General features: G+C 38.6%; 3 protein-coding genes, 1 long non-coding RNA gene and 2 pseudogenes across 8 annotated transcripts; 5 read left to right on the forward strand and 1 right to left on the reverse strand.

The window, feature by feature from the left end:
* Positions 1–8,686: 8,686 nt before the first annotated feature.
* LOC143896566 (uncharacterized) lies at positions 8,687–11,682 on the forward strand (the record flags this gene model as incomplete). The annotated part of the gene is made up of 2 exons (XM_077404508.1): positions 8,687–9,385; positions 10,197–11,682. Coding segments are annotated over 2 exons (1,218 nt in total), but the record flags the coding sequence as incomplete, so codon positions are not given.
* Positions 11,683–11,928: 246 nt separating this feature from the next.
* LOC143896640 (uncharacterized) lies at positions 11,929–14,579 on the forward strand. The gene is made up of 8 exons (XM_077404588.1): positions 11,929–12,184; positions 12,434–12,634; positions 12,760–12,825; positions 13,217–13,282; positions 13,351–13,440; positions 13,750–14,007; positions 14,116–14,275; positions 14,479–14,579. The coding sequence occupies exons 1-6, from the start codon at positions 12,154–12,156 to the stop codon at positions 13,938–13,940; spliced, it is 645 nt and encodes a 214-aa protein (XP_077260714.1). The 5' UTR covers positions 11,929–12,153; the 3' UTR covers positions 13,941–14,007; positions 14,116–14,275; positions 14,479–14,579.
* Positions 14,580–20,459: 5,880 nt separating this feature from the next.
* Positions 20,460–25,509, reverse strand: LOC143896602 (uncharacterized). 2 transcript variants are annotated; one of them, XR_013256698.1, is made up of 7 exons: positions 24,010–25,509; positions 23,821–23,931; positions 22,993–23,320; positions 22,411–22,906; positions 22,156–22,324; positions 21,242–21,519; positions 20,460–20,680 (listed from the first exon to the last, which is right to left on the reverse strand). It is a non-coding gene; the product is annotated as an uncharacterized LOC143896602 (long non-coding RNA). The 2 variants fall into 2 exon arrangements; XR_013256699.1 differs by lacking the exon at positions 21,242–21,519.
* Positions 25,510–25,596: 87 nt separating this feature from the next.
* LOC143896600 (uncharacterized) lies at positions 25,597–34,204 on the forward strand. 3 transcript variants are annotated; one of them, XM_077404553.1, is made up of 16 exons: positions 25,597–26,971; positions 27,052–27,171; positions 27,257–27,298; positions 27,444–27,524; positions 27,645–27,689; positions 27,788–27,859; positions 27,952–28,035; positions 28,298–28,375; positions 28,519–28,602; positions 28,779–28,856; positions 29,037–29,126; positions 29,363–29,425; positions 30,169–30,516; positions 30,609–31,657; positions 31,856–32,423; positions 32,889–34,204. In XM_077404553.1, exons 1-16 carry the CDS (start codon positions 26,890–26,892, stop codon positions 33,128–33,130), a joined length of 3,126 nt encoding a protein of 1,041 aa, XP_077260679.1. In that variant the 5' UTR covers positions 25,597–26,889; the 3' UTR covers positions 33,131–34,204. The 3 variants fall into 3 exon arrangements, with proteins under 3 accessions (XP_077260679.1, XP_077260680.1, XP_077260681.1); XM_077404554.1 differs by lacking the exon at positions 29,363–29,425 and having other exon boundaries at positions 32,889–34,203; XM_077404555.1 differs by lacking the exon at positions 32,889–34,204 and having other exon boundaries at positions 32,166–32,386.
* A 1,480-nt stretch (positions 34,205–35,684) lies between these two features.
* LOC143896601 (uncharacterized) lies at positions 35,685–36,875 on the forward strand (annotated as a pseudogene). Its single transcript, XR_013256697.1, has 3 exons — positions 35,685–36,085; positions 36,194–36,533; positions 36,616–36,875. The product of XR_013256697.1 is annotated as an uncharacterized LOC143896601 (transcript).
* A 211-nt stretch (positions 36,876–37,086) lies between these two features.
* Positions 37,087–50,434, forward strand: LOC143896567 (uncharacterized; annotated as a pseudogene).
* Positions 50,435–72,089: the final 21,655 nt, after the last annotated feature.

Here is a 72,089-nt window from a genome sequence, read left to right on the forward strand (position 1 = left end):
GTTTTATTAGTGTAGACTTCTATCCCTACCAAGCAATCAAAAGAAAGAAAAATAACTACAATTGAGGCTATGTCTGCCGTCATGTTCCCACGCTGCCTTTTACGGCAGAAGCCGGTTTATATCTATATAAGTCTATGGTTCAAACTCCCAATAACAGACATTATTAAGGCCGGTATTCATAGTCGGATCTTATTTCCAGACCGTCTTAAGTAATGTCTTAAGACGCGAATGCGGTTCTGTGATTGGTTAATAACATCTCAGGATTGTACTTAAGACGCTGGTCTTAAACATAAAAACCAACTAATTCTTATTTTAAGACCGTCTTAAGTAATGTCTTAAGATGCTAATACGGCTCTGTGATTGGTTCATAACATCTTAAAATCGTACTTAAGATGGGATTAAATATAAGATTCAACTATAAATACCAACCTATGAAAACCGGCCTAAAACGTCTTAAAGACGTTATATCATAAGACGTATTGAACATGTCTTTATGATGTCTTTATGACGTCATTTGTCCAGATTTGAGACATGCATGTTGTCTAGAATACCACATTATCTAAAAGTCAAAAGTTATAATATTATATTATAATATTATAATATTGTTGCGCACCGTCACGTTGGACAATATTGTTGGGATACCGTCACGTTCGGACGTGTCATCCCGGACGAGCCCCCAAAATGTTGCGCTCGCCGGGTCCCTCACTCTTTCACAAGCACTCGTGGCGCGCACTCCGTCACTCTCACAGAAATAAAGAAAGACTCGTTGTTATTTCCGAAATGAACTTCTTTAATAAATGGCTCGATAATACAGGGGGCTCGGGATGACACGTCCAAACGTGACGGTATCCCAGCTAAATCTGAACATCAGGTATAAACAACATCTGGTAGAAAATCAATATTTAATTGAACATCGGGCAATCAACATTTCTAAACAGGCGTTACTAAAGGCGATTCGCATCTTGACGGAAGTCGGCCCGTTGCACGCTTCAGCTCGGAGTCAGAGAAGTATACCGGGCGGCGCGCACGCAACAATATTATAATATTATAATATTATATTATAATAAAAAAAGGAGTCAGCATATATAAAATCTGTTTTAAGTCATCTAAAATCAAGATTTCAATCGTGATGAAAAGTCATTAGTTTGGTCAATATGACATCACAGTGACATTATTTTAACTTTTCCATTCTCCTTAAGACTTGGGATGAACATGTGTGCAATGTGTATGTGCGCAATAACGTTATGTGTGCAATGTGCTAATATGATTTTCTTATTTTATGTGCGCAATAATATTATGTGTGCAATGTGTACGCGCGCAATTAAGTCATGTGTGCAATGTATGTGTGCGCAATAATGTCATGTGTGCAATCTGCTTGTGTGCAATAAAGTCATGTGTGCAATGTGTTTGGCCATGTGTGCAAACGTACGTTTATATTTTTAACTGTAACATGTGTGCAATAATGCTTGTAGGCAATCGCTCTGTAGGCAATCGGGAATGTCGGCAAACGAAGCTGTAGGAAAAATGTTGTGGGCAAACGAAGCTGTTGGCAATCGGGATTGTAGGCAAACGGAGCCCCCCCCCTAAAAATGGGATGAATTAAAATTATGTGTCCACATAATAAAAATTGGATGAATTAAAATTATGTGTACACATAAAAATAATTCCGCATTTTTATTATGTGTACACATAATTTTAATTCATTTTTATTATGTCTAGACATAATAAAAATTGGCTGAATTAAAATTATGTGTACACATAATAAAAATTAGATGAATTAAAATTATGTGTACACATAAAAATAATTCCGCATTTTTATTATGTGTACACATAATTTTAATTCATTTTTATTATGTCTAGACATAATAAAAATTGTATGAATTAAAATTATGTGTACACATAATAAAAATGCGGAATTATAATAAAAATTGGCTGAATTAAAATTATGTGTAGACATAATAAAAATTGTATGAATTAAAATTATGTGTACACATAATAAAAATGCGGATTTATTTTTATGTCAGACATAATTTTAATTCATCCAATTTTTATTATGTCTAGACATAATTTTAATTCATACAATTTTTATTACGTCTAGACATAATTTTAATTCAGAATTTAAAAGAAATATGTGTTTAAACATCATTTTCATTAGATGAATTAAAATTATGTCTAGACATAATAAAAAATTGTTTTTATTTTTGTGTACAGATAATTTTAATTCATCCAATTTTTATTATGTCTAGACATAATAAAAATGGGTTGAATTAAAATTATGTGTACACATAATCGCAATTTTAATCGCAATTTTAATTCATTTTTATTATGTCTAGACATAATTTTAATTCATTATTAAGAATCGCAATTTTTCTGAAGACAATTATTTTTTGAAACTTTTATATTGAGTATAATTTTATTTATGCTATTAAAAAGTAAAACGGCATGCCATAGTTGGGCGTGCGTGTGAGGCGTCGTTGGTTCGGCCGCGGGTGGCCCGGGAAAGCCCGCGGTGTGTGCGGGGCGGAGCCGGCGCTTTTCGTTCGTCGCGTGGGGCCGGATCGCGTGGTGGTAGGTATCGGTCCGGGTGGTGCCGGTTTTCCGGGCGGCGTGGCACGGTGCGCGGAAAAATGGCGCGAGGCGCGCCGGCGATATGGGTCGCAAAGCGTGGGTAACGCGGTTGAAGCGGGTCGTCGGCCGAGACACACTCGGCGAAGACAGAGAATGCCGGAGGCGCTCTATCCTCTTGTCCGGACAGGCTTTGGGTGATTCGGATGACTGCGCAAAGCTGATCGTTTAGCCGAGACGCACTCGGCGAAGACGGAGAATGCCAGAGGCGCTCCACCTTACGTTCGGACTGGCTTAGTGCAGGAATCCAGGAAGCTTTGGCTAATAGAGAGGAGCTGGTCCTTTGCCGAGACACACTCGGCGAAGACAGAGAATGCCAGAGGCGCTCTACCTTCTGTTCGGACTGGCTTGGTGCAGGAATTCAGGATCGGTGTCGTCAGAAATAAGACGGGTAATCGGGAATCGCCCAGTGTGTCTCGGCCGACGACCCGCTTCAACGATGCACCCGATGTAACGATGCACCCCCGAACATGCATCGTTCTGGCGCAAACACCGGCGCAGACCCGCCGCGAGCTAGATCCGCGCTTCGAAGTTAGGTTGTTTTAAACATGTATAAAAAAATTTTAATTAATGACTGTAGTCAATGCATGTAAAATAAGTGCTCTGCTGTAGATGACTGTTGTCGCTTTTATAATTAACGGAATGGTTGATTGATTACTACTGCTCATCCCAAAAACTTTCAAAAAAAATATAAGAGGGAATTAATTATGGTTTCATTTTTAACGATGTAAAATGACTATGTAGTGGAGGAAAAACAATTTTTTAAATAATAATAACTTGTCATTTTCGAATATGTTGCATAACGTGAGAAATTTACTTAAATATTGCACATAAAAAATACTGTTACTAAACAAATGTTTTATACAATATTGATAAAAATAGTTAAATTTTATAAAAAGAGATAATAGTTTGTAGAATTTTTTTTTAATTTTATGACTATGTAATGTGTAAACTGTAATATAGAGTGTCTATAAAGTCATTCCTATATTTAATAAAAAATATAATCATTAATATTATGAAAAATTGCAAAATGCATATATTTGATCATGTCGGTACTCATTTACGGGGATTGGGGAGTTGTCTCTCAAAGAGGGTGCCCCAGCTTAACTCAAAAATTTTAAATGGAACCCCCTATATATATATATATATATATATATATATTGTAGTACATCGTGAAAAGGCATAAAATAGATTTTTTGGCCCAAACCAGAGATTGATATGTTGACCCGTTTAAGAGGTATTTAGGGTAAAAAATTGGACTTTTTGAAATTTGACCCTAAATAACTCCCGAATGGGTCAACGTATCAACCTCTGGTTTACGTTAAAAAATTTTTTCTTTTTATGCTTTTTCAAACGTATACTACAATCCGTACAAAATTACTTTTTTTAAAAAAAGATATAAAAAGGCGCCAAGTACACGCATACTAGTGTATATGTATTATGTTGTTACCCTGTTATGTTGTTACCTCGAAAAAAACAAAGTGGTAGTATTATACCTCCAAATAGCTTTACCCTGTACATACATACTGTTTATAAAATGCGTAATACTACAAAAAGGCGTGATATGCGTACAAAATTACCCTTTTTTAAAAAAAGGTACGCATTTTATAAACAGTATGTATGTACAGGGTAAAGCTATTTGGGGGTATAATACTACCATTTTGTTATTTCGAGGTAACAACATAACAGGGTAACAACATAATACATATACACTAGTATGCGTGTACTTGGCGCCTTTTTACTTTATACTTTAGCAGGATTACATTGTCTGGTAAAGTGCCTCTGGAATATGTCAGTCTGTCGTTATTTCCTGAATTCTCATCCGTAGCTAGTGTTGCCGCACAAAGAAATAGTAGGCTCTTAAATAATAGTATGAAGTACTCCATGCCAATTTTTGTTGCAGATATCTGTAGAAAAGATTATTTATAAAACAAAAGATACATAAGTACGTATTGTCATTCAAAACGCAGCGCAGAGTTTTGTCATTTTTATCTCATAGAGACACATAACATGACAGTATTATTGTGTTAATAATTTAATATTTTATTATATTACATATTGTTTACAATATAAAATTTACTTTATATTGCGGTGGCCGCGTGTGCCCTTACCAAGATGATACTACTAATTAACCATTATAGCTCGCGGGCAAAACGCGCTTTCTTCACGCTTGGTCGCGCCAACTAAAATATGTAAACAAAATCGGCAATAATACTCGGTGCTTTGATCGACGCTCTCTCTTCTACGATCTCATCGGACGACACTATCAACAAGAGTAAATTGGTGGGCACATACTCGTGGAGTCTTACTATCGCGACTTGCATTGCAAAGAGTCACATGATATTTTTGGGGACACATTCTCCACATGCATCTTAATCATCTGCATACTCCTCTCCTACAATCATCATCATCTCCACTCACAACGACATGTTTCACAAAATATAAATATTTACGTCGTGTTATAATATCGCATTCTTCTTGCATTCTTTTCATCACGCGTCTTATGATTATATCTAAATCAGAGATTACATTTCCACAAATTTTATGAATTTTCTAATAGAATATACGTTTTATTATTGTATGTCAAGATTTTCTTGTATATCTTATTTATTTTATATTATGGCATTACGAGAGAGATTTACATTTGCTTTTCGATTATTTTTTAAATAATCTTTGACCAGAAGAGTTCTGATTATGTATCACTTTATCGTGCATAGTAAGGTTTTTTCAATTTTTATAAAGCAAAGTTATATATATTTATTTATTTTTAAAATTTCGATATTTTTAATATAACACTTAATATTGTAAGGGGAGGAAGCCACTCGTTAAAATGTATTATATTAGTCAGGATTTATTACTGAATACAGAATCGTGAAAACGAGAGAGACTGGCTCTTTCGGCGGTCGTTGCAGGACTGAGCCTGTTTTCCCGTTGCCGGGACGCGCTGCTTTTTAACAAAATAACGTCGAACATAAAACTAACGCTCTTGTCGCGAAGCGGGCACGAAAATATTTACGCGACCGAAGGACGATCGAGTTGCTATGCCGCATTATACTATAGTTCCTACAGTTTCGGCAATCCTGACTCAGAATCGTCCTCGATTTATTCATTGAAAGGATAACGCATACAACAATAATTATTAAACATAGTGTGACGTCTTACGAGCTATTTATCCCTAATGGTCTACTTAACATAGGGTCGCATGTTTTTGGCTTCCCAAACGCCTTGATACTTTTTTTGGGTGTTTTGAAATCCCGAGATATCGGAAACTAAGTATCGGTCATTTCGCAATTCTTTCACAACAACATATGGCCCTTTGTATTGAGGAACGAGCTTCTTAGAAGTACCGGCAGTACTATCAAAATTACGCAGTAATACATATTCGCCCTCTTTATATACAGTCGGTTTCTTGTATTTTTTATCAAAGTATTTTTTATTATATTCCTGAGAAGACGCTATCTTTTCGGAAGACCTTGCTCTAATATCTATTAGATCTCTATCTTTAACATTTACGCTCGAATTCAAGTATTCCTTGATCAGGTCATCTACTGTGCCACGTTGGTCGATTCCAAAAAGCAATTGGCTGGGTGTTTCATTTGTACTTTTGCTTATCGTGTTGTTTAAAGCGTGTTCGATCTGCGGTAACACATTATACCAAAGTAGATCTTCCTCTTTATTTACAAGCTTGCCCAACATAGGAATCACTACGCGATTAATTCGTTCCACCTGACCATTGCTTTGAGGGGAACCGGTGGCTATCAATACATGCTTAATAACGTGCTTATCAACAAAACTCTTAAACTCTTGCGAAGTGAAACAAGAGCCCCTATCGGAGACAATAACTCGAGGCTTACTATAGTTGCTAAAATAATCGGATAGTGCTTTAATAGCTTCTTTACTTGCGGTGGTCTTTGTGGCGTACAATTTGACGTATTTTGTGAACGCATCTACAACTAGGAAAATATACTTTTTTGTCGCACACCGTTTATCGATGGGATAGACCTGGTATGTGACCTTCTCTCGTGCAAGTCGTACATTTCTGTAACTAAAATGAAATTGTTGAATTAATTAAAAACATACACATACTTATCCAGTTAATCACCTAGTAGTGTGTCACATTGTTTTGAGCCTTTCGACTCACGAGACTCCTAGAGATATCATTGCCTAAACATGAAACCTTCAGGTGACGTTACATTCGAGAAGAATACATCTTATTTAAAACGTTTCATAATAAATGTTTATACAATGTTGTATAAAAGTTTCAGTAAAACGTTTTATTTCTAACATCTACAGAACGTCGCAAGAACATTCCATTTTGGTATTTAAAACGAACATTTGAAACATTTGAAACATTTTTAAATAAAACGTTGCGTGACGTTCAAGCTACATCCAGTTTGTAACGTTACATATTATCCGTTTTGCAACGTTTAGAGAACATTTAATTTGTAATGTGCCATTTAAAATGTAAACTTAACATTATATATGAAACGTTTCTAAAACATTTATTATAAAATGTTGCATGAACTTTTCATGTAAAACGTTCATTTTGGGACATTGAGAAATGTTTTAATAACATTACATATCTGATTTTACTGAAATGTTTACTGCACGACTACGTCGTACGAGTGTTGCATACTTATATAACGTTTTATTTAATTGTAACATAACAATGTTTCAACAACGATGTATATGTGCGAACTATATGTAGAACGCATAATGCGCAACATATACAGAGATGAGCGGGAAGGCGGTACGCTCATTAATTGGATATCACGCGTGCGACTTTATCGCGCTGGTCTGCTGCAGAAGCCTTAAGGCAACGGTGTGAAGGAAAATGCTCATGGCATACGTTTGCCGGTATTTGGTCTAAACCAAAACATTGTGCTAGAGTTTGCGCTGGCCTAAACCACAGATCAGGTAAAGGAGCAGTGAACATTAAGGCCAGCTTGATGGCACGGGGGTGAAACATTGGTGGAGAGAAAGATTCGGTCGTCAGCCATATTTTTTTGGACCATTCATAATGCCACCTATCGATACTTAATTAGCTGCATTGTCTACGTAAAATGGGTAATGCAGAGAAACATTCACAAATAAATATATAAGAAATTATTCAAATAATATACACACAATTTACTGTTCTCTAAATAAATTAATATTGTTTAGAAGACAGTAAAATTGTGTGTATATATTATTTCTCATATTTAATTGTAAATTTCTCTCTGCATTACCAATATTACGCAGCTGATACAGCTAAGTATCGATAGGTGGCATTACGACGAGTGGTCCGTAAGAACATAGCTGACGACTGAATTCCCCTCCCCACTGGTGCTTCACCCCCGCAGCCTTATGTTCACTCCTTTATCTCCGTGGTCTAAACAGTTGAAAGCTAGCCTTTCCCCCTTTTCGCTATACACGCAGGTCACGCAGCTCAAGCGGTTATTACTGTGTGCGTGCGGTGTTAGCCGGCTCGATCTTGCATCACTGACGCACAGTCGTATACCCAGTATTATCAGTGAATTAGTGTTATAAAAAATGGATTTGAATAATGCGAATGATCTGCAGAATTCATCTAACGTAAGTATTAAATTGATATCTTTTACAGTCCCGTTTACGTAGGCCCGTAGGGGCACAACTTGTCGGCTGACTTGTCGGCCCGCCAAAAGTCGGCTAGATTTGTCCCTTCTACCAGAGACTGGCCAGCACATTTCGTCAAATCCTATGTCTTTCTTTGTCCCCTTTATATCTCTTTCTCTTTCTGTTTCTCTTGCTTTAGACGAAACTGGCGGACCAATCTAAAAGTACCTCCCTTATGGCCAGTTTCTGTCCATCACACGTGACACACGACCATATTCTCGTGCATTGTGCGGTGTAGTTATAACGTATTCTCGTTTATTAAATTTTTCTAGCTATATTATATATATATATATATTGGATAAAGTGTGTATTAAGTGTGTAAATAATATAAACTTCTGTATAACTGCAGTGTAATATAATAATGACTAAAATCAAAAAGTATTTTTCAAGTAAAAGACATTTGAGTCGAATAGTAAAAAAAGATTGAATACAAATTTTACAAATTAATCGGGATATAATACAGACGAATAATCGTACTAAAAACTTGATACAAAATAAAAATTTTTATGATGATGTTTCCGCCAATATTGTAACGGATGATAACGTTGATGGCGCACATCATGCTTCTCAGGATAATTCTTTGGCAGATAATTTACTTGAGTCGGTAGAATATATTGAAAATATTGATGAAGATATATATAAAGATGAATCGTCATTGTTTAAAGAACGATGTGACACATTTCCTGCAGTAGTAGATGATTTTATAAATGCGGTTCAACAATGGATCTTGAAATATAGACACTTATTAAGCCAGTGCGCTATAAATGAATTATTGACTATACTAAGAGTACCATTTCCACAATTTCCACAGGATTCGCGAACGATTCTGCAAACACCTACGTCATGTCCTTATGAAATTATAACTGTTTATCCTGGTTTTTACTGTCACCTAGGAATAGAAAATGGACTACGCAGAATACTTAACAGTAGTTGTATTATAGAAAAACTATTTATGGATTGCACTGAAATAGTATTACCTATTTGCATAAATATTGATGGTTTGCCAATATCGAAAAGTTCAAGCAGTCAATTTTGGCCAATTCTTATTTATACTGCCGCACTTTATGGCACCAACGGGCCCAATTTTCGGCACTTCGAGACGTCACAGTTACTTAAATTGTCCTGCGTATAATTTTAGCTGTAATAATCAATGTTTAATTACTAATTAGCTCTCTTGTAGGTATTATATTTTGTCAACCTCTATGCAAAAACTACATATAATATAAGATATATGAGATAAATTAGCTACCTTCGAAGAGTCCAAAGTCTCCATCACTTTTTTCTCTATCTGTGCTTACTCTGTTACAACAGATTTTTTATATATTACATTAAAATACAAAAATAAGACAGGTGAAAATAAAACACAGAAAACAAACTTTATCTGTAGCGTAAAAAGTGTCAAAATGTGTTGAATAATTAATAAATTTCAAACAAATTTCATAAAAATTCATTAGAATTATTTTTTTCATAAAAAATGTTTTTTATCATAAATTTTCGAGTTACAAGTATCAATAAATCTACCTCAATTTCTAGAATAATAAAGCAAAATTGATGATGCAACATATTACAAACTCTGTGCCAAAAAGTGAAACATAACCTTCATTACGTGACGCACTTCTTGGCATCGGGAATTTAAGGGAAAAACTAACATACATATAAACTATTACTTATCTAATCGATAATGTGATTCGTGCTGAACATGTTCATATAACCATTATGACGTTTTAATACTTACATAATACTAAAAATCAGCAGTTTGACGTTCGCTACCACTAAGGTGTGTCACCTAGGAATGCCCTTCGGGAGCCACTGAAACGCGCGAGTCGCCCCATTCACTGTCGGTAATTTAAGTACGAAACATTTAAAAAAAAAGTGTTTATGCAATAATCAACAGTAAAAAACGCTCTTTAATTTGCTTGTAATTTTTTTAATATTTGACGAAAACTTTATTTATTACAAATATAAATGTACCGTCGGTGCCGGAAACTAGGACAGTGCCTGTAACTGGGCCGTTTACCTTAGATTTGCATACTATCAGTGAAAAGTGGCGAAAGCCGTTTGCTGTTGGGATTTACCATGGCCTTAAAAAACCAGCCGATGTACATCAATTTATGAATTCCTTTATAAACGAGTTTCAGAACTTAGAAAAAAATGGTTTTCAGATAAATAACAGATGTATTAAAGTAAAAGTTAGTACAGTTCTCTGCGATGCTCCAGCAAAATCTTTTCTTTTATGCATTAAAGGTCACACAGGTTACTCTAGTTGTACTAAATGTACTGAAGAAGGAACTTTTATTAATGGAAAAGTTGTATTTGTAAAGATTAATGGACAGTTAAGGAATGATAGCAGTTTCCGAAATAAGTTGGACGAAGAATTTCATAAAGGTGTAAGTCCTTTGGAAAAATTGAATATGGGTTTAGTTTCACAAGTACCCCTCGATGGTATGCACCTATAGTATATTTGGGAGTTGTAAAACGGATTTTAATGTTTTTAATAAGAGGAAAAAAAAATATTCGTTTATCGGAAAATGACAAAAAAAAGTTAATGATGAACTATTATTATTTAGAAACTATTTGCCAACAGACTTTGCACGATTACCAAAAAGTCTGGAAAAAATAGAATATTATAAAGCCACAGAACTACGACAGTTTCTATTGTATACCGGACCTGTTGCATTACAAAACATAGCAAACAAAAATGTGTATATACATTTTATGGCTTTATCGTGCGCCATTAGAATTTTAAGCAGTTCTGAATTATATTTAACATATAATAATTATGCTCTACAACTCTTGGAATATTTTGTTAAGAAATATGAAATAATTTATGGAACTGAATATCTCACTCATAACGTGCATGGTCTAATACACTTGCCTGCAGATTGTGTTAAGCATGGTCCACTCGAAAATTTTAGCTGTTTTAAATTTGAAAATTATTTGTTTGAAATTAAAAAGAAAATAAAGATGTCACGACATCCTTTACAGCAAATTTGTAACAGACTCAAAGAACAAGAACAAGTACAACAAGTACAAGATGTGACTAAATATCCAGTTTTACGGAAACAATATAGAGTCCAAATTCATAATAAAAAAAAGTACACATATTTTAAAGAGATTGATACTGAAAAGTATGAATTAAAGATATCGGATAGAGATAATTGTGTCATATTGAAAGACAAATCTATTGTTTGCATTACAGACATTTGTCAAAAAAATGACACGTCAGAAATTTTTTTAAAAGGAAATAAGTTTACCCAATCCAAATTATTTTTTAATTCACCGTGTTCCTCTCAATTATTCCATATTCAACATTGTCAAAACTTGGCTATAAATAATGTCTATACAATTAATATTGATGAAATACTCATGAAGTGCATCAAATATCCGTACAATAACGGTTTTATTATTCTACCAATAATACATAGCCAATGTGTAAATAAAAATTAAAACTTACATAATGGAAATAAAATATATAATAGGTTAAAATGTATAAAATATGTAAAATAAAAAATATATAAATATAAAAATAAAATAAATGTATAAAATAAAAATATATAATATATGATATATAAAATATATAATATACAAAAAATGTACAAAATAAAAAATATATAAAATATATAAGGTACTTTTAAAGAAGCTTTCAAACAAATTTTTTACTGCGGTGTTATTAAAATATTAATAGTTATTTAAACAGTTAATTAAAAACTTTATTTCTTGCATTGTTTCCAGATATGGTCTGTCGTCGAATTTGTAACTGAGCAAACTGGTGAAATTGAAGTTGTACCAACTTCATGGCTACAACAAAAGGAAGACAAGATATTCTGTAAATGGCCGAAAAAAAATCCTAGGAAATATATTCGGAAAAATACACAACCGGACAGCAGCTGGGAAATGTTCACAGTAGAACTGCTTATTCAATATGGTAAGAATTTTAATGAAAGAGGATATTTGACAATATCGTCTATAAATTATACAAGTAAAAATACCTAGTTTATTCATGTAATCAGCACTTGTAAGAAACTTTGTAACATGTCGAAAATCTGTCTTCAATAGTACCTACAAATTGAACCAAGGCCATCATAAGATGCCTTAAAGCAAAGCACGAATAATGGTTTTCGTCCTAAATGCATTAAAAATATTTTTTTTGTACTGTAACTTTCTCCAATTGCAGACTCTTATCAGGACGCATTAAATTATACGAAAAAAAAATCAAATTCAGAAACGGAAACATCATGTTCCCAGCTAGGGAAAGGTAAACGTAGAAAGAAGCATAAGAACCAAGATGTCAGTCACCACAATTCCGACAGCGATCACTCACACAGAATGACACCGCCTCCTTCGATAACAATTCCTGATCACGATATACAGACAGGTAACATGTACTAATTATTACAAATAAATTCAAATAATTACTATTACTAATATATGTGACCCTTATTTTTCAAATAATACACAATATTTAACGCACGCGCTTCTATATGTATTACTACTTTGTAGATCCATGCGATGAATTACTTCATGATAAAGCAGTACCAAGTTTGCCTTCACAACAACTCAATAATGGTTATTATTATTTATTATTTTGGAACTATGAACAATATCTTTTATTTCATATTTACCTGGTTTTTGCACATGCATGTAGATTTATCAATATCATAGATATATAGATAGAGCATAGTATATTTAGTGCTTGGATAACTTTTCATAATTTAATGGAGGGAATACATTTTCACTTGCACATGCGCAGTTGTGTATTTCTCCCGGAAGCCATTCGTCCTACTAGGTGAACGTACCATTGAGCATGCACGAGGGATGAAAATTTATCCGCTCATTAAATTATCTAAAGTTATCTTGGCACATAGGAGATAATGATCTATATATCTATGGTAAATATATAAAAAGGAACGAAATTATAATAATATAAATACCGACAAAGATGTTGCTATCATTGCAGAAGGGAGTGATTTCAATAACAAAAATGGCACTTCAGCCGCAATAGTAAATGAAATCGACAAAGAAGGTATAATATTTCTCACTCAGAAATCAAAGTATAAAACGAAAATAATAGGTAAATTTTGTTTTGTTTAGTCCAAGAAAATAATATTGCTGCTGTAACAACAAATACAGCTGATGAGAGTTTTGTCGAAGTCGCTGACATTATTGAAGATTCACGAACAGGTATTAATTTCAATATCTACAATATTTTTGTTATGTTTATACCTTATTAAGGGCCGGTTGTTCCAACCAGTTGGTAAAGTAACCAATAGTTAAACCATATATGTCTACCTTGTCTAATTTGAAGGAAAAACAAAGACACATATATGATTTAACTATTATTAGTTAGTTTACCAAGGCTTGGAACAACCGACCCTAAATAAGCTAAATATAAAAATGTGAAATTACAAATTTACATAAAAAGTATATATTTTACGCTTTTTTCATGTAACTTTTACAAAATATTTATTTAACAAATACTATTTTTTTCAGATAGCTATGTAACATCACAAATATTAGAGCATGTTTTGGCAACTAAAAAAATGGTAGAACAGCAAAATGAGTTCTTAAAACAATTAGACTCTCGAATTAATATAAATTTGGCTTCAAAGGTGACTGCTGCAAGAAACTCAAATATACTGACAGATACGACAAATATAAAAAATTCCTACAAAACCTTTTAATAAATATAAAAAAATGTTAGAGTTCGACGATGGCTTGAAAGCAAATATAGCCGCATCAAAACAATTGGTAAAGAAATTCTTTTCATAAAATATACTTAAAAAAATTAAAATTACAATTGCATTAAAAATGAAGTCCTATGCTACACGAAATATACTGTTTTTATTTTTTGAATAGGAAACGTTCTTCTATTTATTAGGAGGTAATAGTGCTCAAGCTTTATGTAAAAATGGATTGGAGAAACTATTTACCAATAAGCTGGGATCTAAATGCTCTTGGTTTGGGCGCAAGGAAAATTATCAAGTGAACTTATTACACATAATGGAAATTTTAAAAAGTATGTAGTCCAGATTTTTTTACTTTTATTTTTTAACTCCTGATTGCGCCGCTAGCAGCGCAAAGAGAAGTTATGCATTTTACTTGTTTGCTGCAGTTTTTCTTACCAGTTTTTCTTACAAAAAATTAAAAGAATAATTTTATATTTTTGGTAATTTTTTAAATTATAACAATTTAATATATATAACTTTTTATTTTTATTAGATGCAATAAGAAAACATTTTCCTATGTACACGGATAAAGACTTTCAAGATAATGTATCCACATGGTTTAAATGCAAAAACTAGATATCTGAGAGAAACAGGTATATTGTTTATAAATTATATATATATATATATATATATATGTATGTCAAGGGGCAGTTTTGAGGTCAATTTCTAAGCATATAATTTTAGTGGATAATAAGTTAGTAAGCTTTGTTTAGAAGACTTTGCGGTTGACAAAACTTAAAAATAATGATTATTTTCTGAAATATTTACAAGTTTATACAGATTGGTAGTGATCAGGTCACTCTTATTTATTAATTAAAGCAACGAGTTTTTTTTTAGTTAATGGTTTACATTTTATAGGTTTGACACTTATTAGTAATGTTCGATCAATTTTGTGTTATAAAACGAAAAAAAATCATAAAGATATGTGCAATTTTATCGCAAGTCCTTAATTTTGCCATTTAATTATATTATTTTTTAGGCAAAAGGCTGTTTTCAGACCCCTTATTTTTCTAATCAAAAGAGTAAATAATTTATCTCTGAGCTTTTTTTCAATAGCACATGAAAAATTATGTTGACTGTAAGTCTAATACGTTACTGAAATTCAGTATTAAGTCAGAATAAAGCAAAATTTTGTGTGCAAATATAAGTTCTGAAAGCAACCATTCTGTCCAAATTGAATTATACTCCGAAGCAGTTTTCAGATCTTATAATTTTTTAAGTTATATACAGGGTGTTTGGTGAGGATTTACCGCCACTTACCGAGCTTATTTCAGAAGACATTTCGAGCAAAAAATGCCATATAAACATGGGTCTTATTCTATATTCAATAATAATAATGTAATTAATGTAATTATTATTAATTAGATAATGTAATTAATCGTTCTAAGAAGTGAGTAAGAATAATGTAATTTTGTAGTTCAGATTACTAGCCAGTTAAAAAAAAGACTGCTATTTCTGAAAAGTTTATTCTTTATTTTTAATAATTTTCTTGTACTCAAACTAAAAAAAAGGTCTTTTACAAACAACCTTCAAATTAGTGTAACTCTGTAAATATTCAGAATAGGACCCATATTTATATGACATTTTTTGTTCAAAATGTTTTCAGAAATGAGCTCCGTAAGTGGCGGTAAATCCTCAACAAACACAGAACTTTTCAAATCGCACAGTTTATGAAAAGGTGAGAACCAAAATATTTATTTTATTTAAATGACCACAAATAGAGAGTTACCCATTGTAGTAAAAAACAATTTCTGTAAATTTCTAAAATAAGATTCAGTTCTTCTGAATTCTTTCTGTGTAATCAGACAAACTTTGTTCCCAAAATCGTCGGAAACTGTTTATATTTATATTTATAAAGTTGTGAGTCGTTAATATTGAAACGTGACACGATGAAAATCAAACATAGAGCAGAATTTGTTAGTAAATCTATATTTAGGTCGGAGCACACATGTTCAAAGTCGAAATATTAAAGTCCTTGTTTAAGTGATAGTTTTCAGGTCTCTAAAGAGCAGGGAAATGGCAGTTTTCAGGTCGATTAGCTTTATACAAAAATCCGATGTCATTTTTTTAAAGATTACTTTCATTCCAGTAATCGCATTGATAGAGATTTATTCATAAAAAAAATGATTTCCGTAATTCTTCAAAACAAGATCCAGTACATAACATAGTATATATACGGAAGGAAAAAATCATGGAAACTGGATCTTGTTTTAAAGATTTACGGAAATCTCTTTTTTATGGTGGATAAATCTCTATCAATGCGATTATTGGAATAAAAGTAATCGTTAAAAAAATGACACCAAATTTTTGTATAAAGTTAATCGACCTGAAAACTGCCATTTTGCTGCTATTTAGAGACCTGAAAACTGCCATTCCGCTGCTATTTAGAGACTTGAAAACATACTACTTGAACAAGGAATTTAATATTTCGGTTTTGAACATGTCCGCTGAGACCCAAATGTAGACTTATTAACAAAGCTCTATGTTTGAGTTTCATTGTGCCTCGTTTCAATATTAACGTCACCTACGGCTTTAAGTTTGAATGTTTATTTCCGTCAATCTTTGGAACAAAATCGATTAACAGAGAAGAAAAAATTCACGGAAAATGAATCTCGTTTTAAAGAATTACAGTAATCACTTTTTTATGATTGATAAATCTCTATCAATGCGATTATTGAAATGAAAGTAATCATTAATAGGAAATAAAATCGGATTTTTGTATAAAGCTAATCGACCTGAAAACTGTCATTTTGTTGTTATATACTGAAAACTACCATTCTGCTGCTATTTATAGACCTGAAAACTACCACTTGAACGAGAACTTTAATACTTCGGCCTTGTGTGCCTATCTGTTTCAACTTAAATATAGATTTAATAACATGTTTTGCTCTACGTTTGTTTTTCATGCCACGTTTCAATATTAACGTTACCTACGACCCTAAGTTTGAATACCATCAGTTTCCGTCCATTTTTGAGACAAAATCGGTTAACAGAGTAGGAAAAATTCATGAAAATTGAATTTTGTTTTAAGATATTCCGAAAAGGACCATTTTTATGATGGATAAGTCTCTATCAATGCGATTGCTATGGAATAAAAGTAATTATTTAAAAAATGACATCAGGTTTTTGTATAAAGCTAATCGACCTGAAAACTGCCCTTCCGATGCTATTTAGAGACCTGAAAACTACCACTTGAACAAGGACTTTAATATTTTGGCTTTGAACATGTTTGCTGCGACCTAAATGTAGATTTAAGGATGTTCGGGTATTACGACTAAAATAATGAAAACTTTTTAAATTTAAATAAATCCTGTAAATTTCATCATAAAAAAATTCTGTCCAAAGAGGCTGTTTAGGAAGCTTGTTGTTGAGAAATTAAATAATAAAATTACACGTAGTTTTATAGAAAATGGAGAAAAATTATCTCAGTGAAAAATAATGAAAAAAATATGAAATTTTGCAAGCAGAACGAGTAAGACTACATAATTATCTATACCAATTTTTGGCTTTATTAGATTTTTTTTTAATTTAATAATGTTTTTGAAAAATTTCTCGGTTAGGTGAAGTTAGCCGAAAAGTACGCTTAATACGTACTCAATTTCATCGTGCCACGTTTCAATATTAACATCACTTATTGGCTTTAAGGACGTTCACCTGTTATAATCGTAGCCAAAATTTTATATTCTAAATTGTCGTGAAAACATCCGAATATATACGGTCACAGGTTGAAAACTTTTAAACAGTTCTGTTTCTCACACACAGAACAAAAGACTACTGTCATTTTTCTCCTGCAGTCGCTTCTTTACGTCAAATAATCGTGAAAATCGAGGTCTATTTATTATGTATTTCTAAATCTAAACAATCAATAATTTCGGGTTTCTTTACTAGCATTCCTAAAGTGCCCTTCTACTATATATCCGTTTTTCATCACTTTCTATAGATTTGTTCTAACAATTAAAATTCAAAATACAAGATTTCCGTCTGTTTTGTGTATTTAATACATGTAAAAAATACAATTTTTGATAGCGAATATCTCGACTTTGGTACGGGCACGGTTCTTACAATTGAGGAGGTGTATAGCTAACACCATTAATAGCATATGGTTCAAATTTTAAGCAAATACATAGAAAATTAATTTACTGGTAAACGTCTTTAAGTTTGAATGCTTGTTTCCGTTGATCTTTGAAACAAAATTGATTAACAGAGTAGGAAAGATTCGTGGAAAATAAATCTCGGTTTAAAGAATTACGGTAATCACTTTGGTAATCACTTTTTTATTATGAATAACTCTCCATCAATGCGATTATTGGAATGAAAGTAATCAGTAAAAGAAAATAACCGGATTTTTGTATAAAGCTAATTGACCTAAAAACTGTCATTCTGTTGCTATATATAGACCTGAAAACTGCCATTCTGCTGCTATTTATATACCTGAAAACTACCACTTGAACACAAACTAATACTTCGGCCTTTCACACATATATCTACTGCAACCTAAATAAAGATTTAATAACACGTTTTTCTCTATATTTGATTTTCATCGTGCCACGTTTTAATATTATCACTCGTATTATCGTCACTTACGACGTTAAGGTAGTAGTCTTGTAAATCGCAATTCTTAAGAAAAATTTGAAAATTTTACTATATGTTAATAAATGTGGTATCTACACGTCTACACAACCTAAAAGTAATTGATCATCCCGAACGCAAGATAATCGTTATCAAAAATTGAATTTTTTCATGTATCGCACATGAAGTATACGGGAATCTCGTATTTTGAATTTTAATAATTAGAACGAATCTTAAGAAAGTGATGAAAAACGGATACATAGTAGAAGGACACTTTAGGAATACTAGTAAAAAAAACCAAATTTATTGACCATTCAGATTTAGAAATACAATAACAAATAGACCTCAAATTTCACGATTATTCGACTAAAAAAAGCGGCTGAAAAAGAAAAATGACAGAATATAGTCTTTTGTCCTATGTGTGAGGGACAGAACTATCCAAAAGTTTTCAGCTTGTAACCGTAAATAGTTGAATGTTTTTATGTCGATTTAGAGTATAAAATTTTGGTTGGTATTGCCGCGATACTACTACATAAGTTTGAATGCTAGTTTACAGTCCATCTTTGAAACAAAATAATTATTATAAAAGTGTGTTTATTTTTTAATAGTGTATTTAATGTAAATACTGCTTTAAAATTTTTAAAATTATGATAAAGCTAAGTTTTAAGAATACTTTTAAGTTCATATCGAAAAGATACTTATAGAATGCATTTGTGAGATAAAGGAATTTGAAGATAGAATATACAATGGCAATAAATATTCCGGTAGAAATGCTATTTACTTTTATTTCAATATATGTAAGAGCTATAAGCAATAAACATTGTATGAGAGAAGATTTTAATTGAAAGAAATGATTCTATATTTAACTCGCAAATAACTTATATAGTATACCATAAACATTTCGAAAATGAATTGGTGTCAATATTTTTTTGTATTACATCAGATACATTTATTACATACATATACATTGTACTTACAAATATCACAAAAATGTTTTTTTTTTTTACTTATACTGTACGTATTATTACTTACGTTCATCAGAAGTAGTAGAATATTTTTCTAAAAGTGGTTTGTAAAATAAAAAGTTAGATTTTTGTCAGAGAGGAATTTTCAACAGCGTGCCTAAATTCTATTACCATTTTCAACTCATAAATTTACCTCATTGTTAGTTTAAAATAATTAGACTTAATGCAAAAAGAACTTTTGCATTAAATGCATTAATCATAAAAATAAAAATTAAAAAAAGATTTTGCTTACATATTTTTGGATTAAGTATAATTTTATACCTTTAATTATTAATAATTTCTTACAAATAATATTGCGGTGTAATATCGGCAACCTGGGATACATAGACATCAAATTCAAGCTTGATTCATAAGAATCGACTTAAAAATTCCCTAGCGGCACTTTCTGCCAAGCATAGAGAACCTACTTTTCCGTTGACTCAATATTTATTATATATATACCTAATTTTTACTTAAATAGAAATTTTCCTCCTGACCGATAAGTTTATCGACCTAATTTTGAAATACGCGCGCGATATCGAAACTGGCGATACCTGCGCCGCCAGCGTCGAAAAAGTGAAAGTGACGTTTCTCTGATAGATCGCGGCGTTAGGAGGAGGAGGAGGAGGAGGAGGAGTATCTTAAAAATAAATTTTCACATTTGGACTTTGCGTCGCAATATCTCCGCTCGTAAGGCACGTAGCGGAATATTATGAGAGAAACCCCCCCCTAATTGGACCCCAAGCTATCGATCAAGCCTACTTAGAACTTGATCCGTTCACTCGTTATCGAGATCTCAACATCTCGGGTACTCGCAACCCGTCGCGTCGCGTAAAAGAGTCACGGTCGGTCTCGCTCCGCGTGTACTTGGCGCGAGACACTACCGTGTCTCTTGATTAATGAAATTAATTAAATCTTTGGTATTTTTGTTGTACCACACAATGTTGTAAAGCCAAGTCTTTATCTAAGGTACTTTACGGTTGTGTAGACATGGATGTTTTGTCTCAATATCTCTTGCAGAAGGTAGACGTGATTTTTCTATTCCTGACGAAAACTTGTTAATATTAATTGCGCTTCCTTTGGAATCTATTGCTTTCTTTTTGTTGATCCAAATAAAGAATGCTGAAAGAGATCATATAATTTATTGAAAAAATTTGTGCTAATTTATTTACACATGAATACATGTGTGGGTAACTCATAATTTAAGTATTAGTAATATGTATAAGTATAACTTTTCTTTAACACATATTTTAAACAATAGAAATAATATTAGAATTAATGCAGTTATTAGTTAAAATAAATATAAGAAAAAATATCATTATTTTAATTAGTAATAATTACTAATTTTTTATGAATATTACAAATATATTATAAAAATATATAAAGTATATAAAAAAAAAAAACTAAAAATATCATAATAAATGAAGATCGCTAAAAATAAATCAAATAATAGACAAATAACCATTTTCGGTATCTAACAATAAGCTGGATATCTTGGTAGCCTAATAATATTTAATTAGGCGCAAAATTCACGAAGTTGAAAAATAGTATATAATGTTCACTTGAAAATATTATTAGGCTACCAAGATCCAACTTATTGTTAGACCGAAGATGGCTATTTCTCTAGTTATTTTAAAATATCGTATAATAGAAAAAATTATTTAATATAAAATGCATGCTTACTACTTTGGCGTTTTTTTTTTTTAATGTTTCTGACGATGGTATATTTTTATTAGTTTCAAAGTCATTGGAATAGAAGGATTCGGAAGAGCCAATTAAATTCACAAAAATGAGATTTTACTCAACTTCTTCGTTATCATTGTCATTCTCCTCATTATTAAAAATAGCTAGAAGTCGAGAGAATTTTGGAATGTCTGATTCAGAAATTGACTGTCAATAATGTGATTTATGTATACTCTTATTATGGTCCATAAAGTTTTCCAACTCTGTGGCTTCTGACTCTAAAAGTGAAAGGTGATGCACCTTATGGCAATATACTTTCGTAATTTTTTATTAACTTAAATTATAAGAGAAACTTAATTTTATTGTTTTTATTGTGTAAAATTTGTGCGAAAAGAAATCTTACATTAAACGCGTTAATATTTTATTTCGGAATTTGGTACCTCGCAAGAGGTTTTGCTGCTCAACATTTTGAAGAGCAGCCCTGCATAAGTTGACACGTTTTCATTGAATGTTTATATCGATGTTTGCCGTATCCAGGAATGCCAAAAAGAAGGGTTTCGTGATTCTATTTATGCATTTGATTATAACAATTGCTTTATAACTTTGTGACATTGCAGTTGTAATAACAATTCAACGTAGTGTTGTAATTACGAATGCAATAATACAGACAAAGTACATAGTTCTTTAATGTCAAATGTGACCAATTTTTTAATAACCTCATGCAGAAAAGAAAAAAATTAAATAGAAAATTAATTACTGAAGAATACATTTGACAAAAATATTTTCATTTTTGCATTTAAATTAATCAAATGTAAAATAATTTAAAGAAAAAAGAACATAAATTATTAGGTGTAAAATATGCTTAAATACAAAATAGGTTAATGAACAATTGTTAAGAATAACAATAATATTACCTCTTTTTCAGTTTCTGATAATGAATTATACACTTCTGGATATGTATACTCTCCAACACTGTCATAACATTTGGAATCTTCTATTAGAACTTTTACTATATCACCTGCTCTTTGTCTGTTATAAATTTGCTTAGAAATAAAAGTTACTCCTAATGATTTTAACCATGTACTGTAATTATAAGATTTAATAAGATCATTATACAATATATTTCTTGTGTCTGTCAAATAGTAATATAATTTATGTGTTCTTTATACCTGGTAATATATCTTTATTATACCATTTAATTTGTGCTACAGTTTCCTCTGCTGTTTTATTTATTATTGTATAATCTTTTTCCAAAAGTTTCAAAAAACTTTTTACATTCTTTATAAACCCTTATTACCTCTTTTGATATATTCAGTAGCTAATAAAATTGCTAATTTTTTTAAAAGAGTACCAAGTATAGCGACAGACGGTGTTTTAATCGTATCACTGGCTTTACTGTGTATCCGCGCGTGTTCTTTTCTACCAAGCATTAGAACCTTCTGCCAATACTTCTTTTGTTACAATTTTGAAAGTGATGCCTTACATTATTATTTTTAAAATAACCCTTATACTATGGACCACGGGTAAAATCTGGCTCAGGTTTGTTAGCTTTTGAAAGTCTACGAGATACTATTAAATCTTTTTTATTAAACTGGGAGCTGGTATTATAGATAAAATTACTTTTTTTCCTAATAATATCTAGAATAACCTTTCTTTTTAAATTACCTAAAAAATTAAAATCAAAATTTTTGTAATAAAGGTATATGTAACATTTTATTTAAAATAGTATGTATATTGATTATTATATTTACCCTTAGGAAGTAAAACAAACATTTTTATATCTCTTATTTTTATAAATAGTTTCTAAATGTCTTGTGAATATAGTTTTTCCAGTACATATTTTTTACTTGTTCCTTTCTTTTCAGATTTAGACACAATAAGATTTGTGACATCACAAGTTTCTTCTTTATAAGTATGCTTCACAGAATAAGGACTGGTTTTAAAAATAATTATATTTTTCATGCGTCTTACAGCTTCAAGAAACAATAGAAGTATTTGATTCATGATCTGAATCATCTAAATCACTGGAAACAACATAGTCTGGATCATTATAATCCTCACTGTTCTCATAAACACCTTCTGAAATCAAAGCATATAATAATTTGTAAAATAATGTTATTACATTAACGTTAATTTTTAATGTCAGTAATATTACATATAAATAAATACATGAGAAACATTAGATTTTAGAATACTTAAAAATAGATTAAAAACTATTTTCTATGCATGAATGCTAAATAGTTATCAAGGGATTCCGTGATTTTATCAATGATATAAAAGTTTTTAATTATAATTATTTGTAAACAAAAGAAACATTACAAACACAATAAGTTCTTAAAAAAACTGAATAAAATCAAAATAAAATATTTCTTTTCGATTAATTTTATCTTTATATGAAAACTATTTAAGAATCTTTTCGAGAACTTTGCTTTGAAATATCGGAATACAATTCTGGAAAAGATCATGTACATATAATCTATTAATCATATATTACATTTTAATATAGATATAGATGTGTGCGTTATGAAATCATTCGTAACAACGTTTAATTAAAAAGAATAGACAGATTGTATTGTTACCTTGTTGGTTAACCGCTGTATCTGTATTAACTGCTCTAACTGTATTAACTTCTTTACTGGGTTCTAAAGATTTATTTTCAATATTGTTAAATGCAACATAAGAGTTGAGATCTATGAAAATAAATTGTATTACATTAATTAGCAATTATTTGACAATTTGGTAAATCTGAAGAATAGTGGCCTCCTCACCGATTTCGTTCAACTTGGGCTTAATCGACGCGTTTTTGCACGAAACGACCGAATCTGGCAGAAAAAAGTGTCGCTCTGCCCCGCGAAGCGAGATATTAACGGTTAAAGTTGACGACTATCAGGTTATGATTCCTGTCATACCGATGCGATGTAGCGACTGGTAGCGACCACGAACATGCCCTGTGGCCACACGCGCATGCTCAGTGGCCGCACGCGCATGCAAAAGAAGGTCACGTGACAACTGTCTGCTTGGTAAGTACATACATATTTATGTGTATGTACTTTTCACATACCAACTATTCTCTGCTTTAACAAATTATTTATGTTTTGTTAACTTAAACGCTTAATAACTGTAACAGAAATAATTTGTTAAAGCAGAGAATAGTTGGTATATGAAAAGTACATGTAAATATGAACTTTTCATATACCAACTATTCTCTGCTTTAACAATTTTATTTCTGTTTCGTTAACTTCAACACTTAATATCTGTAACATAAATAATTTGTTAAAGCAGAGATTAGTTGATATATGAAAAGTAAATATTTATGTATATTTTTCATATACCAACTATTCTCTGCTTTAACAAATTATTTATGTTTCGTTAACTTAAACGCTTAATATTTGTAACAGAAATAATTTGTTAAAGCAGAGAATAGTTTGTGTATGAAAAGTACATGTAAATACGAAGGGGGGCCTTTGGCCTCCCCCCCTCGCACCCCCCAGCGGTTATACCAACCAAACAGTTGTCACGTGATCTGCTGCATGCGCGTGCGGCCACTGAGCATGCGCGTGTGGCCGCAGGGCATGGTCGTAGTCGCTGCATCTCGTCGGTATGACAGGAATCATAACCTGATTCCTGTCAACTTTAACCGTTAATATCTCGCTTCGCGGGGCAGAGCGACACTTTTTTCTGCCAGATTCGGTCGTTTCGTGGGTAAATCTAAAGAATAGTGGCCTCCTCACCGATTTCGTTCAACTTGGGCTTAATCGACGCGTTTTTGCACGAAACGACCGAATCTGGCAGAAAAAAGTGTCGCTCTGCCCCGCGAAGCGAGATATTAACGGTTAAAGTTGACGACTATCAGGTTATGATTCCTGTCATACCGACGCGATGTAGCGACTGGTAGCGACCACGAACATGCCCTGTGGCCACACGCGCATGCTCAGTGGCCGCACGCGCATGCAAAAGAAGGTCACGTGACAACTGTCTGCTTGGTAAGTACATACATATTTATGTGTATGTACTTTTCACATACCAACTATTCTCTGCTTTAACAAATTATTTATGTTTTGTTAACTTAAACGCTTAATAACTGTAACAGAAATAATTTGTTAAAGCAGAGAATAGTTGGTATATGAAAAGTACATGTAAATATGAACTTTTCATATACCAACTATTCTCTGCTTTAACAATTTTATTTCTGTTTCGTTAACTTCAACACTTAATATCTGTAACATAAATAATTTGTTAAAGCAGAGAATAGTTGATATATGAAAAGTAAATATTTATGTATATTTTTCATATACCAACTATTCTCTGCTTTAACAAATTATTTATGTTTCGTTAACTTAAACGCTTAATATTTGTAACAGAAATAATTTGTTAAAGCAGAGAATAGTTTGTGTATGAAAAGTACATGTAAATACGAAGGGGGGCCTTTGGCCTCCCCCCCTCGCACCCCCCAGCGGTTATACCAACCAAACAGTTGTCACGTGATCTGCTGCATGCGCGTGCGGCCACTGAGCATGCGCGTGTGGCCGCAGGGCATGGTCGTAGTCGCTGCATCTCGTCGGTATGACAGGAATCATAACCTGATTCCTGTCAACTTTAACCGTTAATATCTCGCTTCGCGGGGCAGAGCGACACTTTTTTCTGCCAGATTCGGTCGTTTCGTGGGTAAATCTAAAGAATAGTGGCCTCCTCACCGATTTCGTTCAACTTGGGCTTAATCGACGCGTTTTTGCACGAAACGACCGAATCTGGCAGAAAAAAGTGTCGCTCTGCCCCGCGAAGCGAGATATTAACGGTTAAAGTTGACGACTATCAGGTTATGATTCCTGTCATACCGACGCGATGTAGCGACTGGTAGCGACCACGAACATGCCCTGTGGCCACACGCGCATGCTCAGTGGCCGCACGCGCATGCAAAAGAAGGTCACGTGACAACTGTCTGCTTGGTAAGTACATACATATTTATGTGTATGTACTTTTCACATACCAACTATTCTCTGCTTTAACAAATTATTTATGTTTTGTTAACTTAAACGCTTAATAACTGTAACAGATATTAAGTGTTGAAGTTAACGAAACAGAAATAAAATTGTTAAAGCAGAGAATAGTTGGTATATGAAAAGTTCATATTTACATGTACTTTTCATATACCAACTATTCTCTGCTTTAACAAATTATTTCTGTTACAGTTATTAAGCGTTTAAGTTAACAAAACATAAATAATTTGTTAAAGCAGAGAATAGTTGGTATGTGAAAAGTACATACACATAAATATGTATGTACTTACCAAGCAGACAGTTGTCACGTGACCTTCTTTTGCATGCGCGTGCGGCCACTGAGCATGCGCGTGTGGCCACAGGGCATGTTCGTGGTCGCTACCAGTCGCTACATCGCGTCGGTATGACAGGAATCATAACCTGATAGTCGTCAACTTTAACCGTTAATATCTCGCTTCGCGGGGCAGAGCGACACTTTTTTCTGCCAGATTCGGTCGTTTCGTGCAAAAACGCGTCGATTAAGCCCAAGTTGAACGAAATCGGTGAGGAGGCCACTATTCTTCAGATTTACCGTTTCGTGCAAAAACGCGTCGATTAAGCCCAAGTTGAACGAAATCGGTGAGGAGGCCACTATTCTTCAGATTTACCATAATGTACTCTTTAAGCAAGACTAAAAGTACATATAAAGTAACAAAAAGAAAAAAGAAAACTAAAGGATGGATAATATGTAGCGGTAAAGTATAGATAAAATACAATTATATATAGTATACTTGTACAACAATTTCAATTTATCTATAATTATTTTGTTTTAAGAAAATTATATGGATCTCGAAAAAATTGCGCAAAACCTCACAAATAATGTTCCAAAAATATGTTTAAAACGAATAAGTTTGTCAAACACCACTTCAAGTTCTATCGAAAGTGACAGTAAAGGTAACCCAAAACATTTAATGTATTTTATATGTCTTTTTTGTTTTTTTAATAAATCCTTTAAATACTAATATTAATTTGTTAATAGGTGAAGTTCTAGATGAATCTACGGAAAAAATCTGTCAACAAGGTATGTGTTTTATTTAACTTTTATATATAGTACCTAAATTAATTGTTTCTTCATAAAAGTTGGGATATTTGCCTATCTTTCATTTAGTTTTTTTCATAAAAATATCAGTTATTGGCCATGTAGTATAATTATAGTTCTTTTTCAGATGTTCAACCAAGTCTTTCTAAAATTACGCTTTGTGACACATCTGTTGAATCGTTGAACAATAAAATAGCTGATAGTACAGGTAACACAACTTATTTAAATATGTAATTGTTGTATTTATATGAGTGTAGCATAATTCGTATGCACAAATACTTTTGATTTTAGTTGTTAACAGTAATAACATAAAACATCATCATTTTAGGAAAATCTTTGGAAGCTTCAAACAAAAAAAGTGTCAATGAGAGAGGTAAATACTGTATACTTTTTAATTTTACATATAAATAAATATGCAGTGTAATTATATCTACTGAAGTACAATATGTATAATACAATAACTTCTGTTAGATGTTGAACTAAATCTTTCCGGAAGCACTATTATTAGCGATTCTGATAAATGGCTGAATAATAACGCAAAAGGTAATAAAATTTATACGTAAATAATGTTTGCATTGCTCATGTGTATGTGTGTGTGTGTGTGTATGTATACTTATATATTATTATTTTTGTAGGTAATAATCATAATTTTACTAAAAATGTTATATTGGATGAGTCTTTGGAAACATCAATCGAAGAAAATAATGTCGATCAGCAAAGTAAATTTAATTCTTGTTTACTTTATATATAAATACATATTATTAGTTTTTAAATAAGTACAACACTTCCATCTACATTAACATAAATAATTATAGTTCTTTCTCTGTAGAAGTTTAACTAAGTTTTTCCATTATTAGTACCAAATCTTTGAAACGTCTGAACGCCAAAACTGTTCATGAAAGAGATAATGTAGTTTATTTAATTGTTGTATTTACATAAGCATGGCATGATTTTATATACGTAAATATTATTTTTTTTTAGATAATAACATTAATTTTAAAACAAGTACACTTTTGGAAGAATGTTTGGAAACTTCAAATAAACAAGTCGATCAACAAGGTAAAGAGATCTATTTATTGTTCACATCTAAACTACAAACAATTACTATTATAACTGTTCAGTTAGCTCATTTAATTAATATTACCAAATATTTTTATTCGGCAGTTTTATTATAAATGTTTATAAGTTTAATTTATCTTCAGATTTAGTTATTAGTTTCCCTGCAAACGAGATTTTAGATACATCTTTTTTAAATGCTTTAATGGAAAACACAAATTATCAAGAAGGTAAAGTACAATGATTTAATTTTTGTTTAAGTAAACTAGTATGTATTATATCAATTATTTGTAGGAGTGTACATAATGGTTATATTTCTCATTAAATACATATGTATACTTTATATATATATATATATATATATCGTCTTGTAAATACTGCATATCAATATAATTATATTTTTTAGATATTATTTTTGGTTCACCTAATAATAGAGACTTGGGTTTTTCTTTCGAAATATCAGCTGCGCAGTCAATTGATCAAGGTAACTTAAATGTAGTTAATGGTAAATAATTATTATATTGATTTTATACACATGTATTGATTTTGTAAACATCAGTGCAAAATTTCTTTTATTCAATAAATGTTACTAAAAAAATTGTCAAATAATTGCTAGTTAATGTAATACGATTTATTTTCATAGATCTTAACTCTTATGTTGCAGTTCACAATATTGAAAATAAATCTTTAGAACCCAGTAAAAAAGTTAATACAGTTAGAGCAGTTAATACATTTACAGCGGTTAACCAACAAGGTACAATACTATCTGTCTATTCTTTTTAATTAAAAGTTGTTACGAATGATTTCATAACGCACACATCTATATCTATATTAAAATGTAATATATGATTAATAGATAGATCAATAATAGAAAGATCAAATGTAACTAAAAAAATTGTCAAATAATTGCTAGTTAATGTAATATAATTTATTTTTATAAATCTTAACTCTCTTATGTTGCATTTAACAATATTGAAAATAAATCTTTAGAACCCAGTAAAGAAGTTAATACAGTTAGAGCAGTTAATACAGATACAGCGGTTAACCAACAAGGTAACAATACAATCTGTCTATTCTTTTTAATTAAACGTTGTTACGAATGATTTCATAACGCACACATCTATATCTATATTAAAATGTAATATATGATTAATAGATTATATGTACATGATCTTTTCCAGAATTGTATTCCGATATTTCAAAGCAAATTTCTCGAAAAGATTCTTAAATAGTTTTCATATAAAGATAAAATTAATCGAAAAGAAATATTTTATTTTGATTTTATTCAGTTTTTTTAAGAACTTATTGTGTTTGTAATGTTTCTTTTGTTTACAAATAATTATAATTAAAAACTTTTATATCATTGATAAAATCACGGAATCCCTTGATAACTATTTAGCATTCATGCATAGAAAATAGTTTTTAATCTATTTTTAAGTATTCTAAAATCTAATGTTTCTCATGTATTTATTTATATGTAATATTACTGACATTAAAAATTAACGTTAATGTAATAACATTAGGGGTATTCAAATAAGTTAGAGTTTAACGGTTTGACAGGTTATGTCGGGTTAAAGTCGGGTAAAAAGTTAATTTTTACACTTTTAACCCAAAGATTAATGTGATAGGTTAATGAGACACTTATGTATTTTGCATAACCTTAAAGAGTAGCGCGCCAAAGTTAATTAATCAACTTTTTACTCGACTTTAACCCGACATAACCTGTCAAACCGTTAAACTTTAACTTATTTGAATACCCCTATTATTTTATAAATTATTATATGCTTTGATTTCAGAAGGTGTTCATGAGAACAGTGAGGATTATAATGATCCAGACTATGTTGTTTCCAGTAATTCAGATGATTCAGATAATGAATCAAATGCTTCTATTGTTTCTCGAAGCTTTATAACGCATGAAAAATCTAATACTTCAAAAAGCAGCCTTGATACCTCAAAGCATACTTATGAAGGAAAAGCCACTTGTGATGACACAAATCTTATTGTATCAAAATCTGAAAAAAAAGGAGCAAATAAAAAATACTTTTGCATGTACTGCAAAAAATTACAAACCAAATTCGCAAGACACTTGGAAACTGTCCATAAAAATGAGAAAGAAGTAAAAAAGTTTATTTTGCTTCCTAAAGGTAAATATAATAATCTATATACATATTATTTTAAATAAAAAAATGTTACACATACTTTTATTACTTTAAAAATGTTGATTATAATTTTTCAGGTAATTTAGAAAGAAAGGCTATTATAGATAGTATTAGAAAAGAAAATAACTTTATTTATAATACCAGCTCCCAGTTTAATACAGGAGATCTAATAGTATCTCGTAGACCTTCAAAAGCTAACAAACCTGCGACAGATTTTACCTGTTGTCCAAAGTGTAAGGGTTATTTTACAAAAAATAACGTAAGGCATCACTTTCAAATTTGTAACCAAAGAAGCATTGGCAAGAAGGTTCTAATGCTTGGTAGAAAAGTACAAGCACGGATACACAGTAAAGCTAGTGATGTGCTTAGAAAAGTAATCTTTCCAATTTTAAGAGAGGACGATGTGTCTAGAGTAATCAGATATGATGAATTAGTGATACTTCACGCAAATAAATTATGTAGAAAATTTAGGAACCAGCGTCATCATGACATGATAAGAGCGGAATTAAGGCTTTTAGGTCGTTTCCTGATTTCTATTAAAAAGTTTAATCAAAGTATCACTGATTTTGCCTCAATCTATCAACCACGCCATTATGACTCATGCATTTTAGCTACTAAAGATGTAGCACAATTTGATCCAGATAGTAACACATTTAAAACGCCGTCTGTCGCTACACGACTTGGTACTCTTTTAAAAAAATTAGGAGATTTATTAGAGACTGAATATATTAAAAGAGATGATAATGAGAGTTTAAGGAATGTACAAAATTTCTTGAAACTTTTGGTAGAAGATTATGGAACAACAATAAATAAAACAGCAGAGGAAACTATAACACAGAATAAAAGGCATGAAAAAGTTGAATTACCAAGTATGGAGGACATACAGAAATTATATAACTATTTGACAGACACAAGAAATATATTGTATAATGATCTTATTAAAACTTACAACTACAATACGTGGTTAAATTTATTAAAAGTAACGCTTACTTCTTTGCAAGTTTTTAACAGAAAAAGAGCAGGTGAAATAGAAAAAGTTGTAATAGAAGATTACAAATGTTATAAAAGTGTTGGAGAGCATACAGACCCAGAAGTGTATCATTCATTATCAAAGGCTGGAAAAGAGGTAATATTATTGTTATTTCTCTATTAAATGTTAATTAAACCATTCTTTGTTTTTAAACATATTTTGCATCTAATGATTCACGTTTTCCTTTCTCTAAATTATTTTACATTATTAATTTTAATGCAAAAATGAAAACACTTGTCAAATGTATACTTTAATAATTCATTTTCTATTTAATTTCCCTCTTTTCTGCATTAGGCTATTAAAAAATATGTCACATTTGATATTAGAGGTAAACTAGGTCGTAATGTGCCAGTGTTATTACATTCGCAATTACAAGATTGCATCGAATTATTATTGCAACACAGATTGGATGCAAAAGTAGAATCACGAAACCCTTATCTTTTTGGAATTCCTGGATACGACAAACATCGATATAAGCATTTGAGAGCGTGTGCGCTTATGCGAGACTATTCTTCAAAATGTGGAGCAGCAAAACCTTTGACCTTACGAGGCACCAAATTGCGAAAACATATTGCCACAAAGTGCATCACACTTAATCTTTCAGAGTCGGAAGTCACAGAGTTGGCAAACTTTATGGGGCATGATAAGAGTATACATAAATCACATTATCGACAGTCAATTCCTGAATTAGACATTCCAAAATTCTCTCGACTTCTAAACGTAGCTATTTTTAATACTGACGAGAATGACAATGATGATGAAGAAGGCTCAGTTGGCTCTTCCGAATCTTTTCATACCAATGATTTTGAAACTAATAAAAATATACCATCGTCAGGAACATCAGAAAAAAAACGCCGAAGTAGTAAGCATGCATTATATATTAAATATTTTTTTCTATTGTACGATATTTTTTTTATTAAATATTATTAGTCTAGAAAGTTATCCAGCTTAGATACCGAAAATGGTTCTTTGTCTAGTTATTTGATTTATTTTTATCGGTCTTATTGTCACTTATTACGGTATTTTTAATTTGTCATTCATATACCTTATGTATTTCTTTATAATATATGTATTTATAATATCTATAAAAATGAGTAATTATTAATAATTAAAATAATGTTTTCTCTCATATTTATTTTAACTAATAGCTGTATTAATTCTAACATTATTTCTATTATTTAAAATATATGTGTTAAGGAAAAGTTATATATCGTACATATTACATAAGTTACATATTACTTAAATTATGAGTTACTTACACAGGTATTTTTATGTAAATAAATTGACACTAATTTTTTCAATAAATTAATCATATAATCTCTTTTAGCATCTCCATTTGGGTCAACAAAAAGAATTCGATGGACTCGGGAACAACTTCAATTAATAGTAACAAGTTTTCATCAGGAAATAGAAGAATCACGTAAATCAGGAAAATCACGTTTACCTTCTCCAAAAGACATTGAGAAATTAAGAAAAAAACATCCATGCTTACAGGAGCGCACAGTAGCGCAGATAAAATCTCAGCTTCATAACATTATAAGTGGAAAAATAAAAATGCCAAAGGTTTAATTAACTTCATTAATATATTACATCGCAATATATGTTTGTCAAAGATTATCAATAACTGATAGTATAGTATAAAATTAACTCATATACATATATTCAAACAAAAGCTTTGAATTATTATTTTTATTTTTGTGTATTAACGCGTTTAATGATTTCTTTTTACACAAATTTTATACAATTAAAATGGTTAAAAAATTAAGTTTTTTATAATTTTAAGTTGAGAAATAATTATCAGTTAAAAGAGACAATAGAATGTATGTAATTATTTGCGGATTCCGTTTCAGGTTATAATATATGAGATTAAGTTTTTAGTCTTTTTTATTTTTATATTATGTCAAGCAATAATTTAGTTGCTAGATATGTCTAAAAAATTCTCTGCGATACTCGATAAGATTGTAATAAAACTGCGATAAGACCGATAAGATTGCGAAGACTTATAATAGTACCTATGTCTACAGAGAATCACAGATAAAGAGACTTGGATATAACATTATAAGAGTAGTAACACAAAATGTCTCAAAGGTCAGATTTCATTATTTACATGGCTTATTATACAATAACGTATTTGTTGCAAGAAGAAATTAACTTTATTAATATATTGCAATATGTTTTATACAATTAAGATGAATGATTAAAATTAAGTTTCTTCTAATTTTAACTTAAGAAATAACTATCAGTTGAAAGAGACAATAGAACTTAAGTAATTATTTGCGGATTTTATAGTAAGTTACAATATATAAAATTAAGTTTTAGTCCTTTTTATTTTTATACTATGTTAAGCAATAATTTAATTGCTACACGTTTCTAGAGACTGCGATATTCGATAAGATTGTAATGAAATTGCGATAAGACTGCTAAGACTTTAACGTAATAATACCTATATCCACAGAGAATCACATAGCGTAGATAAAGACTTGGATATATATAAGAGTGGTAACACAAAAATGTCTCAAAGGTCAGATTGTATTATTTACATGGCTTATTATACAATAACGTATTTGTTGTAAAGAGGAATTTTTGAAGCAAATGGACCTAATGAGTTTGGAATAAAGTAAATAAGATTAAAATTGATGTTACGTTGTTTAAATAATTTTATTAATATATTACACTGCAATATGTTTTTGGAAGGTTAAAAATAACTAATGGTATAAAATTACAATAACTAATTAATAATAACTGAGTGGTATAGTTATCTAGCTCAAAAATATCTAAGCAAAAACCTTTAATTTTTATTTTATTCTTATGTATTAACGTTTCAATGCAAGATTTTATTCGCAAATTTTGTATAATTAATATGATAAAATTAAATTTCTTACAACAGTAGGTTAAGAAAGACTTACGAGTTGAAAAAGAAATATATTTTAGGTACACTAATTTGCAAATACCATATTAAGTGATCGACTAATGCCACATAAGGACGGAAGTTACGATGCCAGTATCCTTGTCCTCTTTTATCGTTAATATAGGCAATGCATAAGTGATCTTATTAGACGTGAGGGGAGCTTCCAATTCTAGTCCAAGTAAATCCTACAAACATTTCTTACATAAAAATTTCAAAAATATAATTAATGTTGATTGAACAAACAGATGGTACTTTGCCCGTGAGCTCTCGTACATCTTTCCCTCTTTTTTAAATAAATTTTGATAGGATATACGTGTATTCCTCGCCGCACGTTCTGTAGAAATGTGTACATCTCCGCATGTTAAATTATACGCTATATAGTTCATGTCTGGATGAACTCAACAATTCGTTTGACCATATGTTGTCTCAGGTCTTAAAGTTGCAGCTACGAGATAAACTGTTTTATCATCAAAACTATAATAGTATATTGTTTATTTTACAAATTAAAAAATCACTGTGTTATAAAATAATAATGTAAAGGCATTACTTTTGAGGATTGGACTTTTATTTTGATCAATATGTACTCTTGTGATCCAACACAGAGACCAACACCTTCACCAGAAGATCTATCATGATCCATACAAGGTTGATTGTCTTTTAGCGAATATAAATAGTGCACTTCTTTCCATACTTGATTTTATTTCTAGATTTTATATGATAAAACTGCCAACGTATAAAAGAATCATAAAATAAATTTACATCTATTGTAATAAATGTTCTTCGCCAATCCAACTAGAATACTTAAAATCAGATACATGTCACTTAAAAAATTATGCAATAATAATTTTGTGTTGTCTAAACATTTTTTGATGTGTTACACAAAATCTTTTTGGTAATTCTTCAGTTTAGCTACAGCAGCACAAAAAACGATGAACTTAGGTTCATTCGACGCGTTTTTGCACGAAACGAAAGAATCTGGCAGAAAAAAGTGTCGCTCTGCCCCGCGACGCGAGATATTAATCGTTAAAGTTGACAGGAATCAGGTTATGATTCCTGTCATACCGACGAGATGCAGCGACTACGACCATGCCCTGCGGCCACATGCGCATGCTCAGTGGTCGCACGCGCATGCAAAGTGCGCCAACTTGAAATTAGTGTGCAAAATAACAAGTAGAATTAAACAAATGAAACGCGCTAAAGTCATATGTGAAGTCGCAGACACGCGCAATAATGTTAGGTTTGTTAGAGTTTTCCTATTTAACGTATAGCCAAAGCGAATTAATAGATTTTTTAATTCAGCATGGCGTAATAGCAAATACAATTAAGTGTAGTCAGTGTGGTAATCATATAAATATTGATAAAAATACATTAACATATCGATGTGGAAGACGATATTATGTAAAAGATGTACATAAAAAACGTGTCTGCAAAACGTGCGATTATTACAAAAGTGCGAAAACCGGTACTTGGTTCCATAAAAGTCATTTAAACATCGCTACTATTTGTAAATAGTAGCATGTTTTTTGATGCTTCGACATCCGCGTCACGATGACACAATGGATGAGACTGGCGTAGCGTCAGCCACGATTACAGATTGGTTCAATTTTTGCCGAGAGGTAATTATATCTTAAATTTATGTTAATAATAATTGTACTGTATAGTAAAGAAAAATGTATAATAATTAATGTCGAAAAATAATTTTAATATTATTTTTTTACCTGCAGGTCTGTGTGTTCTGGGCAGATAAGTATAGTACAAAGCTTGGTGGCCCAGGACACACAGTTGAAATAGATGAAGCAAAAATTGGACATCGCAAGTACAATCGTGGCCGACTTCTAAAGGGTAATTGGATTTTTGGAGGGTACGAGCGAGACTCAAAAAAGGTCTTCATTGTTCCAGTCGAGGATCGGACAGAAAAGACACTCCTGGCATGCATCAAGGAATGGATTCTGCCAGGAACCACGATCGTGTCAGATTGTTGGAAGTCTTACAATTGCTTAAGCAATGAAGACTTCCAACATCTGACAGTGAACCATTCCTACAATTTTGTCGATCCTGAGAGTGGTAAAAAATGTTAAATATATATATATAGCTAATTATATTATTAATTTTGTACTGCATTCCAATACATTTTTTTAATTTACAGGTGCACACACTCAACATATAGAACGCGTTTGGAGAGAGGTTCAGGCAAATATTCCAAGATACGGAACTAAATCCGAGCACTTTCTTGGATATTTGTCCGAATATCTGTTCAAACGCGCCTATAAACGACTGGAACGTATCGAAGCCTTTTTCGAGATCATCGCGGAGATGTATCCTCCAATGTCTATTACCGAGGACCAGCCAGTCTCATCCGAGGAGCCGGGACCAAGTACTGCTCGTTAAAAACACGTTATCGCACATTTTGGAGACACGTTCTTTATGTATATTTTTTATGTAATATTGTTTTCTACATCGATATTTTAATGTATTTTATTAATGTTTATATTGTTATCGCACTGACTACACTTAATTGTAATTGCTAATATTCCATGCTAAATTAAAAAATCTATTAGTTCTATTTTATTAAAATAATAAATCACGGTAAATATGTATAATAGCGGACCCAGCCCCAATGACCTTGACCTTGACATATGTTGTCAAGGTCACCCTCCTGAATGACCTTCGGAAGGTTTTAGCCGTTGCTCGTTACTCGTTAAAAAGTTATAAACAAAAAAGTTTGGAAAATATAGCAGCTATTTTGAGTATTGAAAGGCATAAATAACTAATATATATGTCGAAATAGTTCACGCATACACTTTCCACGCGAACCTAGGTCCACCCCCACCCTCCCCCTGCTTTCGGGGGATGTGCGGTAGCCCGTTCCTTGTTTACGTGTATACTGTTTATGCATACACAATATATATGTCGAAATAGTTCACGCATACACTTTCCACGCTAACCTAGGTCCACCCCCACCCTCCCCCTGCTTTCGGGGGATGTGCGGTAGCCCGTTCCTTGTTTACGTGTGTACTGTTTATGCACACACAATATTATATGTCGCTACCGCACATCCCCCGAAAGCAGGGGGAGGGTGGGGGTGGACCTAGGTTCGCGTGGAAAGTGTATGCGTGAACAATTTCGACATATATATTGTGTATGCATAAACAGTATACACGTAAACAAGGAACGGGCTACCGCACATCCCCCGAAAGCAGGAGGAGGGTGGGGGTGGACCTAGGTTCGCGTGGAAAGTGTATGCGTGAACTATTTCGACATATATATTGTGTATGCATAAACAGTATACACGTAAACAAGGAACGGGCTACCGCACATCCCCCGAAAGCAGGGGGAGGGTGGGGGTGGACCTAGGTTCGCGTGGAAAGTGTATGCGTGAACTATTTCGACATATATATTGTGTATGCATAAACAGTATACACGTAAACAAGGAACGGGCTACCGCACATCCCCCGAAAGCAGGGGGAGGGTGGGGGTGGACCTAGGTTCGCGTGGAAAGTGTATGCGTGAACTATTTCGACATATATATTGTGTATGCATAAACAGTATACACGTAAACAAGGAACGGGCTACCGCACATCCCCCGAAAGCAGGGGGAGGGTGGGGGTGGACCTAGGTTCGCGTGGAAAGTGTATGCGTGAACTATTTCGACATATATATTGTGTATGCATAAACAGTATACACGTAAACAAGGAACGGGCTACCGCACATCCCCCGAAAGCAGGGGGAGGGTGGGGGTGGACCTAGGTTCGCGTGGAAAGTGTATGCGTGAACTATTTCGACATATATATTGTGTATGCATAAACAGTATACACGTAAACAAGGAACGGGCTACCGCACATCCCCCGAAAGCAGGGGGAGGGTGGGGGTGGACCTAGGTTCGCGTGGAAAGTGTATGCGTGAACTATTTCGACATATATATTGTGTATGCATAAACAGTATACACGTAAACAAGGAACGGGCTACCGCACATCCCCCGAAAGCAGGGGGGAGGTGGGGGTGGACCTAGTTTCGCGTGGAAGTGTATGCGTGAACTATTTCGACATATATATTAGTTATTTATGCCTTTCAATATTCAAAATAGCTGCTATATTTCACTTTGCATGCGCGTGCGACCACTGAGCATGCGCATGTGGCCGCAGGGCATGGTCGTTAGTCGCTGCATCTCGTCGGTATGACAGGAATCATAACCTGATTCCTGTCAACTTTAACGATTAATATCTCGCGTCGCGGGGCAGAGCGACACTTTTTTCTACCAGATTCTTTCGTTTCGTGCAAAAACGCGTCGAATGAACCTAAGTTCATCGTTTTTTGTGCTGCTGTAGCTAAACTGAAGAAATACCATCTTTTTTTAACAACTGATACAAAAGAATATATATTATGTATATAATAAATCGGATATATTAAACGCAGCCAAACAATATAATTGTTTCCATGGCATTTGTAATGATTGAAAATTGTGATTGTGTTATCTTAACCTGACTAGGTTAAGATACATGAAAGTGCGTTACTCTCACAAATGTGTGATAAAAACAACAAAATTTATTGTTCAATAATAATATATGTATACTTACTATCTTAATTACGTTTATTGCAAACAGCAATAACTGTAAATATTACATATGTTACTTAGCGCTAATAACGAATTCATTTTGGCGTTTTCATCATAAAATTCTAAGACATGTAGATGGTACGACGTACGACAGCCAATGGAACTTCAGGAACAGTACAGCCTTCTTCTTTCAACATGATTAACAAAAATTAATAGTTCGTCTAACTATCGAACGAACAAAGATCATATGTATATGAGGCAAATGAGAACGAAACGCCGTTGTCAAAGCGAAAGATTTAAAACTTATTCTCTCGCTTTGACAATGGCGTTTTGCTCTCATTTGCCTTACATATAATGATTTTTGATTGCATGTCTGGAGAGCGTTTCTCTTGTTATTTTTCATACAAAATACAAACAATTTCATACAAAAACTTTGATTAATTTATATATTTCTGTTAAATGCATAGTGGAAAAATAATTACAGCTATCTGAATAACACAAGCATTTTCATTTGCACTTCAAAATATAAAGCATAACATTCAATAAGAGTTTATGAGTTATCTGGATCAACAATGAACGTAGAAAGCTAAAGGTATTAAAGTTCTTGCTCAAGTAGTAGTTGTCACGTCTATGTATGTACAGCATCAGTAATGAATAGCAGTTTTCAGGTCAATAAAAATTTAACAAATTTTATGTACTAAAAAAATAAATATTTACTTTATATAGAATTTACTAAGCAGATGGTACTATAATAAAAATTTTTATAAACATATATACAATATATATAGCTTATCTTATAAATAATAAGTTATACGTTTTCTTGTATAAACATTTAGATCTATTGGCAGTTTCAAAGCCTTTATATAAAAAAATAATAAAACGGTAGTTTTCAGGTCAGTTCCTACAACTGCCTATAGACATATATAGATCATTATATATATATATAAGCAGAATGGCAGTTTTCAGGTCAATAAGAATTTAACAAATTTTATGTACTAAAAAAATATATATTTACTTTATATAGGATTTACTGAGTAGATAGTACTATAATAAAAATTTTTATAAACATATATACAATATATATAGCTTATCTTATAAATAATAACAGTTATACGTTTTCTTGTATAAACATTTAGATCTATTGGCAGTTTCAAAGCCTTTATATAAAAAAATAATAAAACGGTAGTTTTCAGGTCAGTTCCTACAACTGCCTATAGACATATATAGCTTTCAGGACCGACCTGAAAAGCACCAAAAGTCTTCAAAACTACCGATTCATGCTAAAAATCGTCCCAAAAGCTGCCTTTTGACATACATATATATATATATATATATATATATGCGGCTCGCCGCACCGTCGCGGCGCCCAGCCAACTTTCTTAGAGATAGTAAATTTTCGGATACTTCCTTAGTTGCAATTACATTTGTAAATTTAATGACTTTCTTTTCTTTCTCATTTGTTAACAACAAAAGATCTCCTTTACCATTTATTGAAAGGTTTGTAAGCTCATTCTTATATATATATATATATATATATATATATATATATATATGAGACCGTCGTGAGACAGGTTAGTTTTACCCTACTGATGACCAGTCATTGCGATAGTAATCCTGCTCAGTACGAGAGGAACCGCAGGTTCGGACATTTGGTTCACGCACTCGGTCGAGCGGCCGGTGGTGCGAAGCTACCATCCGTGGGATTATGCCTGAACGCCTCTAAGGCCGTATCCTCTCTAGTCAAAGGTGGCAATGATATCTCTAGGAGTCTCGTGAGTCGAAAGGCTCAAAACAATGTGACACACTACTAGGCGGCCGGTCACCCTTAAACGGGAGACCCGGTCGTCGCACGAGCCCGGTTTGCCGTACGGCGCCTCTGCCCGTCGTCGGGATCTCACCGCTTATATATATATATATATATATAAGAATGAGCTTACAAACATTTCAATAAATGGTAAAGGAGATCTTTTGTTGTTAACAAATGAGAAAGAAAAGAAAGTCATTAAATTTACAAATGTAATTGCAACTAAGGAAGTATCCGAAAATTTACTATCTCTAAGAAAGTTGGCTGATGCAGGGTTCAGTATTTATTTAGATGATAAATTGTTCAACTGACAAATAAAATAATATAGTTTTTGAAGGAATTTATGAGAAACCAAATTGGATTATACAGTTTGAAGTCAAAAATTATAATATAGAGAATAATGATAATGTAGAATGTGCTGTGTATAGATGTAGAGCAGAAATTGTTCCACATTGTGAGCTTCCTGAACAATCGCAAGCAAACATTCACACCAATGAATTATCAATTTCGGAGGGAGAGTTAGAGGAGAAGAATAATGTTGGCTCTGCGATTGGGAAGGAGAATGAAGGAGAGCTCGCAAATGTGAACGAAAACGAAAATATAGAATACAAACAATGCTGAACTCGAGCAAGTCATGAAGTTAGAGGATATACAGACAATAGAAAATATGGAAGAAATGTGTGAAAGCTCAGTAATTGAAAAAGTAAAGAAATTAGAGAAAATAAATGAGGCAATGTTATGGCATGTTAGATTAGGTTGTAACCGAACGGAGGAGTGATATTCCCCCCGATTTATATTTAGGTGTCACCGACACGGTCGCCACTCGATTTTAACCCTCAAAACGAGAAAGGATGACGCTAGATATTAGGATTTTCCCAACCTTTCGACGCCTTGCTGATTCCTCTTTCCTTGTTTCTGTTTCAGGTCGCCCCGTTGCCGCTGGATCTTGGATCGTCGATGGACCAAGCACCTCGGACCTCTTCTGGACTGCAGCTGTGCACCGCTGACTGTGTCTCTGGATCTGCGCTGGACCGACTTAGGATCTCCCCGAACGGACTTGGGATCGCCAACAGGTAAGTATCAGGATCAGGTAAGTATGTCTTTTAGATAGGTTACCCGCACACGAATGAATTTAAGTACTCTGATTTCTTTTAGATAATAAAATATAATCTATTTTATTCTATTTCAGGTTATACAAGTTTCTCGTGATTGACTTAGATTTTAACGCGTCTACCGCGGGATATGTTACGCAGAGTCTAAGTTTTAATCGCAAGGTTTTCAAGACCGAATTGACTGTACTCGACGAAGCTCTGGCGCGGAATCCTCAAGGCTTGGGCTCCGCTTGGGCTCCCGACTTCGAGGATGGCTCCCCACTCTGGCGTAAATCCGCCTTTCCACATCTGTTTCGCACCTGTCCGTCTTACAGTGGCAGGTGCCGCACGTCGCTTCCGCGTTCCACCGCGACAGGTGTTGTCTCGAACAAAAGGCCCATTGTGTCTTATTATTTACATTCCACCGTTCTAATCAATAGTTCTCGCAATAACAGGTTTTTCATACCTCTCGAATATTCCTTCGAGCTCTACCCGGTGTCCCATTTCCGTTAATTAATAAATAAATTTCTGTTAATCTGAATCATGTCATTAATCTTTGCATTAGAACTGGGACCCCGCGTTTACATTTTGTTTCCTATGATTAACGCTTCGCTCGTGGTTTCGTGAAGCCGTCCGCTCGCCTGGGTCATTCGCTGTTTCTACATTTGAATAGCCATTTTACGCATTATTCCATATTCCAATATCTCTAACTTCGAGTTCTTATGCATTGGTATTAATAGATGATTCTACTGGAAGATAGAACTTCGCGCGTACATTGATTAACTTCGAATTTGTTACCATGGACTTTCGCTGCCCCGCGTCGTGTTCGCTCGCTGTCGTTCGCCTCGTGGTACGGCCATTGGTCATTTGTCGCATGATTTTGCCAATTGTTATATACTGGCTCGACTATTTAGCCCACAGCGGTGGTCTCCCCGTTATTATTTCATCGCTAGGTCTTTTACTTCGCGAGTTCCGTTTACCACGTGTATTAGATTTCGTGGTCACCCGTTACGCTCTCTCCGATATACCCGGTGCTCCTACACGCACGCGAATCTTTGGTAACGCTCTCGCGCCTCCCCTACCTTCGATCAGCTGACCGTTGGTAGTGATCTGTTTCTGGCAACGCCCCGTGTGCGCCCCCGGTCTCCATTCGCCGCCCGGTTAACCCGTTTGCCTCCCGCCGTTACCGCGCTTCCGTGGTATCCCGATCTTACGTTCCAGGCGTTCAGCACGCCGCTCATTCGTATGCTTGCGTTGGTTTCGCCAACTATTACACGCTCGCATGGTCTGTTCGCCGGCTTGGCCCTCCGCTCGCTCAGATCGCTTACCACTCCACTTAGTAACTTGATTTCGCGGTTTACCCAGTGCGCCTATCGATTGCCGGTGTCCGCGGTGTTTTCGTGGCATATGTAGCCCTATGGCATCGTCAATCGGTCATTTGACTTTGTGGTTCGCGTGGTTCCCTTCCCATACCGCATGGTAAGGCGATCTTTTTACCTACTTGTTTGCTACGTTATCTGTTCGTGGTAATCCTCCTTTTGAGGTGTTCTTGTTACCCTCGCGTCGTAACTTTATCGTTCGCGTTATCCGTTTGCCCGGTTCGCTTACCACCACATGTGGTAAACCGATTTTTGGTTTCGCGCGCTTCGCTGGACTTTTGTTGGTCGCTTTGCATTACTATCGATCTTTGTGATTCGTCCGCGTCGTTTTTGTCCCGATCCGCCCGGTGGGTCGGTTTATTTAATTACCATCTTGCTCGTTGTAAACGTATCTTTATCGCGCACCCGTGGTTCTCAATTCTCCCGGACTAACTGTTCGTGGTATTACTCGCGTTCCAGTAGTTCTCATTCCCCTCAGGGGTTATCTATTCAAATCTTTCCAACTCTGAAACTTTTCTTGTAATCTGTCGGGTTTTTTAATCGTACAGTAAATTTCTGGTTGTCGAGACAAATTAACTCTCTCTCGTACTTAACTCAAAATAAAATAACATTTTTATTCAGAAAACAACATAAACATCTTTCTCGTCCAAGCGAGTTAATACAAAGCCAAAATTCAGAAAATGAAACAAAAGAAAATAAATCGATTTAACTCGTTGGCTCGTCCAACGGCTTTGTCTAAACGTAACCGATATCGAAACAAAATCATATCTGGGTTCCCTATCTTAATTCTATTGTCGCACTAATGTGTCGACCGAAACTTATCCTATCGCGTGTGTTCTTATTTACTATTTTAACTTTAGGTTTATACATCTATCTATATACATTTATGTACACGTTGACCTAAATGGTCGCTCCTCGACGCATCGCTCTTAATCGCTCCGCCACGGTCGCCACGTCTCTCTGGGCCGCTTGAATTATACGCCGCTGGGCCCTCACTGTCTCAGGGCTGGCGCGCTCGTTGCTGCTCTCCGCCGTCGTTGTACCCTGCTCCTGTCTTCTCTTGGTGACAGGCGACACGTTCGCAGCCGCCGGCTGCAAGGTCATGCATCGTTAAACTATCTAAGACAATTACAAAAAGTAGAAAAAAGATTAGAGAATGTTTGATAACTCCATATCAGAGTGTAAAGTCTGTATAATGGCAAAGATGGCAAAACTGCCGTTTAAAGAAAACAGAAGTAGAGCACAAAGACCACTACAGGTAATACATACGGACATCATGGATCCAATAAAACCTACATTCTATCCAGGACAAAGGAGGTTTATAATCACATTTATAGACGACTATTCTACACTAGCGAAAGCCTATACTCTCTGAAAACAAAAGATGAATCGGGAGAGGCTCTAGAGAAATATCTAATATCCGCCAGAAATCTACTAGGAAAAGAAGAAAAGCTATGCTACATGAAGTCAGATCAAGGCAAGAAATTCACGGAAGGTGCTTTCAAAGAGGTATTAAAAAGAGAAAAGATAAAAGCCATATTTGCACCACCGTACACTCCGGAACATAATGGAGTTGCAGAAAGGATCAATAGAAAGTTGCAAGAGAAAGTAAGAACATATATGTTCGACTCGGGATTACCAAAGAGTATGTGGGAGTTGGCAGTTGACGCTGCTGTGCATGCGTATAACAGATCTCTACACAAAACTATAGAGTACGAGATCCCGCTGAAGAAGTTTTCACCAGAAACGAGTTGTCACTTTGAACAAATAAAAAGATTCGGATGCATTGGATATGCAAGAGTACCAAAGCTTACGTCAAAATTCGATAAGAAAGCTATTAGAGGTGTGTTGGTGGGATATACCGACACTGGATATATACTCTGGCATCCAAGCACAAGAAAATTCATAGAGTCCCGACACATTCGATTTAATGAAAAGGTAACATATAAAAATGTATATCAAAACAGTCAAGCAAAAGAAGAAAAAGACTCAGACAAAAATTGGATGAAAGAATTTGTAGAAGATGAGGAAAAGGGAGAACAAAAATTAGAGATTCCTGAGAAAAGGAAAAGAGGAAAACCGAGAAAACAAACAACCCAATTAGAAGAACAGAAACAGAAGGTCGAACGAAAGGAAAGTAAAACTCCAATGACTAGAAGTAAAACCAAAAGAAAACTAGAAGATAATGGAGACACTAACGTGCGGAGACTAATAGAAGAGATATTAGCTTCACTAATTATACCAATGTGAAAAATATTGGACAGAATATAGAAATGGAAAATGAACTGAGTCGATGTCTTTTGGCATCATTACATAGAGAGCCCTCGACATATAAAGAGACAATGACAAGCAGCGAAAAAGAAAATTGGAAAAATGCTGTAATAGGAGAACTTGAGTCTATGCAGACCCATCAAGTATGGATGTTTGTTGATAGACCGACAGAAATGATGGATGGCAAACGAGCTAACATTATAGATTCAAGATGGGTATTTAAAAAGAAATTAGAAGCAGATGGATCAACTAGATATAAAGCGAGACTGGTGATAAGAGGATGTAAAGACAAAAATGTGTATGATCTGAAAGAGACATATGCACCGGTTTCAAGATTGTCTTTGGTTAGATCCATATTGGCAATAATAAACAAGTATAATTTATATACCTGCCAACTAGAAGTGAAAACTGCATTCCTGAATGGAACCATAGAAGAAGAAATATATATGGAAATTCCAGACGGAGTAGAAGTGAATGAAAACACCAAGAAGACAAAAGTGTGTAAACTAAATAGAGCTTTGTACGGATTGAAAATAAGTCCGAAAAGATGGAGTAAGAGGTTTTCAGAAGAAGCTAAGAAACTTGAATTAGAGAATGATCTACATGAGCCATGCCTGTTCACGTGGAGGAAAGAAGGCAAAATAGTGATCATATTACTTTGATGACATGTTAGTTGCAAGCAATGATCTGAAGAAATTAGAGGAAATCATAGAGAAGTTGAGTAAAATCTTTGAGACAAAGAATCTTGGAAAACCCAAGAATTTTCTGGGAATAACGATAGAACGAAACAAAGAAGAAAGGTATATATGAGCATTCATCAGATGCAATATACTGAGAGCGTACTGGAAAAGTTCCATATGAATAAATGCAAGCCTCAGAGCAGTCCTATGGTTACCAGAAGGATGAGCAACAAAAACAAAAGGAGTAAATTAGAAGAAAAAAAACACTGGAAAAGAAATTATAAGAGTACCTTATAGAGAACCAATGGAAAGCTTAATGTATCTAGCGAATGCTACACGACCTGATATAGCTTTTGCAGTGAATTATTTAGCAAGGAAACAATTAGAGCCTACAGAAGAAGACTGGCAAGATGTAAAAAGAGTCTTCAGATATCTTAGAGGAACTGCGAATCGAGGATTAATATTTAGAGGTAAAACAGATGTGTTAGAGTCACTAACAGACGCTAGTTTCAGAGATTGCATTGATTCTACATCCACTGGAGGATATATAATTAAACTATTTGGAGATTTGATAGCATGGAGAAGTCATAAACAGACATATGTTACACTCTCTACTTGTCAAGCAAAGTATCTAGCAATGAGTGAGGCCTGTCAAGAAGTAATTTCGTTGGACAAGTCGCTCCGATATGTTGTTGGAAGAACATTCTTGCCTGTAACAATCTGGTGTGACAACAGAGCAGCAGGAAACTGCACTAAGAAGGATGGAAGTTACAAACTTAAAATGTTTGATGACAACTTAGAGGAAATAGAGAAAAACTTAAGAGAAAGAGAAGAAACTGGAAACAGAAAACATATGGCTGACACTCATGGAGATTTTATCAAACAGTGTGTTGATCAAGGGAAGGTGAAAGTCGAATGGATTGAGACCAAAGAAAATTTGGCGGACATTATGACAAAACCTTTACCTTTAGAAGCATTTGCATATCTAAGAGATAAGATAATGAATATAGAGTCTAACCAAAATTAGAGATTAATTTTACTCGATAACTGATTCTTGTTGTGTTTCAGATAAGGACTAAATTTAGAGAAGTACCAGGGATCGCTCGCACAAAGAGAGGGAGTATTGAGAGCCGGGCTTTGAACGAGCGATGCGCTCCCGCCTCTAGAGAGGGCAGCTCCTGTGTGGCGCGCGTTCTAAGCGCCACTCATGCGTTACGGTCGTACGGTCGTTGTCTGCGTACAGTCGTCACGGTCATGTGCATTAGAGCCTTGATTATCGTTGAGTCAAGACGTGTTGTGTGTTGCTCTTGTGAATTGAATAAAGAGTTCCAAGCAATATTATTATAACAGTAAATATATAAATATATATAGTCATATAAGAAATGGAAATATAATTTTGAACAATTAATATTATATGGCTAAATCTCTTTAAGTATAACTTTATATAATTATATATGGTCTTATATACTAGTATATTATCATGTGTGATTATGTAAAAGTATATTTATAAGGTTAAAGATAATCATATATAAATATATTCTCTATAGTAGATCTATCCATTGTGACGTGACAAGTCGCGTCTACTTCCCGGACGGGCTCGGCCGAGGGGAATTCGGAGATGCCTCCTTGTTAGAGCGAGGGGAGGGCGGTTGCGTATTTAATTGGCCTAATTAGCCTTTAAATTTTAAGGGATTGCTGGAGTCAACATGTAACGGCCGGGGGCCGCAACGAGGAAGGGCAGCGGACTAAGGAAGCGGCAAGGGGACATGGCCGACAGTCGGATCGCCCGGACCTCCCCGCAAGCGCATGAGTGCCACCGGCTGAAATTCACTCCGTACTTGGTCGTAACAGCGGCGGGAGAACCATCGAGAGGACCCCGGGACACACCCGAACGAAACGCCACTCAGGCCAGGGTGCCGAGGAGCGGCCCAGGGAAAAGCACAGCCCTGTGGCCGTTGCCCCGAAAGGATGCCGGCGGACGGGACAGAGGCCCGGCCAGCCTGACCCCGAACGCCGGCTCAGTCATCGCGGCCCGGACAGCCGGTTGATTTGAAAAGCCCGCGCCGAGTCGGAGGTAGTTGGAGCGGCGCCGCCGGAAGGGAAGACGCGCGAGAAGCTGAGGCGCCGGTGAAAGCGCTCTAGAGTTGGAGTGGCGCCACCGGAAGGAGCGGCACACGAGCAGCCTAGGCGCCGGGAGCGCTAGGCTCGGCAATCCGGTCGAGCGACACGTTACAGCGCAGGCGCGGGAAACCGGCGCGATCCCGGCGGGCCATCGTTTCGTCACTGTCGTGCCGGCGAAGAACCAGGAAGCATCGCCCGAATCACGAGCTGCCCGGACCGACGAGGAAGCTCGACGCATTGTAAGGTCACCACTCTGGCGTCCCCGCGTTAAGAAAAGAGGGTTCGCTCGAGGCACTGGCCCCAGGCACGTATCGGTTACCTAAGCACTGCAGGAATTACCTGTGGACGGCGGTATGAGAGCGTGCGTTACCTGGCGCTCGCATTCGGTAGAGAATTGTGTGAAAATCGTGCCAGGGCCCTGCCGAGAGTGAACTTTTCTGTACGTAGAGACCAATGGTGCCCTCCCCGGGAACACCGTCACGGCCGACAGTCGCGTGGCGTTGAATTGTGTGAGTCGGATTGATCGGGTCGAATTGTGTCGCGTTTCATTGTGTTAATGTTAGTAATCGTATCGCGTTTCATTGTGTTAAAGTTCGTAATCATGTCGCGTTTTGTCGTGCTATCGAGAGTAATCGTGTCGCGTTTTGTCGTGTTATCGAGAGTAATCGTTCCGCGTTTCCTCGCGTGAATCGGGATAACCGTGGCATGCCTTGCGTGGCGATAATGGGAGCGAGTTGCGAAGGAAACGGCGAGCCGTGAGTGGTCATGTAGGGTCATGTAGTAGTTTGAAGGGCACTCGTCCTCGTAGTTGAGTAGCGTATTCGGGCCCTCGAGGATGGCAAATATTGCGTTTGGCGGGACGGGAAGATCGTCGGGATCGGCGCGGGGCCGCGGAATCTCCGGACTTGCGAAAGAATTCGGGATTCGCGTGGCAAGCCGCGGGATCGTCCGCGATACGAGTCCTTATTTAGTGTTCGGGGGCAATCGCCGGCCAGCGTGGTCGACACGGCGAGATCGCCCATAATTTTTGCGTTGTGCGGAATCGAGGTGGCCCGGGTGCGCGTCGAAGACGCAAACGAAGGTGCGGCGATTCGGTTCGTCGGCCTCGTAGTGTAAGTTCGTTGTGTGTTCGAAGTAAGGTACCGCGTTACCTTAATTATTTCTCGTGTTAATCTTTTGTGTGTTCGTCTCCGTTTATCTGTTGCGTTGATCTGATCTTGTGTGCGTTCTTCTATAGTATTTGACATTCGACATTCTCGCGTGCACCTATTCTAGTAGTCTGGTGTTACTCTATCCGACAGTTTCGCGTCCGGCTACTGCGTTAGTTATGCGGCATTCGTGCGTCAGCATATCCGACATTTTTGTGGTAATTTATCCAACATCTTCGCGTTAATTCGGTGCCGCGGCGTCGATTCGCCGCCAATAATGTCTCGTTGCCGCATGGTCTGATTCTGAATACGAGATGCTCGGACCGATTATACCAACATCTACACTGATTGATCTTCTGTTGCAAATGCATTACATATACCTTGACTAATTAAATATATTACATGTGATTCTGTTATTACATTTTTGTGTGGTTAATTGCGTTACGCCTTTTCTCCGAATTCCCTTAAAGAGAACTACGCCCTGAGGTATCGTCGGGAATCTAGCGTTATATATAATAGTGTACGGTGGTGCGATCAATTGCACCTGGCGCCCAATTATTTTGTGTCTTAATTCGTCGCGCGTCCTGCTAATCCACAATAGCCCTCTTCCGGATTGCGAGACCGGGGAAAAAAGCGTCGCACCATATAAATTTGTATAACTGTTATAAATATTCTTCTAGTATATTATTTTACTTGACAATATCAAATTAATATGAGATATATTATTTCTAGTTTCAGTTTACACAATTGTGTTTTAAGTCCGACAAAGTCCATATTAGCACGCAGTGCCAATTTAAAAACTGAAACATGTAGTTAATAATAATTGATATTGTGAAATATTATTAAGCATCAAGATCCGCTTCGACCGAAAACGGCACTTCTCGTTGCTTATGTTATTTTAAGTTTTCTTTCTTTTCGAATTTTGCATAAGATACTTAATTTTCTAAATGGACATATTAATTTTTATTAAATATTTTTGTAAACAGTGTGAAATTATCTGTAATATAATTCGTGAAAAAAACTGTTATATAATACATATTATAGTTGTTATATACAAATATATTAATCGTATTATTTTGCAAACATACCTTATAATTTAAACTGAAAATAATAAGTAGGTTAGATATGCCGGTTCTACCCCGGAAGGTGAGGGGCGGTGGGATACCGCGGCGGGAGGAGTGGCACGGGGGTACCGCAAGCGGGGGAGGGGGGTACCGTTTTCGCGTTTTCGACCGCGGGAGAGGAGGAGGAGGGTACCGCGTTTTTGGGCGCCGCGGGGTGAGGGGGAGGGGGACCGCGTTCGCGTTTTCGGGCGCTGCGGGGGAGAGTGGTACCGCGTTTTCGGGGGCCGCGGAGGAGAGGGTCCGCGTTTTCGGGCGCGTCGGTCCGCGTGACCTCACATGGCGTCACATTGCACATCTGCAAGGATTTGCCGTCGGGATGAAATTTGTCGTAAAGGAGGTGGCGGTTCTGAGAAACGGGACTGTTCTGGTACATAACATTTTTACATGCCCCATGCCGTGGAGTCTCCTCACAAAATTCGATAAGTCATGCGCTTAAATTCCTGGTTGATTGCAAATCACCATGGACTACGATGGGAAAACGGAAACGTGCCGTACAGCATGGTGAAACGCCTAATTACATCAGCCGTACTTGGAGAGGGTGACGAGACGTCGACTCTTGTGTACGTCAAAAGATGTCAGAAACGAGAATGGCTGGTGGATCTGCTTGAGAATAAAGCGAGAAAAAACCTAAACATTGAGACTTTGGATGCAGATTACGAAGATATCAAATCTTTAAATAATCTAGATGTTACTAATACTATACGATGTAGAAAACATGTTAAGAATTGCGCATTACAAAATGTATTAAAAATATTTAACTGGTGGTCGCAACACCAGAAATAATTATAATTTTTTTTTTAATAAACTATATAAATGTTACAATGTTTTATTTCTTTTTTCCATACAGTTTGTAGTATAATATAGATGTTTTAGTTGTTTGATAATTGTTCAAAAACTGTTTTAAAAATGTTTTAATTATTTTAAAGATGTTTTAGTTGTTTGATAGTTGCTCAATAGCTGTCTTTTTTCTCGCGAGGATTATTTTTTATAACATAATATGCCGCAGATAAATCACGCAAATCCTCGCTTCTCATTTTATTTGATAGCGGTTCAGAGTATCCACCCGCAATTACGTGAGTATTATTTTTTTTTTTGTGCGTGCGTGCGCGTGTTTTAAGACAAAATTAATATTTTTTATGTTAATTTTACAGCCGCGTATGGAATGCATAATACCGGGTTTTATAAACATTGAGCATTGGCGGTGGATGTGGTCAAAAAGGCGGGCAAACAGAGAACTGCAGGACGTATTATGGGAACGCAACGAATTCGACATTTTTAATTTACGACGACTCTTCGGGGAGGAGTTTAAAAGGAGGAGAAAGAAGAGTATTGGTAAGATAATCGCTTTTTCAATAAAAAATATTGAATCCGGATCTTAATTGTGTTATTTGTGTGTTTCAGGTAAAGAAGAATTTTTATGAACAATCCTGTAGAAGTTTTTTTTTCATTACTATTGTTTTATTATTATTATATTTTATTACTATTAACATGAGAAATAAATGTATATTATCGGCGCTACTACTTATTTCTATGCGGTATTCTACCTTATTCTAACTTTGTCTGCTACTGGTGCGTGAGTAGGAGTTGGCCAAGGAGTGTGAATCGCATCGGTGGGATAGATATGTAGGCGACACAATTGATACATGTTTAAACCCAATATATTTACCTAATTACAAGTATTCATGTCAGTGTATTAGAAATATCGGTTTTTTACTTGAAAGCTCCCTTCTTGGTCTGCGTGGCGACGTTTCGTTGCTCCTTCCTTGGGCTCGTCTGGGTGGCAACGGCCAACGGCCACGCCGACTGGTGCTCTTGGCTTGAAGTCGTCAGGCTTGGTAGAGGTGGCTACGTCACGTGTACGCTTGGGGCCTATGCCGCGTGTATGCGTTTAGGTGGCGAGGTTTGGAGCTGCTCGCGAGGAGAAGACTGTATGCTCGTTACAAGCGACTGAGAAAAAGACAGGACCATTTGGCGTTTCCTGACTGTAAGGGCCTGTAGAGGTATAGGCTGCGTCTGCCGACGTTTGGTAGGGTCTCCATTTTTGGAGACAAAACGCTCCTCGAACAAACGCGGCGTCTTGCCCTGGTCGGTGGACTCGTTAGCCCTGGCGTGCGCCGCCAAGATGGAGGGTTGTTGTCGAACGTAACCTCTGCTTGGCTGTCTCCGCGCTCTATGGGAAGCGTGCGCGCTCTGTCGTTGACTAGTGTACGTCTCTCGCCGTGTAAGCAGCCGAGCGCTATGATTGGCCGGCAGGCGCTGCGCGCCGTGCAGGCGGCCGGGCGCCCTGTTGGTGAGCAGGTGCTTTGCGCCGTGAAAGCGACCGAGCGCTTATGATACGCTGGCAGGCGACTCGCGCCGTAAGCGGCCTAGCGCTGTGATACCTGGCAGGCGACTGGCGCCGTAAACGGCCGTGCGTGGTATACGATGGAAGCGTCTAGCGCTCGTAACTTAATGCTTTTCAGCGTCTGAGCGCTCTTATGCGTGGCGATTGGCGTCGAAGAATAATCGTCCATTCCCGCAAGAGGTCTTCCTTTATACTAGTCGGTGCGGAATTTTGGACTTGCGTAAATGCACCGGCGATGCGACGCCTAGCGGCGTTGCTGCGAACTGCCAGTATGACAGGCACCGAGCGGGCGTGTATTATTGGTGGCGCGGAACGCCACATATATTAAAATACATATCACTGTATCTAAAATTATCTTTCCTTCTGTCTGCCGTTCCCTTGTCCACTGTTAGCGGTTTAGAATTACAGAGCGGCAACTCTCGATAAGAATGCGCGTGCCGCATTCGTCGCGCGATCATTAAACGTTTTCTCATTTGTCTCATATAAATTATAAAATATTCTTCCTTTTATTTCCAATAAATAATTCATTTAAAATAATATAAAAATAATCTAACTATAATGGGTAGGAGCGAGAAGACGCGCGCAAACGGGGGACGGGAGCGAAAGAGAACATTAACGAGGGGGAGATAACGCGAGCAGGAGCGCGCCATGTGACGTCACGCGGACCGACGCGCCCGAAAACGCGGACCTCTTCCCCCGCGGCGCGCCGAAATCGCGAACGCGGACCCCCTCACCCGCGGCACCGGAAAACGCGAATGCGGTTTCCCCTCTCCCTCACCTTACGGCACCCGAAAACGCGGTACCCCTCTCCACCGCGGTCGAAAACGCGAAAGCGGTACCTCCTTCCCCCTCACCCGCGTCGCCCGAAAACGCGGTACCCCCCTTCCCCTCCTCCGCGGTTGAAAACGCAAAAGCGGTATCCCTCTCCCCCGCTCGCGGTACCCCCTTCCCCTCCGGCCCGCGGTACTCCCCCACCCCTCACCCTCCCCCTCGGAGCTCCCGAAGTAGAACCGGCATACCTTGAAGCCGTGCGCCAAAACCGTGCGCGCACAGCTGCTCAGCCAGCCTCAAGTGGTGTTGAGGCGGTTTTCCCCCGACGAAGTGCGGCGCGCAGAGCGACGGGCAACGCCACTGCCCCAAGCAATTGCGAAACGCAGCGCGCGGAACACGCCTCCACGGGCGTCTAGCGGCGTCGTGGTGCACCAGTCGGTGCTAACGACGGCAGACGCCAGCGGATGGGGCACTCCAGCGCCCAAGCAGCATTTTGACGTCCGCCCGACGTTAAGATAAACACACTTAACGTTGGTATCCAACGTTTTCGCTACGTCGTTTCAACCCTCTTTTGCACTAATTTGGGGAATCAAATTTAGGTTGTACCAACGTTGGAATCCGACTTATATAAGTTAAATTGAGGTTACATTTTTTTCACCAGTTTTAACGTTGGTATGTAAACTTTGATTTTGTACAACACTCTGCTAGACCTGAGGTTATTCTTTCACAACGTACATTTTAGGTGTAGTTTTCGTGCTTCCATTCAAACCATATGACGGCATTGGTGTAATAAATGTATCATAATACGTACTTATCAATTTGGCACAAATAAAATGGCTTTATAGGAAAAATATAGTTTGCGCAGTCTTTGATACTATTGTAATTTTGCCATAAATACACGAACCCAGCACTGAAATTGTATAACAAAACTCACTTTATTGATAAATGTGGAAATGATAAGTCGAAATTAGACGAATCCTTTCTAAAATATTCCAATTTACTAAATATTCTAATAAATAACTAAAATTTTCCAAAGTGTAGATTTTAATTTTTTTTCATCGAAATTACTTTTAAGATAAATATGTTGTTAAAACCTTAACAACAGATATTATATAAATGCTTTAAATTGTTAATAAAGTGCGTTAAAAAATATAAATATAAATATACTGGAAAATGGCGGATTATTTGCTTTCCTCTTTGAGGAATGAAAATGGCGAAGTCAGCGTTCCACACTATATCAAACTTTACGTAGTAAAAGGTGCGATAAATTCTACTAAAATTTGTCTTCTCGTATAAAATAATTAACTTTTTCAGACTTTTCCAAACTAAGTAGTATACCACTGTAGGCAAAAATGTACCTATATTGACTAAAAGTCTTAACAAGGTCGCCAAACTGACTTAACATGTCGATAAAGTATCAATTAGTTAAAAATTCTATACTAGATTTGCGAATGAGTCGTATATCTTAACCAAATCCGACCTATGCAATACCATCTATATGGTGATCTAGAGCATAGTTATGGCAGCCGTGCAGCCGAGCGAACGCGCTCTCGAGCTGTGAATCGCGCGGCGCGCGCGCGTTGTTTCCCGACGACGCGACGATAACCGCGTGAGATGAGATAGACCTGTTCGGCCGTGGATCGTCAACATTCGTCGCATAGTCCTCGTAGCTCACGCACGACGCCGCGAATTGCCGTCGACGATGCCCGCTTGATGCAGCAGTAATCTGCTCTACATTCATTTAGGCAGAATTTGTTACCATTTCTCGCGATTTCTTAACGTCAGTCAGAAATGACCACAGGCGACGTTTTACAACGTTAGCGTTTTACAACGTTTGATAACAAAACGTTGGTTTACGTTGGGAATTACGTATTAAAGTCGCTCGAAAAGTGTAGTGCAGAGTATAACGTCAGGCGAACGTTAAATATCTTAACGTCGGGTAACAGGACTTAAACTGTTTCGAATTTGACGTTGGGAAAGTGATAAAAAAAACACGTCGTAATTTTAACGTTTAGACAACGTCCAAAAAACGTTAGTAATTATTAGTTACATTTTATAACTTTCTTGAACCGCTTACAACGTTGTGATTAAGAGAAAAGTAGTCCTTAGTCGGAAAGTTAACCGAAAAATGCTGCTTGGGCGGAGAGAGAAGCGATCCGGCGGGCGGCGGAGGCGTTCGATTGCGCCTACCAGATCCAAGTGACGAGGACCACCGTCCAAAAGACGGTGATACTGACGGCGGTGCCACAAGCGCCGGCGCCGAACGAGCCGGACGACACGGTTGAGTTCCTCAGCCCATCCTCGGGAAAGGAGACCCCAGGGGACGAGAGGAACGTCCCCGAAATAGAATAGGTTAACGCGAGCGTTCCGAGAACGGGGATTTCCAGGGAGCCCAACCCTATTATACATTGTAACCATATTTTAGTATTATTTTGATTATTTGACCATAGAGTCACTATAGTTTAAGTTTTGATTCGTCCGGCGCAATAATAGATATAGAATATATAAGCGAAGCGACAGCGGTCGCCGAACTGCGACTTATTTAGTATTTAAGTCTTTCTTTTTCCCGATCCACATTGGTTTCGTTTAATTTTCCGGCACAACAGTGCCCGGTCCGACTGGGAGTAACATTTATTTAATTGTGCGTGGATCGCGGTACCGCACAGGCTAACGTAACAGTCGAGCCACACACAATCGAGACCGAGGGTAATAAGTACCCGAACCGGGAGTGCCGCGCGAATAATAACCATTCGTGCCAACTCATGAGGTCTCCAAATAAGGGCACACGCGAAAGCGCCGCGATCCGACCACCAGGACGACGTGTTCCGGCGACAGTAGGCCGCAAAGTCGATGACCGGACGTCATCCACGGGGAAAAAACCCACGGTGCATTGAGAGCGAGACCCGATACACCCGAGGGACAGGTCGCGGTCGAAATCCGATCACCCGGAAGCCGTGTTCCGGCGACAGACCGTGAAGTCGATAACCGGACGTCATCCACAAGAAAAAACCCACGGTGCATTGAGAGCGAGACCCGGTACACCCGGGGAACAGATCGCATTAAAAATCTGATCACCCGGAAGCCGTGTTCCGGCGACAGGCCGCGAAGTCGATAACCGGACATCGTCTACGAGGAAAAACCCACGGTGCATAGAGAGCGAGACCCGGTACACCCGAGGAACAGGTCGCGGTCAAAATCCGATCACCCGGAACCCGTTTTCCAGCGACAAGCCGCGAAGTCGATACCTAGACGTCGGCTACAAGAACTAAGTCCCGGAATATCGTTGGTAGGGACGGTGGAAGCGAGCACCGGGGGTCGCCCTCAACGGCGGGCACCGCGAAAGCGACCCGGACGTCTTCTTCGAGAAGTCGACCCGGAACCCTCTACAGGGACGTAAGAGAGAACGTGCGCACAGGTCGGCGCCGTTCAAAGTCGAAAATTCAGAGTGGTGGAAAACCACTACCCGGAAGCCGATTAAGCGCGTCGCAAATAGGGTGCTGCGAGTGGAAATTTCCGCCGGGAACATCTGGCGAACATTTGGCATGGCCAAACGGCGTAAACACCTATTGTAAATGCGTAGCGTGGAAATGTACCGCAAGGAAAAAGCGGCCGAGACCCCATGGTGGGCGTAAAACATCGGAGGTAGGGAGTTGAAGAGCGGAATATTCCTTGAGGCAGTCTCTCGTGGGCGCTCGTATAGGTAACATCCTTCTCGCGCGTATATCTCGGCGTGTCGCAGTAACTACCGCAAATACGTTCCGAATTACAATTATAAGATTGCCACAGTGTGCGAAACAAACGGGAACGCCCGCACATAGCGTTACAAGTCGCCGATACGAAAGGCAACCGGTTCTTGCGTACCGAAAACGGCAACTTCGCACTTTGCGAGACGTGCGACCGCTATCTTGAGCGGAAACAGTAATTGTAAACATCCACCATTATGAAACAATAGTTAACAATAAATGGAAGAATCATTTGTGAAAATATATACGAAGTTATCGATTACTTACCTTCTACTTACATGAACCGGCAAATGTCGCTCCATCTTGCAAAGGAGTCCATCCGGGTCGGAGATCATCATCGGTGCTGCAGCGGAGGAGGCCATAGATGAGGCACCCGTGGCGGAAACCTGAAAAAGAACAGTATTAATTATGTTACTTACGACAGTTCTTAGGCTGAGTTTCCACTGAGCGCGTTACGCGTCGCGTTGTCCGAGTTGAACCAATCAAAACATCCCATTTTGATCCCGTCACAAGAATGTAATTAAATGGGATGTTTTGATTGGTTCAACTCGGACGACGCGACGCGTGACGTGCTCAGTGGAAACTCAGCCTTATACTTACCTTTGTCGCGACATCTTACGGACGCGGTGGTCCTGGGCAGCGGTGAGCAGCGGTTAACCACGACATCGGCGACGGAAATGAAGCACCCGTAGTGAAAACCTGAAAATAAGGAGAATTAGTTAAGTTAATTTACCACGATACTGGGACTTACCCGATGAAGCGGTTGTTGCGCCATCTTGGTTCCACAGTTGAGGCAGGCCGGTGATAGAGAGCGGTGATCCGAGAGGAGGCGATGCAGATGAGGCACCCGTGGCTGGAATCTGAAAGAAAGAAAGATTAAGGAATTAATTAGCACGTACTTACCTGATCGAGTGGTGTCGCGGACATCAGTGTCCCTGGTAGACCTTGGAGGGCAATACCTAACGGTGCCCCGAGGACAGGCGATGGTGATAAAGCACCCGTGGCGGGAATCTGAAAATAAAATTATTTAAACAAATTGGTTAACCATAGTGTCGTTTACGTCACAAATACTTACCTTCTCGGTGGATTAAGGACAAACCGAGTGGCGACCGATGACTTAGAAGACAAAATAGCGCGTTCCATAGCCCGATTATGTATCGTTCGGTTACAACCTAACTTACTATAATATAATCGTATATGAAATTATATATATAGTCATATAAGATTAGGGAAGTGTGTGTAAAACGGCCCTCTAAAGGAATAAATTGATTCTACTTCTAAAGGAAACCATCTTTGGATTCAAAATACCGTCAGAAGTTTTCATTGACATCTTTGTTAATTGAAAAAGTTGAATATAAGCATCCCCTAAATTTTCAAAATGAGTAGCAAACAAAAAACTACAGACATGCATTTTGGCCGTTTTACCCAGACCCTATGGGTAAAACGGCCCCGGTATATAATTTTATTTTTATTTTATATGTCTTTGTGATATACTTATTTTATATATTATGATCTAAACTACAAAAAGGTTACTTTAAAATAAATTTAGACGTAATTTGATAGGTAAATATTTACTGTATGCTTGCAAAAATCACAGATAACATTTTCTGTTTCTGTGTTGGCGCACTCCTCATGCAACTATTTTCTACAGAAGACGCACTGAACCCATTTCTCTCTACTTACTGAATTTATGAAATTTTTTCCACAAAAAAGACATATTCGACGTTGTTCTCTTTATCTTTACTACAGCTTGGCTGTTTTACCCACAATTGCTACAAATTCTAAACAAAATGTTTACTTGACTTTAAATACAAAATTTTTGAAAATATTCGGCTTACAGGATTACTACAGATATTTAAAAAAATATAAGCAACTAGGAACATCGCATGGGAAAGAGAAGAACACGTAATAAAGCTTGGACTTACTTTAGATCAGACGTAACGAAAGTATGAAAATTGCACAAAATTGCGTTTTGCGTCCGTACGAAGTTTGTTATTGATGCCAAAATGCACGAGGCACGTCTGTGACATGTGAGCAATCTAACCTACTGAGTCGCCAGACGGCAGCATTGCGTATTTCTGAGAAACTAGGGGGAGGCCGTTTTACTCGGCGGGGCCGTTTTACACACACTTCCCCTATATGTACATGATCAGATCAGAATATTGCATCTTAAAGTATCCGATAGATGGCATTCGATGTGATCTGTTTATCGTATATAAAATTTGACAAACAGTGTTATAAAAACAACATCAAAAGACACGACACTGGTCTCGCGCTATTCTCGCGCGACGCTGTCTCGGAGCGACACAATTTTTGTATCAGTTATATCGTGTGGAGTCCACTCTTATAATAAAGTGGCACGTTTAAAAAATAATATTTGAAAATATATAACAATTTTTTAAAACTTATTTAAATATACAAATTTTTTACTCGAGAAAAAATTTTTTTATAATGTCTTATATGATTATTGCATATAAGAAGCGATTTTATATGCTTATATATAAATTTTGGCCTGATAAGAACTTATATGGTCATTGATGATTATGTATGTAATGTTTATTGTATTTTCCCGCAGAGTTTACAAGGCGTTTTTATGAGAAACGTACCCAAACCTCTTACAAAAAATTCATTTTCCCTATGCCTGGCCATTTGCAACCTCACAAAAGTTTACCTTTCTTCCCCGTAGTCCTCTTCATCCCTCTTCTTCTTCCTCCGTATCTGCCGCGACTCCGTTTTTCGGCCCCCTTCCTTCCCGTCTCCGCTTTTTTTATTTGGCCCACTCCTTCTTTTTCCCATCCTCCTTCTAACTCCTCCGACTTCCCTTTTCCTCTCATTCTTTTCCCCTCTAGTTCTATCATCCATTCCTCTTCTCCCCCTTCTTCGTCCAATACCCATTCTACCGCTTCCTGCCAACTTCTATTTCCTGATTTCCATCTCCTGCATTCGTCCCATACATGCTCCCACGATTCCTCCCTATGTTCACATAACCTACATTTTTTTTCTTTTTCACTTCCCAGTAATTGCTTTCTCTCATTTCATTCCCTAATCTAAATCTCGCCATTCTTCTCTATCTGCTCTCACCCCATCTCTTCTTCAGATATCCCTGATTTCTCAATCCTCTCCCATCTCTCTTTTGCGTTTCCTTATCTCCTCCAAACAACCTAATAAACCATTCATCTCCACCATCTCTTCTCAGCCTTTCCAACTCTTTTAACTCCACTCCTCTGTCTTTGAAGAACTTTCCTCTCTCTCTTTCCCAGCTTGAGCCTGCTTTCCCTTCCTTCTCCCTTCCCTTTAGCTCTTCCCAACATAGCCTCGCCAGTTCACTTCCTCTACCCTCTTCTACCCTCCTCTACCCTCCTCTACCCTCCTCTACCCTCCTCTAACTTTTTCTCAAATCTCCATGCCCTTATCCCTGCTCTCACTCATAGCTTCCCCCTTTGCGCTCCTCCCTGACAAGATATCACGGTGTTCTCTCGTCCACCCCCAAGACCCATCAGATATACCTTTCTTTATCCTTTCCATTTCTTCCCTTTCTTTCCATCCCTATATTTCCGCTCCATATTCCAACACCGTCCATACCAGTCCATCAAACAGCCACAGTTTTTTCCCCCAGTCTTTCCCAAATCTCTTCCCTATCCCCTAGACCTCCCCATCACCGCGGCTGCCTTCTTGATCTTTTCTCTTACTTGCGCTTCCTATCCTCCGTTCCTTTGAAACACATACCCTAAATACCGAAATTCCTTCACCTCTTCTAACTCTTTTCCTTCCTATCTCCACTTTTTTTTACTATCCCTCTTTTCCAAAACCTTATTATTTTTGTTTTCCCCACGTTTAGTTCCAATCTCTTTCTTCCCAGGTACCCTTCTAGTCTTTCTAGCATACTCTTCATTTGGTTCTCGTCCTCCGCAATTAGCACTACATCATCCGCATAAGCCAAAGTATACAACCTTTTCCCTCCTAGCATTATCCCTCCCCACTTAACTCTACCCATTTCCTCTTCCAAATCCGCTAGTAACACGTTGAACAGTAACGGGCTCAACGGGCACCCCTGCTTTACCCCCTTCCCGTCCAGAACACTTCTCCCATTTTGTTTCCCCCCTTATCCTACTTTTCGTCTTCCTTAGAATCTCCTCTATCCTTTTCACCAGTCCTTCCCTTATTCCCCTTTCTCTCATAGCTTTTATTAGCTCACCTCTATCCACCGAGTCAAATGCCGCCTTTAGGTCCACGAAAAATGTTATCAATTTTCTTCCCTTTCTCTCTAACCTTCTGTTCACCAAGTAGTTCAGCACATAGATGTTGTCTATCGTTCCCATCCCCCTTCTAAAACCTGTCTGATTCTATGGTACTATTCTCTTTCCCTCTATCTCCTCTCTTAACCTCTCCGCCAGAATGGTTGTGTACACCTTATACAAAGACGGCAATAATGCCACCCCTCTATACTCCTCCGCTCTTTTTTCTTCCCCTTTTTTTACGATTGGCGCAATTATTCTCTCGTTCCAATTTTCCGGCGATTCTCCTCTTTCTATATTCTGTTGATGTATTTTCATGCCCAATTCTCCAACTCCTTCCCCCCTCGCTTCCAAACCTCCCCTGGAATCCCATCCCTTCCCATTGCCTTTCCATCTTTTAACTTCCTTATCACACTCTTCATTTCTTCAAGGCTTATCTCCTTTTTCTCCTCTCCTTTCTTTTCCTCCTTCCCACCTCCCTTCCCCATCCTTACCCTCCCCTCTACTGCTCCCAACAACTTCATAAAGTGTTCTTTCCATTCTTCTTCTTTTATTCCTTTCTCAATTCCCCTCCTTTTTTTTTCTCCTTGTTTACTATCTCCCATACCTCCGCCTCCCTCCTTGCTCCCTCCACTTTTCTCTCTCATCCCTGGTTCTCTTCTTCCTTCTTCCTCTTGCACAGCTCCCTAAATTCCTTCCTCTTTTCTTTGTAGTTGCTGCCTTCTCCTCTTTTTTTTCTCCAATCCTTTAATTTTCTTCTCGGCTCTTTTTTCATTTCTTGACACTCCTTATCCCACCATCCCACCTTCCCCTTCTTACTTCCCTCCAGCTCCTTCTCTACTCCTCTAATTGCCTGTTATTCTTGCTTCCATTTCTTCCCATTCCTTATTCAATTCTTCCTCTTTTTCTTCCACCTATTTTTTCAATACACTTCTTTGCTCCTTCCTCGTTCCACACCCCCCTTCTTCTTCTCTTCCACCCTCTTCTTTTGCCTTCCTTCTCATTCCCTCTTCTTATTACTATTTCCAAGGGGTGATGATCCGAGTCCACTTTATCCCCCACTATCATGCTTTCTATCTTCTCTCTTACTTCTCCTTCCCCTATTGCATAGTCAATCACCGTATCTCCTCTTCCCCCCGTGAACGTATACTCCCCCTCCTCGTCTCCTCTTACATTTCCATTGAATATTTCCCATCCTCTCTCCTCTAAGCTATTTACTAGCAACCTCTCCTCTCTGTCTATCTTCTTAACTTTCGAACTTCTTCCCCCTCCCACCCGTCCTCCCCCTCCTCTTCCTCTATCCTCTCTCCTTCTTGACCAGTCTTCGCATTAAAATCTCCCTTAATTATCATAAACCTTCTTTTTTCTTTTTTTTCCATTATATGTTCCAACTTCTGTAAATTCTCCTCCATCTTCTCTTTTTTTGCATATACCCCTATAATACTCCAATTCTCGCCACCTATCCTAACCTTTCCCGCTATCAACCCCTCCCTATCTATTTCTATTTCAGTTCCCTTCTCTTTTATCCCTTTCCTTATTCCCATTATCATCCCTCCTATTACTCTCCCTTTTTTATTCTTTTTCTTCGCCATTTGCACTCCCCATTCATATCCTTTTGGCAGTCTTCCCCTTATTCTTTCCCATCCCTTCTCTCCTATCCAAGTCTCCACCATGACTAACACGTCTTCTTTCTTCAGCCTTTCCCAGAAATCCTTATCTTTATTTTCCAAACCAGCTACATTCCAGAATACCATCCTCCAGACTGACTTATTTCCCCCCTCCTCTTCTCTTCAAACTTTCGTATTACCATTCTTTGCGTCCCCCCTCTAACCTCTTCTCCTCTTATTCCCTCGTCTCTATTTCTACTCCTCTCACTCTTTCTCCTTTCCTCCTCTCTCTCCCCCGCCCTTCCTCCTCCCTCTCCACCTCTTTCCTTCTTTCCTCTAATTCCTCCCTTCTCTCCTTCTTTTTTTCTACTCTCCTTACATTTGTCCTGCCCGTTCCCCTCTTCTACTCCCCCTGCTTTTGCCCTTCATCTCTCTTGCCCTTCTCCCTCTTTCTCTTTCCCTGCCTCCCAACACTTCCCTCTACTATCACAGAGCACGTCTCATACCTCATCCCACACCCACCACTCTCCATCTATCCACACTTTTCCCTGCCCTATCCGTACTCTTTTACCTTCTCCTCTTGCCTTCCATGCAATTTGAATAACCCTCCTTTTTATCCTCCTTTCTTCCCATGTTAAATCTACCTCAATCCAAGTACTTTCGTCTTTCAATTTCCACTTATTTCTCATTATTCTTGTTTTCTCTTTCTCACTCCCTACTCTTACCACTACCATACGTCCCTTCTCCCTCCTTCCCGCATCTATTTTTCTTATTTCCTCTATCTTAACTTCCACTCCTATCTTTTTCATCACCTCCTTTATTCCTCCCTTTATTCCTCCCGCCTCCTCTTTTACTCCTTTTACCACCACATTTCTCTTCCCTCCCCCCTTCCCAGTCCTCCGCTTCCTTCTGCACCTTTTCCTCTTTTGTGCCCCCCCACCTTAGACTCCATTCTCATCCCTTCCAGTTTTCGTTCCAAATCCTCTATTCTCTTCTTAAATTCCTCTCTCTCCTTGCTCCACTTCTCCTCTCGCGCTCTTAGCTTGTTTCTTATCTTCTCTACTTCCCTTCCTTGCTCCTTGAAACCTTTCCTTAACTCTTCTCTCATGCTCCTAAAACCCTCTCTCAATTCGCTAATTATCTCCCTCATGTCTTTCTCCCCTACCTCCGTTTCCGAATTAGGCGACTTTGCCGTCATATTGCTTCTCTTGAAAGCTATTTCCTTCTCTCCCCCCCCCCACTCTTATCTAAATCATCCCTCTTCTTTTTCAAAAACTCTTCCAAAGTTCCCGTGCTCCCCGTGCTCCTCGTACTCCCTCTTCTAAATCTATCCTTTTCTTTTACTTTGTCTATCGCTTTCTTTATTTCCGTCCCGTTTTCTTTTTCTTCGTACATCTCTGCCAACTCTGCGTCTCACTTCTCCCTCAACCTGTACTCTGCTCTATGCCTTGCCTCGCACCAAAGCTCGTACCTCCTTTCTCCTGCCGAGTCGCCCCTCTACACCGTCTATCGTTTTCGCCCTACCTAGCGCTTGCTAGCGCTACCGCACGCGTTTCGGCTCGCCTATCGCGTTGCCTCTCTAGACCAACTATCTTTCGTGCCGTACCCTTTGCCCGTGCTTTGTCACTTTTCTACCTTTTAATCCCTTTTTCGCGCTCCTCCTTTTTTCACTCCTCTCACCTCCACACTCACTCACCTTTACTCCTCCCTTCTCGCACACTCTCACCCTTCTCAGCCTCCTATAAACTCTCCTTTCAATTCACTTTCTACTCGCACACTCTCACACCTAGCAAAACGTATTATCTCGCCGACGGACGACCAGAGAGTGAAACGCTAAACATGCTCGATTGCGGAATCGATACGGTACCCCTTCCTGAGGGGCGCGCGAGCCAATCGGGCGCGAGCTTGCAAGCCCGCGGTGTCCCGGCGCAGTGCTGTCGATACGAAGTCCTTCGGGAGCGGGCAACGGTCCATCGGCGGCGTACGACTCTACAAATTTTGTCCTTAGCGGCGGACGGAACTTTGCTCGTGCCGGTGTGCCTCCGGTTTGACCCTGGGGCGGTGGCCAGCCACCCCGTGGGTCGGTGTTTTATGGAGATCATTTGCTGAAGCCGGGTGTTTACCCAAGCGCTTGGGGCCCCGCTATCGGCGACCTCGTCCGTCGCTGCCGCCCGTGCCGCCCACCTGCCGCGTTACTCTCGCCAGCCCGCGATCTCTGCTGGTTCCGTGTTTGCCACCCCTTCTTGATTATCAATCGTCCTTGATTTTCTTCGCCAAGTACTCTCTCGAAAGTTTGCCGTGGTGTGGGTGAGGTTGTAAACCGGACGGTACATGGGAAGACACGAATCAACGCGGGGTGTCCTTGAATTCAACGGTCGCCACTCGGTTTGACCTCTGATATACCGAGAAGGTAAGTATCTATCGAATTTTCAATCAGACTAATTATTCTTCTTTTCAGGTTCCTGCCACATGAAGATCATCGCCGTCGCCGTCCAGGATCGCCGCTGCCACCGTCTTCCAGGATCAACGAGGGACTTCGAGTGATCGACGCCAATGGATCAGGTATGGTACAGAAGGTAAGTCCAATCGAATAATTTTCAAGAATTTTTTGACAAAAGATTGTATAATTTATTCTATTTGACTGCTTTGCATTCACAGTTGTTCACAAATATCGAAGATACACAATCTGTCGGACGATCGCACGTTCGGGCTGACACGCCCCTTTTCGTTACGACGCACAAGATTTTTCGGCACTAATTCGCCGTTCGCTTTTGTAAAAGCGATAATTAACGCGTTTCGCGGGCGTTCCCGGTTGTTATGGAAGTTACGAGATTACGATTCGCGCACTCGGATTACGATCGCGGGACTTAGCGCGACAACGAGAGTGTATGCGGAATTACGTGTTGCTCCGTGAACTATCCCCGAGAGACTGCTTCGAGTGGTCCGTCTCGCTCGGCCTCCCTACCATCGGCTATTCAGCCCCCACTCCGGCGCTCCCTGCGACTTTCTCCTTCGAGAAGCTTCCTAACTGCGCAGTTTGTCTCGGTAATTTTCCGCTCCGGTGTTTACGCGGGTCTGCATGGAAATTTCCATGGGCGTTGCGTTCGCGATCCCCTGTCGTCCCGACGCCAGGGTAGTGGTTTTCCACTATTTCGAATATGCGTCCGCGGTTGACGCCGACCTGTGCGCCTATGCTAAATTCGCACGCCTTTTATGATTCCGGGCGACTTCCCCGGGGAAGACGTCCGGGTGACGAGCACCACGTCTGCCGACGTCGGCGACCTATCCTGACGTGTTCTTGGGACCCGGTATCCCGCCTTCCGAGGTCTTTCCTCGGCGATGACGTCCGTGTCGCAATCTACCGGACGGTACCCTATCTCGCGACTCGATCGTCGGAATTCGACGGCGCGTGGTACGGCGCTTATTTAGCCTCTCTCCGTTCGTCAGAGCAACTCAGTTCCCGGAGATGATGCCCCTGGTGCGAGTTCGCGGACGGTACGCCAACTTGTTTCCCGGTAGTCGGATTTCGACGGCGCGCGGTACGGAGCCTCATTAGGCCCTCCCCTCTCGTCAGGGCTATGCAGTTCCAGGAGATGACGCACCTGGTGCGAGTTCGCGGACGGTACGCCAACTTGTTTCCCGGTAGTCGGATTTCGACGGCGCGCGGTACGGAGCCTCATTAGGCCCTCCCCTCTCGTCAGGGCTATGCAGTTCCAGGAGATGACGCACCTGGTGCGAGTTCGCGGACGGTACGCCAACTTGTTTACCGGTCGTCGGATTTCGACGGCGCGCGGTACGGAGCTTAATTAGGCCCTCCCCTCTCGTCAGGGCTATGCAGCTCCAGGAGATGACGCACCTGGTGCAAGTCTGCGGACGGTACGCCAACTCGTCTCCCGGTCATCGGATTTTGACGGCGCGCGGTACGGAGCCTTATCAGGCCCTCCCCTCTTGTCAGGGCTATGTAGTTCCAGGAGATGACGCACCTGGTGCGAGTCTGCGGACGATACCCTAACTCGCGTATCCGTTATCGAATCGCTTCGATTTTCGGCTACGTGACCTTCTCGTGTCTCGTAGTTCTGCCATGCACCGCGCGATATCACGCCCCGATCGCTTTCTCGTAGATTACGGACGGTCCGCCATTTTCTATTCCCGCGGTCAAAATGCGATCTTTTCCAGCTACCATTGTTTCCCGGGCTCCCCGATTCGATCAGGGACCGTTTACTAATGCGAGAATCTTTAATTAAACGAAATTGCGGACGGTCCGCCATCTTGGCTCTCTTTTTGTCTTAGTGTGGAGAAGCATCCATTTGGGCGCCTCTCCTTTCCTGGAAAATGTGCGTGGCTCAAGCCTTGTACTGCGGTTTGACGCGCTCTAGACCGTTCGCGCGCTTAACGGTGTAACAAAATAAAATAATGGTGGCTTGAGCCGGTATGAATGAAAATAAAAGTTGCGCGACTTATGAAAACTTATATCCTATGGCGCCGGATGGGGCGTATTCTCGTCAATAACCTCTGAACCCCTCGGGCCGTCAAAATAAAAGAAACAACGGACTTCTGTCCAATTACGTCCCCATCCTCGGAACGCTAAACTTATATCTAAATATATATATGGGAACCTATTTTCCCTCGTCCACGTTTTCGCCCTCGGGCTTGCCCTCCGGGCACCGGACGCTCCCATCGGACGCGCTGTCTCGCTCCGCGGCTGCTTCTGGCCCCCCCTCTCTGGCTGGAACTGTCGCCTGCTCTTCAGGCCGGATGGCCTGCTCCGATGCCAGCAGGGCGGCAATCGCCTGCACCGTTTCCAGATTTATCTGGATCGGGAGCCCCGCAACCTGACCCCCCTCTACCGGCGCCTGTATTGCCGGTAGCGGCTTCGCGATTACGCCGGGCGGATCAATCTCCACCGCCCATTCCTCGGACTTCTCACGGGCCGTTTTGCCGCTCTTCTCGGCCGGCGGTGCTAATCGCCGCATTGCGTCCTCTGAAAGGCGGCGCAACACGACTCGCGACGCCTTTTCTACCGCTGCGCGCGTTGCGACATCCTGCGGTCGCAAGCTCCCCGTCGACTTCGGGGCTGCACCTCCGTCTGTCCCGGAGTCCTGCGTCTTGTTACCGTGCGCGGCGGTCTTCTTACGCTTAATTGTGCGTTGGATTTCGCCTGTTTTGCGCTTCTCCTTAGCGTAGCGGTCCCTTCGTCTCTCGTTTCGCGCTTCTACCTGGTCATCTCGCTGTCCGTGAATCTTTTCCTGCGCCTCCTTGGCTGCTTTACGTTGTTGGACCGCGACCAACTCCTTCCATTTCTCGAGGTCCTTGCCTCGGCTCCTCACTGTCGGTCTTCCCGGCGTTTCCTTCGGTCCCCGTCGTACGTAGTCCCCCCCCCTCGTCTGCTGGAGGTTCCACTCGCACAAAGTTAACCCCGACGCTTACGACCTTCGGTATTTCAGTTGGTCGTTCGGCTGGCTGGTGGGTTGCTCTCGCTTGTGCCCTACATATCGGAATAGTGGCTTTGTGCTGTTTAAATGCCGTGGCTCCAGTCATGGCACCACTCGTTGAGGGAACTGGCTCGCCGTCTGAAAACCACACCGTCTCGATCTGCCCGTCGTCTATCTTCTCGACCGATCCGTCGTCCTTCCTTTGTTGTCTGAAGACCGTTACGACCTCGGTTGTTGCCGACGGTGTCGGCGGCCGTGCGTCCCGCACGGTTATTTCCCCGTCATGTTCTTCGACGCGCCAAGCCGGCGCTGGTCCTCGCTCCGCCGGGCCTTCTATCACGGCCGTCTCCACGTGTACCTGGTTGTCCCGGTATTCTACTATGATCCGGAACGGCTTTCTCGTTCCATCCTCTCGGTACGGCCATCGCGCCGTGGTAATCAAATTCACGTTAGCCACGTCCTTTTCTCCTCTCACGTCACTGCGTACCGGGACGTCGTGCATCACCCGCACCATCCTTCCGCTGATTCGGTCACACTCAGCGACCGCTTGGACCACTCGACGCACCTCATCCAACTGCACCTGAGCCTGCTCCGGGGTGTACAGCTGGTCCGGCGGGATGTCGTGGATGTATTTTTCGATCCCCTCGAGCATCTCGTTCATCAGTACCTGATGCGACAGGTATCTCTGGCGCTCCCGTAAAGTTCGTGACGCCGCCTCGAGCCTTCGGCTTCGTTGCTCCGGCGTGAGTTCTCTCACTGGGATCTGCTCAAGCGGGGTGCTCGGTCTTCGGTCCATGGCGTTGGGATTGGTCTCGCTATCTGGATTCGGAGTCGAACACCTTACGGGTTCACTAGGTTGCTGGGCGGGATCACCTTGGTTGTCCGCGATCGTCGCGGCACTCTCCGCGACCCTTGGGAATCGCGAAGGTCCGTCCGTGCTGGGCACTTCTATTGCCGTCGCGTCCGGGTGTTGGCGACTAGGGTTGTGGGTGTTCATTCCACTCGTCTCTGGATCACCCGGCTGGTCTTCTCGCCGTATTTCCGCATCGGAAACATCCGTTTCTGACCGCTGCATTCCGTTCACGCTCGTCCGACTTTCGTCTACACAGTTTATCGCCGTGTACACTCGGTCACTTTGCCTCGCCCCCGCTGGAACACGCCGAATTTTCGATTGTTGTGCCGTGTCCCGATTACCGATGCAACACGCCCCGACAATCCGCGCACGATCTTCGTCACCGCGGCCGCACTCAATTCCCACTATCGCGCCCGATTCCGCGTCGCGCTTCTGTCTATTCGCGTTTCTCGATTCGGAGTTATCTTCGCCCGACTCACTGTCGCAGATCACTCGTCTCCTCAGTCTCTTTCCGCGCGTCTGTTTTGCGAACCGCAAAATGTCCCATCTCTTCGGTGCGTTGCTCGCCTTCCTCCTCGCCTTACGACTTCGCGCCTTTGGTCCCGCGTGGCGGTCTCTCCATCTTCTTCTCATTCGCCCCGGCGTCGGTCTAAGTACTGGGGATCTTTCGTAGAGTATCTCGATTGACGTTTCCATATTTGTCGAAATGGTTGCTGGTTCCTCCACGGACATGTTCATGCTGTTTTCATCTCGGCGTGATGTTATCGGTATCAACACTACTTCATCCAGCAACACCGGGCTGGCCTCCTCGTATTGGCTGTCGTCCGGGTTTCGGTTTATCACATGCATCGTGGCGCTTGTCCCTTCGTCTGGCTCCCCGTCATTCTTGACGATCTGGTTCCCGCGTGCCGACTCCCCGTCATTCGGGAATAGCTCTCGTCTCACCCGGGTTGCTTTATTGAATTCCGGCTGGTCGGACCACTCACGAATTTTCTCTGCTACTCGACTTGTTAACTCGAGCATCGCGAGAAATTGGGTGCCTCTACCGCGCACCGGCCTTTTAAATCCTGGGGCCTTCTCCGCACTCTCGATCATCTGACGGTATATCTTGCTGAGCTTCTCGTATGCCCGTTTGATGTTATCCTCCGGGTCGAGCCCCGATTTATCGAATCGCACTTTGGCCTCCGGATTACAAATCAGATTCAGTTGATATTTGGTATGGAAATCCATACCTAGCACTGCGTCGACCTCCAGTTCGTCCACGATGTAAAATCGGTGTTGGTAACATTTTTTACGATACGCGAATGTCATTTGTACCTGCTCCCGCACTGGAACTCCCGCATTCGAAAATGCTCCTCTCAGTTTGAATGGCCTTGCCGGCACCGTTTCCGTCGGCTCCCCGGCCGCTTTCAGTTTCTCGCACGCTTTCCGGGTCATCACCGTTATTTGCGAGCCGGTATCCACCACTGCCTGTATTCTACCCGTTCGGAAACTCAGTTCAATTATCGGCACTTGTTCGCATTCCACGCCCGAGTATCCGGTGGCGATTAATCGTCTTCCAATCTCGTCCACGATTTTATCGAGCTCATCGCTCTCCATCTCTGGTTCGTCTTCCCTGGTGATTACGCAGCATTCCTTATCCGATTCTTCGGATTCGACGGTCTCCGCCGTCGTGTACTCGGTCTCGTGTTCCGTTTCCTTCGCCGTGATGGCTGCTAGTTTCCCTCCGCGGTCACCCGTTCTTCTCGCTGTGTCGTCTGGTCGGTATCCCGGCCTGACTGTCTCCTTCCTCGGATTGTTTTCTCGGTCCCTGGTGTAACGCGTTACCCGGGGTTTTGCCTGGCTGTCGTCGCTGTCGGGCTCTTCAACGATGTCGATTCCCCCGCTCTTTTTCGCACCGGGCGTTTCGGCCTTTCGCCAGTTGGTCGATTGATTCTGCGGCGAAGTCCTCGTCGCATCGCGTCTGGCGAAATTGTTCTGGCGTCCTCCATCCCTGTTGTCGGCGTTGCGGCTGGTCGTCTGATTCGTCCCGAGATTCGTACGACTCGCTGGCTTTTCGTTTGGCTTGCGCGCCTCTGAGCGCAGCCGACGAGTTTCTCGCTCGTTCTCCAATGTGTCCAACATTTCAATCATGTCGGTGACCGTTCTCGTTACCGATGGCCTCAGCTCCCTCGCGATCTCACCGTCAAAGTGCTCGCGGAGCGTCTGCACCACCTCTTCGTCGGTCATCGGCGGTCGTAGCGTTTTCGCCTGTCGCGCCATATTTAAGGCATATTCCGTCATGCTCATCCCTCCGGGCTTGTATTTTCCGAAGTATAATGTCTGTCGGAAGCGCATTTGCGCCTGACTACCCCAGAAGTATTGACGAAATTTGTCCTTTAGGTCGAAGATATCTTCGGCCAACTGGAGTTCGTGCCATTGGCTGGCCGCTCCTCTCATACATTTGCCGAAATAGAACATTTGCT

The sequence above is a fragment of the Temnothorax americanus genome, unplaced genomic scaffold, assembly GCF_048541705.1.
Source record: "Temnothorax americanus isolate GAGA-0224 unplaced genomic scaffold, ASM4854170v1 Scaffold19, whole genome shotgun sequence".
Taxonomy (NCBI): Eukaryota; Metazoa; Arthropoda; class Insecta; order Hymenoptera; family Formicidae; genus Temnothorax; species Temnothorax americanus.

What these genes read in the sequence shown, in the direction of transcription:
- LOC143896600 (XM_077404553.1), top strand. Translation starts at nt 26,890, where the DNA reads ATGTACTCTTTAAGCAAGACTAAAAGTACATATAAAGTAACAAAAAGA. An exon ending in GTTTATTTTGCTTCCTAAAG is followed by an intron (nt 30,517 to 30,608) that starts GTAAATATAATA and finishes ATAATTTTTCAG; the next exon opens with GTAATTTAGAAAGAAAGGCT. An exon ending in TATCAAAGGCTGGAAAAGAG is followed by an intron (nt 31,658 to 31,855) that starts GTAATATTATTG and finishes TTTCTGCATTAG; the next exon opens with GCTATTAAAAAATATGTCAC.
- LOC143896640 (XM_077404588.1), top strand. Translation starts at nt 12,154, where the DNA reads ATGTTCACAGTAGAACTGCTTATTCAATATG. An exon ending in TGATCACGATATACAGACAG is followed by an intron (nt 12,635 to 12,759) that starts GTAACATGTACT and finishes ACTACTTTGTAG; the next exon opens with ATCCATGCGATGAATTACTT. An exon ending in TTCACAACAACTCAATAATG is followed by an intron (nt 12,826 to 13,216) that starts GTTATTATTATT and finishes CTATCATTGCAG; the next exon opens with AAGGGAGTGATTTCAATAAC.